The 67,459-nt window shown below is 36.8% G+C and overlaps 3 protein-coding genes across 5 annotated transcripts in view; 1 reads left to right on the plus strand and 2 right to left on the minus strand.

Moving 5' to 3' along the window:
- The window catches only part of LOC140891141 (uncharacterized), a 7,798-nt gene extending 4,328 nt beyond the window's left edge, over positions 1–3,470 (minus strand). For all 3 annotated transcript variants that reach the window (XM_073299464.1, XM_073299466.1, XM_073299465.1), the window contains exons 1-3: positions 2,753–3,470; positions 511–589; positions 336–392 (exon numbers count right to left, since the gene is read on the minus strand). In XM_073299464.1, the coding sequence (XP_073155565.1) occupies positions 336–392; positions 511–589; positions 2,753–3,333 (717 nt within the window). In that variant the 5' untranslated portion in view covers positions 3,334–3,470. The remainder of the gene's footprint in view (positions 1–335; positions 393–510; positions 590–2,752) is intronic.
- Positions 3,471–39,561: 36,091 nt separating this feature from the next.
- On the plus strand, positions 39,562–45,152 carry LOC140887334 (ribonucleoside-diphosphate reductase large subunit). Its single transcript, XM_073294517.1, has 17 exons — positions 39,562–40,055; positions 40,610–40,671; positions 40,754–40,841; positions 41,191–41,454; positions 41,616–41,856; positions 41,944–42,020; positions 42,182–42,352; positions 42,448–42,540; positions 42,646–42,795; positions 42,891–42,977; positions 43,088–43,252; positions 43,332–43,451; positions 43,677–43,879; positions 43,963–44,112; positions 44,194–44,341; positions 44,594–44,677; positions 44,762–45,152. Exons 1-17 carry the CDS (start codon positions 39,828–39,830, stop codon positions 44,858–44,860), a joined length of 2,430 nt encoding a protein of 809 aa, XP_073150618.1. The 5' UTR covers positions 39,562–39,827; the 3' UTR covers positions 44,861–45,152.
- An 8,648-nt stretch (positions 45,153–53,800) lies between these two features.
- LOC140887533 (26S proteasome non-ATPase regulatory subunit 12 homolog A-like) lies at positions 53,801–58,551 on the minus strand. The gene is made up of 11 exons (XM_073294812.1): positions 58,411–58,551; positions 58,114–58,311; positions 56,944–57,051; positions 56,738–56,842; positions 56,269–56,325; positions 55,971–56,167; positions 55,447–55,546; positions 55,184–55,296; positions 54,928–55,081; positions 54,706–54,783; positions 53,801–54,451 (listed from the first exon to the last, which is right to left on the minus strand). Exons 1-11 carry the CDS (start codon positions 58,411–58,413, stop codon positions 54,233–54,235), a joined length of 1,332 nt encoding a protein of 443 aa, XP_073150913.1. The 5' UTR covers positions 58,414–58,551; the 3' UTR covers positions 53,801–54,232.
- Positions 58,552–67,459: the final 8,908 nt, after the last annotated feature.

Consider the following 67,459-nt stretch of genomic DNA (forward strand, 5'->3'; position numbering starts at 1 on the left):
CGAAAATGTAAACATAAGAATTACAAAAATTAATGAAGAAGCAGAATAAAAAATGAGAATAATATCTACGAAAGAAAATCATTAACACTACCTGTAATTGAACATTGAGGTGCATTAACTTAAAAAACAGACGAATCTCTAGAAAAGTTACTTTATAAATAAGAAATATGTAAATCATAATTCAACAATTACTGGCACTTTACACTTCATCACGAAGGAAAACAATCTGAAAATTTTTTTGTAAAAAAAAAGTCTATTTTTACAGACATAATTGGAAACTTAAGGAAATTCATAATTTCAAGATCAAAAATGTTTTGATGGAAAACATCACCAACCTTTCCTGCTTGTGAAAAGAAATTGTATACATCTCTCTCAGTTGCCTTCAGGGGCATCTGCAAAGAAAGATAGATTTCCAAATCAGGCCATCAGACACATTTAAATGAAGTAGTATTCAAAAAGTTTCAGTACAATGATCCTTGAGAAGTTGCCATTTGAAATCAAAGCTCGTACCTGATATGCAAAAACAGTTCTCTGGTCCCTTTCTGGATCAGCTTCAGCTTCCACGGCTTCTTTTTTATCCTTAAATCTCCTGCAACAAAGACTCAAAGTAGAATGAGAACAAATTCGTAGACAGGAAAACCTCAACTTTCCTATAAATGAATAATTCTTCGTGAGTCCTAAAATTGTTGAAAAAAATAATCTCAAACCCTTTCTCTACCTGTAGCTCAATTACTTTGAACCTACAAACTCCGTGCCAGCACCCTGAAAGGCTAAGCCCTAAATCAAAACACTAATAAAAAAAAGAAGGAAGAGTACTTATGATCTGATTTGCCAAGACGAGCACTTGGCCAGATACGGAGATATTATATGCACTTGGACTACCGGAGGAAAACTTTCTGAGTAATAAAAATAATAGATGGGCAACAGCTTATCACCACAAAATTCATAGATCATTTCAATTTTTTTAGAATGAAGGCAATGATAATGATTCAAAAACATTTTCACTGTATTGCCAACAAAAGCCCAGTAAAGTAAATTTCAGGACATCAGTTTGTCATCAAGAATAATATATATATATATAGAGAGAGAGAGAGTTTACTATGCTGCCCACCTATCATGCCCACCAATGATGTGGCACTATTCTATTGGACCTACAATTTATCACATCTTTATCACATCCAATAGAATAGTGTCACATTGTTGGTGGGCATGGTGGTGGGCATGATAGGTAGGCAGCATAGTAAAACTCTATATATATATATATATATATATATACATATATATATATATATATACATATATGTATATATATATATATACATATATGTATATGTATATGTTACAAAGGATTTGAACATAGTTTGCAACTACATGTCAAGAAAACCCTTCAGTTCATCTGCATTAAAAGAATTGTAGGATAAATATATCTATTGATGTTACAGGCAGGAAAATTTGTGAAGCCACTCTTATTCCATCGTATATAATGAAAGGTGGAAGTTATGGAGGAATTCTGCAATTTCTCTCCTGCAAATCCATGAATTAATATTATTATCAAAACTATACAATTTTCAAAGGTCGAGCTAAGAACTTAATCACAACACATCATATTTGGGTCAGTACAAAACACTGATATTCACTATTCAATTCCTGGTTCAGAGCAAAGGGAAGGCCACAAATATGAGCTAAATCAATTTTCGTCTTCGAGGTGAAGAAAAGGATGGAAATTGATACAGCTTCACCACAAGCATTGCAGACCTAAAAATTGAATGCATCATCGGTCAACATTGCAGCTCAAATGCAAAAATGAATCCCTAAATCCAGCTATGCAAAACATAAATACGCTGGAACTGCGAGCCAATCTAGAAGTCAAAAAACAAAGGAACACAACAGACCTTATCAAAATCAACATGTAGAAATTCACTTTCTTCTGTGAAGAAGCCTTCAAGGGTTTCCGCCTTATTAGCCCATTAAGATGTGCAAAAAATCCATCTACGATTTCAACCCAAGTTAGAATATTATATCCTCTACGCACAAAGTCATATTTTTTTCTGTACTTAAGACCACTTTGCGCATTTTCTTCATGTTTAAACTCTATCATAAAGCTGCATGTGAAGGAAACACTTCACCTACTTGTATATTTTAAGACCATTGAAAAACGAGGATATCCATCCATACACAGGTTTGCTTTGTAGTAAAGAGTTTTTAAGGGTCTACATCTTCTGGTTAAAACAATGGACCACAGAAACTGTGAAGAGGACTAAATAGATGATGACATCAAGAAAATAATCTGGTTAAAACAATGGACCACAAAATTTTGTGAAGAGGACTAAATAGATGATGACATCAAGAAAATAATCAGGATTTACTACATGTTTAAGATCATAATGTAACCATCCAATATTCAAATATTTCAAAATCGAATGCATCCACATCCACATCCACTGTCAAGAACCACCAAAATTTACACAGATGAAAAACAAGGGAAAACAGATCCATCAGTACCACCCACCGAAATTTAACAATGCCTTAGTGCGCAACCATGAAAATACATCAACTAATACACAAGCAAACACCAGGTCTCTTCCACAGTTAAATGCGTACGACATAAAATTAAATTTCTGAGCTCAAAAATTTTTCACATTACATCCACAAGGAAGAGCCAATCGCGTGAACACTGAAGAATGTAATTTAATCAGGGTCATAGCATAAGTACATTAAAAAAAATTGATAGAGAAAAGATTATTGACATCACCTGCTTTCATCACGCTCCGGCTCCCTCATCAACTCCCTCTCGGGCCTCTCCCTTTCACGGTCTAGCCTCGATCGGCTTCTACTCCTCCTGTCCCTGTCCTTCTTCTCCTTCTCTCTCTCCTTCTCTCTGTCACTCTCTCTTTTCTCCTTCTCTCTCTCCCTCTCCCTCTCCCTCTCCCTATCCCTATTCCTATTCCTTTCCCTGTCCTTCTCTCTATCCTTCTCCTTCTCCGTATCCCTAGACCCCCGCCTCTCCTTTTCTGAGTCCCGCTCTCTACTCCGATGCCTCGAGCTCCTATCCCTATCCCTATCCCTATCCCTATCCTTATCCCTGTCCTTTTCCCTTTCCCTTTCCCTATCTCTATCCCGATCCCTCCCCTTCTCTTCGCTCCGAGACTTCTTGCTGCTGTTTTTCCGATCCTTTTCTTCGTCAAACTCGTCGTCATCGCTCCTCTCTCTTCTTCGGTAACCTTTCTCGGTCTTCTCTCTGTCCTTTTCCTTCTGTTCGGGAACTTCCTTCTTTGACGAGCCGTTGGTTTCTTCCACTGCCTTCTCGAGGTAATCGTACTCGTCGAAATCCATTGAATTCGAATATTTGAAGCCGCTCGTAATGATGAGTCGATCGCTACGAGCCCTATGAATTGGATTATCGCTCGAAACCCTAGAGACCAAATTAGGGTTCTGCAATACGAGTGAAAACGAAGAAAGCCGGAATGATATTGGCAACTAAATAAATAAAATTATAAAATAATAGAAAATAGAAATAGAAATAGAAAATTAACTAAAATATCTCTTTTTCTGAAACAAAAAAATATCTGTTGAAAATATATATAAATATATATTATTATTTATTGTTGAATGTTGAAGGTTGAAAGTTGAAAATTGAGTTGTAAAATATTGAAAATTAGTGTGTGATGATGTAATTAATGATGTATTAATTTTTGACTAATCTCCAATTGAGATCTATAAATAGGTCTCTCCATTTGTGTAGAAAAACACAATTGTGAAGAGAGAAAAATTTTATAAAGTGTAGAATTTGATAAATTTTGAGTTTTTGAGTTTTTACTTTTTACCGTAAATTTTTACTTTTTCACAACACGTTATCAGCACGATCGCTCGAAGGTTCTCTATATTTTCCGACGCTCCAAAATACAAGAAGAAGTCAAAAATATTCAACAAGTAAGAATTTTAATTTTACTGTTTATATATTTTTATTGTGTATATATTAATATATAATATCATGTTATGAAAAAATAAGTTTTTTTCAAAACTTGTTATAAATCCTGGGAGGATGTTAAGACGACATCCCACACTCCCGGTAAGGGATACGACAAGTATAAAAGCCTCTAAGGTTTTTAAACAATAACGTGATATATATTTATTATGTATATATATATTAACTATATTAATATATAATTTCATGTTATTATATAAAAGGTTGTCTATGACACTGACCTTATAATAACGTGATATGATATATATTATTGTGTATTTATAACTAACCATATTTGTATAATCTCATGTTATTATATAAAAGGTTGTCTATGACACTGACCTTATAATAACGTGATATGATATATATTATTGTGTATTTATATACTAACCATATTTGTATAATCTCATGTTATTATATAAAAGGTTGTCTACGACACCGATCTTATAATAATGTGATATGATATACTATACCTGACTTTATACTAACTATATTGGTATAATTTCACAACATTATATAAAAGGATGTCTACGACACTGACCTTATAATAATGTGATATGATATACATAATTATTTAATTATGATTATCATTATATGCATTACATGATTATCACGAATTTTTATTCAACACATACTCAATTTTTTCTTTACCCCCAACGGTCACAAACGATAACAAAACGGCTAGTTTTTGCCCTATAAATATGTTCACTCAAACTCATTTTCAATCACACCAAATTCATTCTTTCTCTCAAAATATTTTATCCTCGGTTTTTTCGAAGATGAAGATGATGACATTTATAAGGATATTTTTCATAACGACTATGATCATCATGCTCACGAGTCTTTTACTCACCAGCGATTTTCCAACACATATTTTTTCTCTATTTGTATACGCACTTGTAATTTACGTTCTTCCATTTTTTTGTATTGTCATATTTATGGAAATTAACTAATAAAATGCATTGTTATTTTCTAGTACCACCATGTCGAACTTGGCGAAACTCGAATTCATTGCACTTGATATAACCGGAAAGAATTATATGTCATGGACCCTCGATGTAGAAATGCATCTCGAGTCATTGGGTCTTAACGAAACTATCAAAGAAAATAACATATCATCCTCACAAGATAAAGCAAAAGCGATGATATTTTTACGCAGACATCTTGATGAGGGGTTGAAATGTGAATATTTGACCGAAAAAGACCCAATGATTTTGTGGAAAGGGTTAAAAGGACGTTTTGAGCATATACGGGAAGTTATACTTCCGACCGCACGAGATGAATGGAATACTTTAAGATTCCAAGATTTTAAAAAGGTGAGTGATTATAATTCTGCGATGTATCGAATTGTCTCACAGCTGAAATTTTGTGGGCATAATATTACTGAGATGGAAATGCTTGAAAAGACATTTTCCACATTCCACGCATCAAATATAACTCTACAACAGCAATATAGAGTGCGTGGATTTTCAAGATACTCAGAACTCATCGCATGTTTACTCGTGGCGGAAAAGAATAATGAATTGCTCATGAGAAATCATCAGTCCAGACCTACTGGTTCAACGGCATTTCCTGAAGCAAATGTCGTAAGTAAAAATGAAAACCAAAATCAAAGATATAGACAAGATTTTGGTCGAGGTCGTGGACGAGGACGTGGGCGTGGACGTGGGCGTAGAAATGATCGCGGTCGTGGTCGAGGCCGTGGATTTGAAAATAAAAGAGATAGTTATTTCAATAACTCATCTCAAAGGAACGTCACGAACCACCCACAAAAGAGGCAGCATGATAATACGGGTGAAAATGAAAATCATCCAAAAAGAACTGAGAGTGTTTGTTATAGATGTGGCACTCCAGGACATTGGTCAAGAACTTGTCGAGCCCCTGAGCATCTGTGTAAGCTCTATAAAGATTCAATAAAGGGGAAAGAAAAAGAGACCAATTTTACTGAAAACATTGACCATGCAAGTGGTTCAATGAATTTAGATGCTGCCTACTTTTTGAATGATTTCGAAGATATTGATTAAATGTACTGGTGGGAAAAGAATGTAACAATGTAATTTTTATATTATAAAACATATTATATTTTGCATGTATTGTTTTATTCTGCAATTAAATTGTAACATATTATAATTTGCATGTATCTTTCTTAATTCATTTTATTGCATATTGTTTTTGAAGATCATTATGGAAAATGCTATGATCAAAGATGGAAATAATGCACTGGAAGTTTGCATACCAGATAGTGGTACAACGCACACTATCCTCAGAAATGAAAAATATTTCTTGGAATTAAAACCAACAAAAACAATGTTGAATACAATATCAGGTCCTGTAGACTTGATTGAAGGATGTGGCAAAGCACAATTTTTGTTACCTAATGGTACAAAATTTTTGATAAATAGTGCTTTATATTCACCACGATCACAAAGAAATTTGTTAAGTTTTAATGATATATATTCTCATGGTTATGATACGGAAACAATAACCAAAGGAAATGAGAAATATATGTGTCTTACTACATATAAATCAGGAAAGAAATATGTAGTTGAGAAATTATCAATGCTCCCTACTGTATTGCATTATACACATATAAGTCCAATCGAATCAAATATGGTTATTGGAAATTCTTCAATACTAACAAATTGGCATGATCGATTGGGACATCCTGGTTCAATAATGATGCGAAGGATTATAGAAAATACAAGTGGTCATCCACTGAAAGACCAGAAGATCTTTCAGAATAATAAGTTTCAGTGTAAGGCATGTTCTCTGGGGAAACTTATTATAAGACCATCACCAGCTAAAATCCAAAAGGAATCACCCATATTTCTTGAACGTATTCAAGGTGATATTTGTGGGCCAATTCATCCACCATGTGGACCATTTCGATACTTTATGGTATTGATCGATGCCTCTAGCAGATGGTCACATGTATGTTTATTGTCCACTCGGAATGTGGCATTTGCAAAATTGATGGCTCAAATAATAAAATTGCGGAATCAATTTCCCGAATATACGATCAAGAAAATAAGACTTGATAATGCTGGAGAATTTACTTCCCAGACTTTTAACGACTATTGTATGTCGATGGGAATTACTATTGAACATCCTGTAGCTCATGTTCATACACAAAATGGATTAGCTGAATCATTGATTAAACGTCTGCAGTTGATTGCTAGACCAATGATTATGAGAACGAAACTCCCTATTTCTATATGGGGACATGCAATTTTACATGCTGCTGCATTGATTCGCATCAGGCCAAGTGCATATCATAAACACTCCCCATTGCAGCTTGTATTTGGCAAAGAACCAGATATTTCTCATTTGAGAATTTTTGGATGTATGGTGTATGTGCCTATTGCACCACCTCAAAGAACAAAAATGGGACCTCAAAGAAAGAATGGTATTTATATCGGCTATGATAGTCCATCAATCATTAGATATCTTGAGGCTCAGACAGGCGATGTGTTTACAGCACGGTTTGCTGATTGTCATTTTGATGAAAATAACTTCCCAATGTTAGGGGGAGAAAAGAAACACATCGAAAAAAAAATCACATGGTATGTACCATCATTATTACATTTGGATCCTAGAACTAAACAATGTGATAAAGATGTACAGCAAATTGTGCATTTGCAAAGAATAGCAAATCAAATGCCAGATGCATTTGTAGACACAAAAGGGGTAACAAAATCATATATACCTGCTGTAAATGCCCCTGCTCGAGTTGAAATTCCAAAGAAACAAAATGAAGATATTCATGATGTCATAAAACGCCTGAAGCGTGGAAGACCAATCGGTTCAAAGGATAAAAATCCTCGAAAAAGAAAATACATAGAGAAAAATGATGATCAGAAAATAGAAAATGGTGTTCCAGAAGAAACACACGATGATGAAAATATTCTGTCAGAACCACAAACTGACGAGAATCATGAAATCTCTATCAATTATATTAATACTGGAAAAATATGGAACCGAAAGAATGTACAAGATATTGATGAGATATTTTCGTACAATGTGGCATGTGACATCGTAAATGAAGATAATGAACCAAAATCTTTTGGTGAATGCAAAACTCGAAAGGATTGGTCAAAATGGAAAGATGCCATCCAGGTTGAATTAAATTCGCTAAATAAACGTAGTGTTTTTGGACCTATAGTCCTTACACCTAAAGGTGTTAAACCTGTTGGGTACAAATGGGTTTTTATTCGAAAGAGAAATGAGAAAAATGAAATAGTGAGATATAAAGCTCGACTTGTTGCACAAGGTTTTTCTCAAAGACCTGGAATTGATTATGAAGAAACATATTCTCCTGTTATGGATGCAATTACGTTTCGGTATTTGATCAGTTTAGCAGTGTCTGAAAACTTGGACATGCGTCTAATGGATGTTGTTACAGCTTATTTATACGGATGACTTGATAGTGATATATACATGAAAATCCCTGAAGGATTTAAGATGCTAGAAGCACAAAGTTCAGAACCCAGAGAATTTTATTCTGTGAAATTACAAAGATCATTGTATGGGTTAAAGCAATCCGGCCGAATGTGGTATAATCGGCTAAGTGAACACTTGATGAAAAAGGGATATGTAAATGATCCAATATGCCCTTGTGTTTTCATCAAGAAAACAACATCGGGATGCGTGATTATTGCTGTATATGTTGATGATTTAAACATCATTGGAACGAATAAAGAAATTCAAGAAGTGATGTTATACTTGAAGGAAGAATTTGAAATGAAAGACCTTGGAAAAACCAAGTATTGTCTTGGTTTACAAATTGAACAAAAAGAATGTGGAATTTTTGTTCACCAGTCTAATTATACAGAGAAGGTCCTTGAACGTTTCAATATGGATCAATCAAATCCTTTAAGTACTCCAATGGTTGTGAGATCATTGAATATAGAAAAGGATCCATTTCGTCCATGTGAAGATGATGAAGTTGTTCTTGGTCCTGAAGTACCATATCTAAGTGTCATTGGTGCCCTTATGTATCTTGCAAATTGCACTAGACCAGACATATCTTTTGCAGTAAATTTATTGGCAAGATTCAGTTCATGTCCAACGAAGAGGCACTGGAACGGAATTAAACATATATTCCGTTATTTACGAGGAACGACGGATTTGGGACTTTTGTATCCAAAAGATACAAATCAGAGAATAATTGGTTATGCTGATGCTGGATACTTATCTGATCCACATAAGGCACGTTCCCAAACCGGATATGTATTTACTCGTGGAGGCACTGCAATCTCTTGGCGATCACAGAAACAAACACTTGTTACAACTTCATCAAATCATGCCGAGATTATTGCACTACATGAAGCAAGCCGTGAATGTGTCTGGCTTAAATCAATGACTCGGCATATCCAAACTTCTTGCGGATTATCAGTGGACAAGAATCCAATCACACTGTATGAAGATAATGCCGCATGTGTTGCCTAAATGAAAGAAGGATACATCAAAAGTGACAGAACTAAACATATTCCTCCTAAATTCTTTGCATACACTCAAGAGCTGGAGAAGAATAAAGATATTGATATCTGTTACATTCAATCAAGTGAGAACTCATCCGATCTCTTCACAAAGGCACTTCCCACGGCGATATTCAGAAAACACATTTATAATATTGGGATGCGCAATCTACGAAATATGTGAAGAATCATTCATGTTGACATCAGGGGGAGTTTACGTGGCTGCACTCTTTTTTCCTTACTATGGTTTTTGTCCCAATGGGTTTTTCCTAGTAAGGTTTTTAACGAGGCAGTATACAACACGTAATGAAGATAGTCATTCTATCATGATCATCATCACAAGGGGGAGTGTTGAAAATATATATAAATATATATTATTATTTATTGTTGAATGTTGAAGGTTGAAAGTTGAAAATTGAGTTGTAAAATATTGAAAATTAGTGTGTGATGATGTAATTAATGATGTATTAATTTTTGACTAATCTCCAATTGAGATCTATAAATAGGTCTCTCCATTTGTGTAGAAAAACACAATTGTGAAGAGAGAAAAATTTTATAAAGTGTAGAATTTGATAAATTTTGAGTTTTTGAGTTTTTACTTTTTACCGTAAATTTTTACTTTTTCACAACAATATCTTTATTTTGGGTATATCACTATATTGATTTTTCAAGATTTTTTTAGTTGACTAAATTTTTAATTTTGACTATTTTGAATCATCTATCATCTACGTTCAAAATGTCCAATTTTGGTCTGAAAACATTGATTTAATCAGCGGCTAAATATGACATTACAAAATTAAAGATTTTTTTACCATATAAATAAATCAGTTTAGAGGGCATTTTGTTTTTTGACGGTAAAAGTTGTAAATATTATTGAAGTAAATCATTCATTAAAAGTCCGATCAACCAATAAATAAATTCTTCATTCACCCATACAAATAATGAAGGGGATGAAGAAGCAAAACGTGCGAAAAATTGGGTCACTCCATTGGTTTCTTCGGTCGTTCTTTGATAGCTTATCCGCAAAACCCCACATAGCCAAGATTAGAGGTGATCACGGTGCAGTTTGGACGATATTTTCATAAAATTCAAACTGAATTGCTATGCACAGTTCGGTTTCAAATATAGTTTTTAATTACGATTTTTTATATAAATATAAATATGCGGTTTGGGACAGTTTCGATCGGTTTCGAGCGGTTTAGCGGGTTTTTAAGCAAGAATAAGGATCAATAAGTAGACAAAAAATACATAATATATGAATACAATGACATAAAAAAAATACAAATTGATATAAAAATATTTAATGAACTTATAATATATTTTTGTTCATTGCGGCATGAAAGCATAAAGATTGTTTTTCAAATAAAAATATATAATAAAAAAGTCTATCATTAAAAAAAATGACATAAAACAATAGTCAAGTTTTTTATCATGGAATCTCATAACTCAAGTTGAATGTTTCAATCGAAAATTACTTTCGAGTTTCAAGGTATAATACATGCAAATAAATAAAAAAATTCTCAAATAAAATGTATAAATCTCCTCATATTTTGTCAACGTGATATAATAAAGGCAAAAGAAAACTTTTTTGAAAAAGAAAAGTGTAGATAATTTTTTTTTATGATAATATAGTCTATTTTATGTACATAATTTTCGAATTTCTATCATTATTACGGTATTATAATTAGATATAGACATAGTAATATTTAATTTGAATAGCTCTATTGAATTTGAAATAAATTATATAAACGATATCCATGATCATATTAATATTTACTATACTATAATATTTCTTACCTTTTAAAAATTGTTTTTGTTTGCAAATGATGACACCATTATAATATTACATTTATACCCTCAAAAATACTTGTGTCTTTTCATTGTTGTTGGATAAAATGAACAAAAACAATTCAACCTCACTATCTTCATCTCCCACCATCTTTGTTTTTTTCAAATCAAACGATTTAACCCACTATCTTCATCTTTCATCATCTTTTTCCACTATTTTTGTTTTTTTCAAATCAAATATTTAAAATAAAACAAATATATAATATTTATATATTATATCACTGGTAGCGCTAAGTCGCGTCACGCCCAAATTACCCAACTCAATAGATAAACAAGAATATGTAGTAGTGTGAATAGGGATCGTTTCTACGAGAAAAGGAAAATTTAATGTGTTTTAAATAAAATAAAAGGGGTTTTTTTGAGTTTTGGGATTAACTACTGAGTATTAAGCAATTAAAGAGAAATATTATCACTAGCATGCAAGATCGAAAATTAAACTAGAGAAATCAATAAGAGACAAGCCTTGGTATCGGTCGACTACACCCTTTATATTTATTCATTCAATCATTGATTCCTAAAAATAATTAATCCTATCAAATATTCATCATTGAAAATCAAATTCCTGTTTCACATTAATCTTAGTTAATTAGACACCAGCGTTCTAGATTAACCCTTACCAATAAATTAACTCGGATACCAGCGATCTAGATTTAAATTTAAGGTAGCATTCATATGAGTTAAACTGACGAATCTAGACAACACATGCACCAGCGGATGTATTTAGCCTAATCAAAAGTTATTCCTACGATTTAATAAATTCAACAGCAGAAAATACCAAACGTAGTTGTTTCGCAAATTAGTTGATTCAAACAATTACGGATTTGAATTCTAATTTAGCTATAGTTTGCATAGCAAAATCCTAAGATGGCCAATCCGAAAATTTCGCATACAAACATGAAATAAAACAGATCAACTATTGATACTCAATAAGAATTAAACACTGAAAATCGAATCTCATGAATAAATTATATCAAGGTTTCGTCTCCCTCAACCAAGTATAAAAGTTAGCTACAACGATTCATCAAAACTCAAGAAATATTCAAAAGAAAGGAAGAAAACTTGAGAGAGAATTCTAATACAAAACCTAGCTGCCTTAGAGATATTCAAAGTCTGGTAATTCTCTCCCAAAAATGGAATAAAAGCTTAATAAAAACTAGAGTCCAAAACAAAAGACTTTTCAAAATTACAAACTTTTTCCCGAACAGACTAGCGCGCTCGATCACGTGAGTAGGCCGGATCGAGCGCATGAAAAGTTACGAACCTACTGTTCTAAAATTCCTCGGCCGCGCTTGATCCCATGAGTTCCTTGGATCGAGCGCGTAAAAAGTGAGTTGCCTACTGCCTTGAATCTTCAAATGTCGCGCTCGATCCTATGAGTTGGTGCGATCGAGCGCATGAAACTTTGGAGACCTTCTACCTTACTTCTTCTTGGGTCGCGCTCGATTCTGTGAATACGTCCGATCGAGCGCATGAAGCATAAAAATCCGATTTCTTCCGACAACTTGATAATTCCTACACATTAAACCCGATAGTATATTATGTAGCTAAATGCATGCATAAAACAAAACTAAGATAAACCATGAAGAAAAAACAAATAAATGTATGCAAACTACTAACAAAATAACATTAAAATATGCAAACAAAACACGAATATCAATCACACACGTTTTTCACACACGCAAAGCGTGTGCTTGGATGCTAGTATATCATAAATAATTTTAAAACTATTTATTTATTTATGCGGTGCGGTCAGTGCGATTTTCTTCTTAAATTGTCACCACACCATATTACGTGGTGCGGTTTGCTATATTTTTCAATAGCATTTTTGGTCAAAAAATTGAACATAAAGGTGGGGTGCGGTTCGATTCAGTCGATTTGGGCAGTTTTTATTAAATTTGATCAGCCCTAGGCAAGATCCTCCTGGTTGGTTATGACTCTCTGTACTGCCGAAAGAGAATCAGTTGCAACTTGTACATCTTGTAGATTATTATCATACAAAAGATTTATGCCTTCTTGGATTGTCAACAGCTCACCATATATTATTGAGATGAGTTTGTTAATTTGTTTGCCAAATGTTAGCAACAACCGACATTGGGTGTCCCGAACTACACCACCGATACTATACAGACGCTGCTCTCATTCACCGTCGCATCCACATTAAGATTTAGGGTGCACGCACTTGGCGGTTTCCAAGCTTTCTCCGGTTGGCCCCTATTTAGAGAGTATTATGTTAAGCTTATAAGTTGTTTGTAAAAAATTAAATGACCTATCTTAAAATATATATATATTTGATCTCTTCAAAATATTCTTGCATATTTTCAGAAATTCTCATCATATCCTCAACACATTACATATAAATATTTTTTTAAAAAAATTTCGAAATAACAAACAATAATCAAAATGTAAATATAAATTAATTTTTTTATATAAATATATGTTTTCTAAAACTATTTGCGTGTATGTATAACTTTTTTTAATCGACGTAAATGTATAAATTTTTACATTATATTCATAACATTGTATATTTTTTGTTAATTTGATCAATAAAAATATCTTATAATACTAAAAAACATAAATATCTTTAAGATGTTTACAATAAATTTATCCAAACGGTTACAAGCTTATATATTTTTAGAATAATTATTGACATATATACAATGTAGTAACCCACGTCCTGATTTAAGTTAATTAAACGAGAAACATAATCAAGAAATACTAATTAAACAAATCAGATGCCTAATATGGAATTAAAAATAAATCATGAGCTTCAAATTAAGGGACCAGTCCAGAATATCCAAACAGCAGCCAGGGAAGTCCGAACTGCAGCTAGGGAGGTCTGAGCCATGATCGAAAAAGCCCGAACCTATTAAGGACATGTAGACGGGTGCATGGACGCATGGTTGAGTGACAAGTGACACCTAAGCATGAGGTGTCGAAATTGTTGATGACTCATCTCAAGCGTATGAAACGTGGTATGCATGCAGAAGCTCAGACGTCTCAACCTCGGCTCGGGCAACCCAAACAGCCTAGAAATTTGCCAATAAATAGGGGGTCGCAGATTCATTTCAAAACACATTTTCAAATCTTTCATTATTGAAACCATACTCAGGTGAGATCGATATAACCGACCCGAACTGATATCGATAGATCCAAATTGATATCGGTAGACCCGAACTGAGATCTGTAAGACCTGAACTGTGATATCGATATTTGAGCAGCATTTTCAAAGACTGACGACAGACGAATGCATGGTTTGGGAATCATATTTAAATTATAGGAGTATATGTCATCTTAGTTAAGACTTGTAGAACATGTGTAGTGGTACGATTAAATATTTACTGTAGGTTTGGAACCTAGACTCTACTAGGATTGATCTACTACTAGAGGTACGTAACTACTGACTGAGATTGACAACTGAGTATGCATGCTTATATGTTGCATTTTATGTGTCATGATATATGTTTTCCCGTTTTACATATCAACACGTGCACATACACGTCAAGTCATATTTAATTCAAGATAGCCTTTCTCATAGGGTCGCTCGACCCTACACCTGTTTATACTGTCTGATACCGGGAGTTACCGCATGAGCGGATACTGATACTACTGTGAGACCTCGTTTCTAAACAACTAATCTCGGACAAAACAACTAAAGACAAAAAAAAATTATTTTTTTTTTAAAGGACGTTCGCGCGCCCGCGCTGAAGTCAGCGCGCCCGCGCCGTCCTCTCGCCCAGAAATCAAAGGCACCGAAAAGAAATCCAACCAAACCCAAACACTTGCATTTAAAATGTCTGATAAGCCAACAACAATACAAGAACAGTTTATGGAGGAAAAACATTCGATTCGGTAGTACCTACATCGATTCTTGCTTACAATACAACACGAGAAGTTCGAATGACAAAACATGATCGCAAAACATAAACTAGATTGACATGTTGATTCGACTTCTAAACGAGTCTCACTTCTATCTCTTGCTCTTGACGCTAACTAGGTCTACGCTGACTTGATCCTGCCCCTCCTGTTGCCAAGTACACATACAAAACAAAGCAACAGCCGGATAAACCGGTGAGAATGATATTTCCAGCAAAAGCAACATAACACATAATACAATCAATCAACATGCTTCCAAGGCAATACATAATCAAATAACAACGTAATGAAATGCATGTCTTTAAATCGGGATATCAATTCTGATAAATGAGGGATTACTGCTGTGCTTTTTGGGATCCTGAGGATGAGATCACGTGACGACTCACCGACTCTCCCAATCGAGGTGGTGCCACATATCCCACTCCTCTAAACTTTGAGCAACTATAATGAATATGCTAGCACTAGGCGCAACGACTACGTCCTAGGCCACTCGACTATAGCTCCCAAACGTCTAACAAAAGAGCTGTTCTGCCCATCAAAACAATAGTGCTGGCTCAATATGAATGCATATGGGAACAAAAAGGAACTTAGCCATATAATTCATTCAAATAATCAACAAAATACAGGTTCCATAAACTAGAACCAGTATCGATGCAATATGTGATTTTTAGGGAAAACTCGAGAACCAACTATCCTGATTATGCTATCCCGCACAACGATGACTGCTTTTACCTTTCTAGGCAAGTAGTTCCAACTCTGGAAAAGTTACAACAAAAGATTGTGTCAACAACTATACAACCTAAACAATAATCGATGGCTCAAGGAAAACTCTTTACCCATCTTCGTCCAACTCTTGACGATCAAATGCTGTTAACCCTGGGCTTGACAAACTCCAAACGAATATGTTCAGATACAATAAATGATCAATAACCACGATCAACTTACAAGCCAAGTTCAATAACTCAAAACGGTTCGAAATCTCGAAACTCAAACTGACGGCATAACGACTATAATCTGAACAAACCGGAAACGCAGACAGCAATTCAATACCGATATCAATACGAATCAATGCTAAAACAACAATATCAAGGCAATTCCAATCAAATCTCAAAACCCAATTTTCGAACAAGGCTTCCGAAAATCAAAACAATTCCGAACGACGCTCAAATTCAAAACCGACAGATAATAAACGATCAGAACTCCGCCATGTACAACATACTCGAATCTCGAACGATTCTAACAACATCCAAAAACTAGAATGTATCTGATCGTAGAAAAACTTACGATAAAACGGAGCTCTCGCTGCAGTGATCGCTAATCTGCCTTCAGAAATAAATTCCAACGGCCGGATCGAGCTCGAAATGAAATCACAAAGCTTGGAAACTTATTTGGGCGCCTGCAATGGAGGTTCTCGGTTGGAGGAGGAAGGAGAGTGCTTGGAATAGTCAACACAAGTGTAGATAATATATAAAACTCAATATTTGCATTTTAGTCCCTAAAATTTCCAAAATTTGCAAAATGGACCCTGATCAAAATCAAGTCGGCTCGTGAACTCTGTAATCTTTGATTAACTCAAATAAACTCATTTAAAATAAAATCGAGGTGTTACAATTCTCCCCCTCTAAGAAGAGATTTCGTCCTCGAAATCAATACGAATCACAACTCATAAGATAGAATAAAGAACTAAAGACAGTAAGAAGAACTCACGTCATCCGAATAACTCAGGAAAACGTTGTCTCATGTCGAATTCTGTCTTCCAAGTTGCTTTCTTGACCCCGTGACGGCTCCACTGCACTTTCACCAACGGAATCAACTTGGTTCTGAGTTGCTTCTGCTTCCGATCAAGGATCTGAATCGGTCGTTCAAAATAGCTTAGAGTCTCGTCTAACTCGGCTTCGTCAGGCAGAAGGATATGGAAAAGATCTGGATGATACTTTCGCAGCATAGAGACGTGAAAAACGTCGTGAATACCAGATAAATACGGAGGAAGTACAAGTCTGTAGGCAAGATCGCCTACCTTATCAAGAATCTCGTACGGACCGGTGAATCTCGGAGATAACTTCCCTCTCTTCCCAAATCTGACAGTACCTTTGAAAGGAGAAATATTAATGAAAACACGGTCTCCCTGCTCGAAACTCATAGTTCTACGTCTGACATTTGCATACTTCGCCTATCTATCTTGAGTTGATTTCATTCTCAACCGAATGATCTTAACTTGCTCTGCCATACCTCTAAGCATATTCGGTCCCAAATCAGGTGACTCGAACAAATCATACCAGAACAACGGAGATCGGCATTTCTTACCGTACAATGCCTCAAAAGGCGCCATACCGATACTCGCTTGGAAGCTGTTGTTGTAAGAAAACTCAACGAGAGGCAAAAAATCTTGCCAACTAGTGCCAAAGTCTAGCATTACCGCTCGCAGCATATCCTCTAATGTCTGGATAGTCCGCTCTGACTGTCCGTCGGTCTGAGGATGATAAGTTGTACTCAGATGCAATCGAGTACCAAGTGTCTCCTGAAGACTGTGCCAGAAATACGAAGTGAATCTAGGGTCTCGGTCTGAAACGATCGACTTCGGCACCCCATGCAATCTCACAACATTGCTAACATACAACTCAGCCATCTGATCATGATGATACGTCATCCTGTACGGAATAAAACAAGCAGATTTCGTCAATCGGTCAATCACTACCCAAACAGCATCGCATCCTCGAACAGATCGCGGTAGCTTCGTGACGAAATCCATTGAAATATGATCTCATTTCCATTCAGGTACAGATAGACTGTGCAATAGACCACCCGGTCGCTTCCGCTCTGCTTTCACTTGCTGACAGTTCAAATACCGAGATACAAACCTCGCAATATCGCTCTTCATTATCTTCCACCAGAACTGGTTCTTCAGATCGTTGTACATTTTATGACCTCCAGGATGAACACTGAACCGACTGCAGTGAGCCTCTCGGAGAATACGCTGTCTCAACTCCAAAATATCAGGCATAACAATACGGTTATTCACAAACAAAACATCATCTCTAACCTGGAATTTAGACTGATGCCCAGATCTGACTTTCTCTACTGAAACCTGAATGCTCGGCTCTGACTTCTGTGCTTCTCTGATTGCAACAAACAACTCCGGCTCGGCTTGAATAGCAAAGACTCTGATAGTCTTCCTATCTGTTTCAAACTCTAAACCAAAAGTGAAACAATCATCGATCAACTGAGAAACGCCGATAGTCGAAAGAGATAGAGAACAAAGCTTTCGGCTCAAGGCATTTGCAACTGCATTCGACTTTCCCGGATAATACTTGATTTCACAGTCGAAATCCTTCAATAGATCTAACCATCGTCTCTGTCTCATATTCAGCTCTGCCTGTGAAAACAAATACTTAAGGCTCTTATGGTCAGAACTGATCTCGAAAGACTTACCATAAAGATAGTAATGCCAGATCTTCAGAGCAAAGACGATCGCAGCTAGTTCCAGATCATGAACCGAATAACGAGTTTCGTGCGGTTTCAGCTGCCTCGATGCGTACGCTATCACATGATTATGTTGCATAAGAACACATCCTAAGCCATAGTTAGAAGCATCGCAATACACGGTAAAACCTCCAGTACCTTTCGGAATAGAAAGAATCGGAGCACTAGTCAGTCTCCTCTTCAGATCAACAAAGCTAACCTCGCAATCTGCAGTCCAGATAAAAGGCACATTCTTCTGAGTCAGTTGGGTAATTGGCTTGGCAATAGAAGAGAAACCCTCAATGAATCGGCGATAATAACCAGCTAAACCCATAAAACTTCGGATCTCAGTTACTGATGTCGGTCTAGGCCAATTCATAACCGCTTCAATCTTGCTGGGATCGACAGAAATCCCATCTCAAAAAATAATATGACCGAGAAAGACAACCCAATCTAAGCAGAATTCACATTTAGACAGTTTGGCAAACAACTGCTCAACTCGCAAAATCTGCAAGACGATCCTCAAGTGCTCTGCATGGTCAGTACGGTTCGAATAGATAAGAATATCATCGATGAAGATAATAACAAACTCATCTAAATAACGCTGAAATATACGGTTCATCAAACCCATAAAAACTGCTGGAGCGTTAGTCAAACCAAACGGCATGACTATAAACTCGAAATGACCATATCTCGTTCTGAATGCGGTCTTAGGAACATCTTCCTCTCGCACTCTCAGCTGATGATAGCTTGATCTCAGATCAATCTTAGAATAGACAGAAGAACCCTGTAGCTGATCAAAAAGGTCATCTATTCGGGATAGAGGATACCTGTTCTTGGCTGTAGCCTGATTCAACTGACGATAGTCGATACAAAGCCGCATAGAACCATCCTTCTTCCAAACAAACAGAACAGGAGAACCCCAAGGTGATACACTAGGTCGGATGTATCCCTTAGCAATCAAATCCTCAAGCTGCTCCTTCAACTCTCTCAATTCAATAGGTGTCATACGATAAGGAGCTTTGGAAATAGGTTGAGTACCTGGCACCAAATCGATGCTGAATTCGATCTCTCGAATAGGCGGTAATCCAGGAACATCTTTCAGAAACACATCCGCAAAATCTCTAACCACTGGTATATCAACCAATTCGGGGCTAGATTTCAGTACATAAATTGCGTAGACCAAAAATCCCTCTGCACTTTCTGTAACAAACGAGTCATAGATAACACTGAAATCAAAGGAATTCTAGATCGAGAACCCTTACCAAAAAATTTCCACTCGTCTGCCATTTCAGGTCTGAACCTGACAACTTTCAGAAAACAATCGACTGTTGCCCTGTACTTGGTTAAAATATCGATACCGACAATACAATAAAAATCTGACAGCCCAAGTACAATACAGTCGAACTCTAAAATATTACCCTCAAAAAACAGCTCACAGTTCCTGACTAATCTGACAGAAACAATTCCTCCACCCAAAGGTAAAGTAACAGCTACTACAGTAGGCAACAACTCAGTAGTCAAAGCATGCAATAACACAAATTTCTCAGAGATAAAGGAATGGGAAGCACCTGTATCTATCAAGACATGAGCAGAATAACCGAAAATCAAACAGTTACCTGCTATAACATCGTCAGGTGCTGCCTGAGCCTGATCCTCTGTCAGAGAAAAGACTCGTGGCTGCTGTCTCGGAGGCTGGTTCGCACTAGAGTTACCTCCTTGTCTGTTCTGCTGCTGAGGCTGGAAAGAGTGCACTGCAGAAGACTGCCTCTCAGGCTGAGCTGTAGGTCGAGATGAACTTCCACTCTGAACTCGATCTCTGTTACGCTGAGGGCACACCTTGGAAAAATGTCCCGGTTGCTGACAAGTGTTGCAGTTCCCGAAGACTACTACACACTGATCTGTCGAGTGCCTACCTCCACACTTGCTGCAATACAAGGAAGATGATCCGGAACTCTGTCCAGAACCAAATTGCTTGGAACCACTGGAACTAGAAGAACTGTTCCCCTGTCTCTTGAACTGTTTCCCTCTTGCTTTATACTGATACTTTCTGTTTCCCCCATTGCTTCCACCTTCATACCTCTACTGCTGGTTCTGGTGCTGAGGTGGCTGATTCTGATACTGAGATGGTTGGTTCTGATACTGCCTCTGCTGCTGAGATACCACCTCATTACCTCTCTGCCTCCACAAGCCTGCTTCTGCTCCCTTTGCATGATTCATGGCATCCGCAAAGTTGTCTGACTTAGCCGTGTTCACCAACGTGAAGTTGTCGGGATTCAAGCCGTTGATAAACTGATCGGCTTTGGCTTCTTCACTGTCGGCAATGTGCGGGGAAAAACGCAACAAGCTGTCAAACTTGGCTACGTACTCCTCAATGTTCATATTCCCTTGCCTCAGATTGGAAAACTCGGCTCCCTTGTCCTTTCGGTACGAAACAGGGAAAAACCGCTTATAAAACTCAGTTTTGAAAAGAGACCAATCGACAACTGTACCTCTGTTCTCCATGGATCTCTTGGTCGTGATACACCAGTTCTTTGCAACACCACGTAGCTGATGAATGACTAACCTGGTTCGACGGTCATCTGTATAATTTAGGAAATCAAACAGCTGATCAATGTCATCCAACCAACTCTCACAGTCAACTGGATTCTCAGTACCCATCAACAAAGGCGGATTAAAAGACTGAAACCTCTTCAGCAAGGTTTCCATAGGAGTCGCTGTAGCATCCAACTGATCAACTTCAGTGCTAGCTTGTTCAGTCGTAGGAATGACTGGCGGTGTGTTCCTGTTAATCACTCGACGAGGACCCATCTGATAATCAAAGGTTAGGACATGAGATAATCTCAATCGCTACAATTCGGTGCCCTAACACCCGCTTGGAATACCGGATGCCCATCGATAACAAAAACAATTATATCTCAAATAGTTCATGATTTATAAATTAAATCACAACATCATGTAATTCAATTAATTCTTAAATAATAAAGCATGCCTGCATGGTATTAATTAAACAATTAAAGAACTCAAACACATGCGAGGAGCCAATACATGCGGACTCAAACTACCCCGCTCACTCTAGTTCAACCAAGAATCTTAATGCTCTGATACCACTTAATGTGAGACCTCGTTTCTAAACAACTAATCTCGGACAAAACAACCAAATAATTTTTTTTAAAAGGACGTTCGCGCGCCTGCGTTGAAGTCAGCGCGCCCGCGTCGGCACCTCGCTAAAACCAGGGCGCCCGCGCTCTCAGAACGCGCGCCCGTGCCCTAACCTCGCCAAGAGGCCGCGCGCCCGCGCCGTCCTCTCGCCCAGAAATCAAAGGCACCGAAAAGAAATCCAACCAAACCTAAACACTTGCATTTAAAATGTCTGATAAGCCAACAACAATACAAGAACAGTTTATGGAGGAAAAACATTCGATTCGGTAGTACCTACATCGATTTTTGCTTACAATACAACACGAGAAGTTCGAATGACAAAACATGATCGCAAAACATAAACTAGATTGATATGCTAATTCGACTTCTAAACGAGTCTCACTTCTATCTCTTGCTCTTGACGCTAACCAGGTCTACGCTGACTTGATCCTGCCCCTCATGTTGCCAAGTACACATACAAAACAAAGCAACAGCCGAATAAATCGGTGACAATGATATTCCCAGCAAAAGCAACATAACACGTAATACAATCAATCAACATGCTTCCAAGGCAATACATAATCAAATAACAACGTAATGAAATGCATGTCTTTAAATCGGGATATCAATTCTGATAAACGAGGGATTACTGCTGTGCTTTTTGGGATCCCGAGGATGAGATCACGTGACGACTCACTGACTCTCCCAATCGAGGTGATGCCATGATAGTCGTGTCTTGTTTGCATATTTTGTTGTTATTTTGTTGGTAGTTTGCATGCATTTAATTGTGTTTGTTCATGTTTTATCTTAGTTTTGTCTTTTGCATGCATTTATATTCATAACATACTCCCGGGTTTAATGTGTAGGAGATTTCAAGATGAAAAAAACGAAGACAGAATATTGGTTTTTTCCATGAGATCGATCCCCCGAACTCAATAGGATCGAGCGAGGTATCCGGATTATGAAGGCAGAATTTTGCATATTTCCACGCAATCGATCGCACGTACTCAGCAGGATCGAGCGCGGGCCGAGAAGTTGAAAACAGAGAAACGCATATTTTCACGCGATCGATCGGGCGTACTCCATGCGATCGAGCGCGCGGGCCTGTTCGGGAATGATTTTTTTTAATTTTGGAAATTTTGTTATTTTGGACTCTAAGTTTTATTAGACTCTTAATTCCGTTTTTAAGGATCATTATCAGATTTCGAGACTCTCTCTTGGAGGCTAGGTTTTGTTCCTCAATTTCTTCTCTAGTTTTCTTCTTTTCTTTGAATTTTATTTGATTTGGTGATAAATCGTTGTAGCTAAACCTTTTAATACTTGGTTGAGGAAGGCGAAACCTTGATATATTTTATTCATGAGATTCGATTTGTAGTGTTTAATATTTATTAAGTATCAATCTTTGATCTGTTTGATTTCATGTTTGTATGCGAGATTTTAGGATTGGCCATCTTAGAGTTTTGTATTGCGAACGATAGCTAAATTAGAATTCAAATCCGTAATTTTTTGAACAATCTAATTTGCGAAGAAACTACGTTTGATATTTTCTGCTGTTGAATTTATTAAATCGTAGGATCAATTATTGACTAGGCTAAATACAACCGCTGGTGTTTGTGTTGTCTAGGTTCGTCAGTTTTACTAGTTTGAATGCTACCATGGGTTTAAATCTAGATTGTTGTTATCGGGTTAATTCATTGGTAAGGGTTAATTTAGAATGTTGTTTTCTAATTAACTAAAATTACGGTGAAACAGAAATTTAGTTTTCAGTGACGAATATTTAATGGGATTAATTATTTTTAGGGAATCGATGATTGAATGAATGAATATCAAAGGTGTAGTCGACCGATATCAAGTCTCGTCTCTTATTGATTTCTCCAAGTTTATTATTCAATCTTGCATGTTAGTGAATTTTAATTTTTTAAAATTTTCAATAGTTAATCTCCAACTTCAAAACCCCCTTTTATTTATTTAGAACACATTAAATTTATCTTTCCTCGTGGGAACGATCCCTACTCATACTACTGCATTATTTTTTTATCTGATTGAGTCGGGTAATTTGGGCGTGACACGATTAAGCGCTACCATGCCACGTACCCACTCCTCTAGACTTTGAGCAACTATAATGAGTATTCTAGCAATAGGCGCAATGTAGTAACCCGAAATTAATCAAAGTAATTGAGGTAATTAATTACTAAATTATGCCTAAATAGTCCAAGATAAATCGGACGATCCGAAGTGGATCGAAAACTCCGTGCCAAGATCGGAGGCTCCGATCGAGATCGGAAGCTCCGTCGGCAAGATCGGAAGCTCCGATCTGGACCAGGGCACACGTCATCGTTTACGTCAGCAAGGTGACGTCATGGCTGATGTAATATTGAGCGATCGGATGCTCCGAAGGTGCGATCAGAGGTTCCGATCAAGTTCGGATGGTCCAAACCGGGTTCGGAGGTTCCGATCGCCGTCTATAAATAAGGGGTCCGAGCCCTCATTCTGTGCACCAATTTCCCCTTCTTTCCTCTGGTTTTAGAACCTTCTTACTTAGATTTACGGAGTTTTAGGCATCCTATTGGGAATCCGGAAGTTGCCTAGCGATCCCGACGTCGTAGCGGAGGTGTGCCTAAGTTTTGAGGCGATTCTACACCAGCGGGCTGACGACGGACGAAGGTATAATTTGACTTCCTAAAAATATTTAGGAGTATGAAATAGCTTAGTTAAGGCTTTTAGAGCGTTTATAGTGATGCATGGACTTTTGCATGTGTAGACGCAGTAGAGCAGACTGGTAGGCTTTGGACCTAGACGGATGTGCTAGGAGTTGACCTGCAGTGTTAGAGGTACGTAAGTACTGACCGAGATAGCCGGCATGATATTTATACATATGTGTGTGATGCATGATGTATGTGCTGTATTGGCTATGTTTTACTGTTTTTAGCACATGCATATGTTTTTACGGAGACTGCATCAGGATGATGTGAGTCATGACAGTTTCCATCAGTCAAGGCGATTCTTCCTGAGAATTCGTGTCTTGGGAATATACGAGTACCACGCGGAGTCGCTCTCTAACCCGATATTGTGTATTCCAGGCGCCATGAGTAAAGTGATTTAACCCTGATTTTTAAAGTCATGTGCATGCTCATATTTGTATTTATATCATTGCTTCTGTATTGAGCGTTCTAGCTCACGCCCCTGTGTTTGGATATTGTGTACCTTGTGGCGGGGCAGGTCTGAGGCTGGACGGTCCCGGTGGTTCCCAGCAGGGTTGAGGTTGCTACAGTACAGAGGTAGTTTGTTAGGGATTTTGATACCCTAATTTCGATTTGGTTGTATAAAGAATTATACACTGTTTCTATCGTCGGTTGTATTCTGCCGATTGGATTTGTTGTACTTTTGAATTATCCGCTATTTAACGCTTTAATTATTGTTGCTTGCGCCAATCACTCTGATTAGGTAGTGGATCCGGGTAGGGTCGCTACACGCAACGACTACGTCCTAGGCCACTCGACTATAGCTCCCAAACGTCTAACAAAAGAGCTGTTCTGCCCATCGAAATAATAGTGCTGGCTCAATATGAATGCATATGGGAACAAAAAGGAATTTAGCCATATAATTCATTCAAATAATCAACAAAATACAGGTTCCATAAACTAGAACCAGTATCGATGCAATATGTGATTTTTAGGGGAAACTCGAGAATCAACTATCCCGAGTATGCTATCCCGCACAACGATGACTGCTTTTACCTTTCTAGGCAAGTAGTTCCAACTCTGGAAAAGCTACAACAAAAGATTGTATCAACAACTATACAACCTAAACAACAATCGACGGCTCAAGAAAAACTCTTTACCGATCTTCGTCCAACTCTTGACGATCAAATGCTGTTAACCCTGGGCTTGACAAACTCCAAACAAATCTGTTCAGATACAATAAATGATCAATAACCACGATCAACTTATAAGCCAAGTTCAATAACTCAAAACGGTTCGAAATCTCAAAACTCAAACTGACGGCATAACGACTATAAACTGAATAAACCGGAAATGCAGACAGCAGTTCAATACCGATATCAATACGAATCAATGCTAAAACAACAATATCAAGGCAATTCCAATCAAATCTCAAAACCCAATTTTCGAACAAGGCTTCCGAAAATCAAAACTATTCCGAACGACGCTCAAATTCAAACAGACAGATAATAAACGATCAGAACTCTGCCATGTACAATATACTCGAATCTCGAACGATTCTAACAACATCCAAAAACTAGAATGTATCTGATCGTAGAAAAACTTACGATAAAACGGAGCTCTCGCTGCAATGATCGCTAATCTGCCTTCAGAAATAAATTCCAACGGCCGGATCGAGCTCGGAATGAAATCACAAAGCTTTGAAACTCATTTGGGCGCCTACAATGGAGGTTCTCGGTTGGAGGAGGAAGGAGAGTGCTTGGAATAGTCAACACAAGTGTAGATAATATATAAAACTCAATATTTGCGTTTTAGTCCCTGAAATTTCCAAAATTTATAAAATGGACCCTGATCAAAATCAAGTCGGCTCGTGAACTCTGTAATCTCCGATTAACTCAAATAAACTCATTTAAGATAAAATCGGGGCATTACAACTACGTATGGTGATTTAGAAGAATGTGTGAGCTACCCAGTGGTTGGAGCCCAAATGGTGCTACATACTAATCGACACCTAGTCTGAGCAGAACTTGGTATTTTACCAGTCATTTCAGGCAGCACGCATCATATTAAATTTTGTATACTCATATTTACACACTGAACATTAGTCGCTCACATCCTTGGTATTATATTGGACACCTCATTCCATGGGCCAGGTCTCAGGCTGGATGGAGCGAGTGGATCAAAGCAGGGTTAGTTGCATATTCTGGAGAAGCCAGGAGTTACATGCTACAGTTTGTTTCATTTGTATATATTTTGGGTGAAACACTTGGGTTTGTTATGTCGGTTGTATTCCGTCGGTTTATCTTGTAATAGTTGGTTTTTAAGTTTTTGCAATAAACTTTGTTAAGTTTGAATAAACATTGTTATTTTTATATTAAGCTAATTGCATGCTTAAAACTGTTAGTTAGATCTGGGCGGGTCACTACATTATCTGTAGTGACCCTGCATGGAATCACCTACTAACTGGCAACTAATAGCATGCATTAAACTTAATACAGAAAAATACTTAACAGGGTAAAAACGTGCGGAAACATAATCCATAAATTACATATCAGCTTAGTAACATAATCCAGGCTTAAATCTGTAGTGATACAACCAAATCGAAACCTTAAACAGTAAATATTATACAGCTATATCAAATCCTGCTGTATAATAAAATCCTCAAGGCTCATGCTCTCTAGTCCTGCCTTGAACTACCAGCTCCGTCCATCATGCGACCTGCCCCATGGAATAGGGTGTCCAAGATAACAACTAGGACGTGAGCGCTAACGCCCAGTACATAGACATGAGTAAACATATGTATATAATGCATGCAACATGATGATTGGTACAGGATCATCTGAAAAGTCATGCTCAGAATCGGCGCCACATGAGTGCCGCCACCGCACGGATCAACCTCTGGGTGCAACCACACTCGTCTAGTACACCAGAGTAGACAGACATAAATGCCCCCGCCATCGCGATACTCTCAGTGACAGACTATCGAGTATAGAGCTGAGCGGCTCTATAGTCAGGTATAACAAGGTATAGGCTCAACGTGTATATGCACATGACATATGAATATAGAAAGCAGTAAATCATATATCATGCCATATAATAATGCCAAATAAATGCAATATATAAACATGTATACTCAATGGCAATCTCAGTCAATGTGTACGTATCTCTAGGCTAGTTCAAGTATAGTAAGATCCTAGGTTCCAAGCCTATATTTAAAAGTTCACAGTATCACTACATAAATTCTATAAGCCTTAACTAAGCTAATAAGTACTCCCAAAACTTAAATAGATTCCCGGACCATACCTTCGTCCGTAGTTAGCCCTTTTGAGTCTCTAGTCCCGGATGACTATAACCATACCTTGGTTATTCCAGAACCTCTATTATAACCGATAGGGCTCTCAAGTGTATAACTCACACTATATAACTGAAAAAATAAACTCGGGAATTCGTATTTCCAAATGAAATTGAACGAGCCCTATTTATAGGCAAAATTCCCGTCCAGGATCGGAACTTCCGATTTCAGGATCGGAGCTTCCGATCCAGCTCACTGCGTGCATGTGTAACACGTCGGGATCAGAACTTCCGATCGGGCGATCGGAGCTTTCGATTTGCTCTACGTTCAACACTTGTCACAACTCGTGGCTGAGTCATCGAATATTGCTGGCAGCTGGAGATCGGAACTTCCGTTCCAGGATCGGAGCTTTCGATCTCGGTGCTTCCGCTGAGCTTCTGAAGTGGCTGGGATCGGAGCTTCCGATCTGGGTTCGGAGATTCCGATCTGGCCCAAAGTCAAAAGCCCAAATTAAACTCCGGAATCTGTTAATTACTAACCCTTAATCATGTTTAACATGTTATTATCTTAAAATGAAATCTGGGTTACTACATTCTCCCCACCTTTAGATATTTCATCCGCGAAATAACATCTAAAGATAAATCAAGATAACAATATGAAACATCAAACCATGTTTTATTAAAACAACTGTAATTACATCTTACATGGTAAATCAAAAGTACAAAGCAAACAACTCAGGATATTCCGCTTGCATACGACTCTCCGTTTCCCAAGTTGCTTCTTCAACGCCTCGGCGCTGTCACTGTACCATCACAAGTGGTATAGTCTTGTTCCGAAGAACTTTCTTCTTCTTGTCTAGGATACGGATTGGTCGTTCAACAAAAGACAGATCTGGCTCTAGCTGAATATCAGTAGACTGAATCACATGAGATTCATCAGCTATATACTGTCGAAGTAACGACACATGAAAAATGTTATGTATACTGGAAAGATTTGGCGGTAACGCCGGACGATATGCAACATCTCCGATCTTCTCCAGTATCTGGAAAGGCCCAATGAAACGAGGAGACAACTTGTCTTTTATGCCGAATCTCATCACCTTCCTGAAAGGTGATACTCGAAGGAACACATATTCACTAGGCTCAAACTGAAGTGGCCTGCGACGAATATTTGCATAACTGGCTTGTCTATCTTGAGCAACTTTGATCCTATGCTTGATCAAATCTACCTTGTCTACAATCTGCTGCACCAATTCAGGACCCTCGACTTGTCGTTCCCCGACTTCATCCCAAAATAACGGAGTACGACACCGTCGACCGTACAATGCCTCGAAAGGTTCCATATCAATACTACGATGATAATCGTTATTGTAGGCAAATCCGATCAAAGGTAACTGATCCTGCCAAGATAAGCCAAAATCCATGGCAGAAGAACATAGCATATCCAGCGTACGAATCGTCCGTTCTGACTGCCTGTCAGTCTTCGGATGATATGCAGTGCTCAAACTCAGAGTGGTACCCAACGCCTCCTAAAAACTACCCCAAAAACGTGAGGTAAATCGCGGGTCTCTATCACCGACTATGCTCACTGGAATCCCATGTAATCGCACTATCTCCTGAATATATAAACGTGTCATGCGATCATAAGAATATTCCCGGTTATAAGGAATAAAGTGTGCTAATTTTGTCAAACGGTCAACAACGACCCAGATAGCATCACACTGACGTGACGTCATAGGCAAGTGGGTAACAAAGTCCATAGTCACGTGCTCCCACTTCCATTCGGGAATCTCAAGATTCTGCAGTAATCCACCTGGTCGTCGATGTTCAGCCTTGACCTGTTGACAAACCAAACATCTTGAAACAAATTGATACACACTTTGCTTCATCCCTTTCCACCAAAATCTAGTTCGCAAGTCCTTATACATTTTCATGCTTCCAGGATGAACTGATAATCGACTCCTATGAGCTTGAGAAAGAATATCATTCCTGAGCTCCGCAACATTAGGTACAACACTCGATTAGATAAGCACAATAAACCATCTGCCTGAAAATGGAATCCAGATGTATTAACTCCATTGGCTAGACGTGCCAAACGCTGAGTCTTAACATCAGATATCTGAGCATCTCTGATCCGAGAATACAATGCTGGCTCAGATAGAATAGTATACAAACGAATCCCATTCCTCCCTTTCTTGTGCTTGAGCGTAAAACTCAATGAACAACACTTTTGAATCATATGAGATACTTCACTAGTTTGAAGTGCAGAAAGTCTCACCTGCCGACTCAAGGCATCAGCAGTAAGATTAACAGAACCTGGATGATATTTGATTTCACAATCATAATCCTTCAGAAGATCCATCCAGCGTCTCTGTCGCATATTCAACTCCGTCTGAGTGAATAAATACTTCAAACTCTTGTGATCTGTGAATATCTCAAATTTCTCGCCATAAAGATAATGCCTCCAAATCTTGAGCGCAAATACAATGGCGGCTAACTCGAGATCGTGCACTGGATAATTACTCTCATGCGTCTTCAACTGTCGAGAAGCATAGACAATAATATGTCTATGCTGTGTCAGAACACATCCTAACCCCTGACCAGATGCATCAGTATAGACAACATAACCTCCTGATCCAGAAGGTAGAGCTAGCACAGGTGCAGTAGTAAGACGTCTACGCAGCTCGTGAAATGACTCCTCACAATCCGAGGACCAAATGAAGGTAACATCTTTCCGAGTAAGCTGAGTCAAAGGCCTAGCCAACTGTGAAAAATTCTCGATGAACCGACGGTAATATCCAGCTAGACCCAAGAAACTACGAATCTCAGCAACCGTCGTCGGACGAGACCAGTTCAGCACTGCCTCAATTTTACTAGGATCAACAGATATCCCTTCATTAGAAATCACATGACCGAGAAACACTACCCGATCAAGCCAGAATTCACACTTGCTCAATTTCGCATACAGCTGCTTATCTCGTAACGTCTGTAAAACAATCCTCAAATGCTATGCATGCTCATCCTTGTCATGAGAATAGACAAGAATATCATCAATGAAGACGATGACAAATCTATCCAGATACTCTCGAAATATCTGATTCATCATATTTATGAAGACTGCCGGTGCATTCGTCAAACCGAATGGCATCATCAGAAATTCATAATGCCCATATCTGGTCCTGAAAGCAGTCGTAGATATATCTGAGTCTCGTATCCGCATCTGGTGGTAACCAGATCTCAGATCTATCTTGGAGTAAACAGAAGTACCCTGTAGTTGATCGAATAGATCATCAATCCACGGCAAATGATACTTATTCTTGATGGTGACACGATTCAACTGCCTGTAATCAATACATAATCGCATCGATCCATCCTTCTTCTTGACAAATAAAACAGGTGCTCTCCACGGAGAAATACTCGGACGAATATATCCCTTATCAAGCAGATCCTGTAACTGCTGTTTCAATTCCCTCATCTCTGAAGGTGCCAGACGATAAGGTGCTCGGGATATAGGCGTAGTTCCTGGTACTAAATCAATACCAAATTCAACCTCTCGCACCGGAGGAAAACCAGAAATCTCATCAGGGAATACATCAGGAAACTCACTGACAACCGGTAACTGATCAATACTCGTACTACTCGTGGACATATCAACTGCATAGATGAGGTAGCCCTCCCCACCTGACTCCAAGACATGACATGCCTTCAGAGCCGAAACAAGTGGCATCGGAGGTCACGCACCCTCACCATAAAAATACCAGCTATCACCCTCATCCGGATGAAACTGTACCAGACGCTGATAACAATCCACAGTAGCGTGATACAAAGTCAGCATATCTATTCCCAAGATATAGTCAAAATCTGCCATCGCTAATATCATCAAATTAGCTGCTATCACATTACCCTCAAACTCCAGAAGGCAACCCATCACTAGACGCTTAGTTACTATCTCTTGCTCCAACGGAGTAGATACAACTAAATCCATATCTAATGATACATAAGGTAATCTATGTCTCTTAACAAAACGACTAGAATTAAAGGAATGCGATGCTCCAGTATCAATTAATACAAGTGCAGAAATACCACATAACAGAAAGGTACCTGCCAACATGCGATCGCTTCCCTCTGTAGCCTGCTCCTGAGACAGAGCAAACACCTGCCCTTGAGTCTGGGGACGATAACCAGAAGAACTCTGTGGTGCCGGCTGCTGACGTGGAACAATAGAAGCCTGAGATCCAACCTGTGATCCCGATCCACTAGCAGAACTCATGCGCTGAGGACAATATCTCTGCAGATGTCCCTGCTGACCGCAAATATAACAAGCACCAGTAGCTCTCCGACATGAAGCTGCAGGATGCTTCCCTCCACAATGGCTACAAAATTCCTCATTCTTCTTCTTCTTCTTCTTTCTGAAACGAAACATACCCCGTGTACCACGAGATCCAGATGAAGTAGTAGGAGTAAAAGAAGACGTAGGTCCAGATTGCACAACAGATTGAGCTCGAGGCTCAAAAGATCCACTAGGCTGTGCTGACATCATCAACTGTGCCCGCTTGTTGCTAGTCTCCACAAGACGGCAACGGTTCACCAAAGTCTCAAAAGATACCGGGTCATCACAGACGAAAACCTGAGAGTAGATATCTTGGTTCAAACCTTGTAGAAAGATATCATACTTCGATGCATCACTCTCATTAATATGAGGACTGAAAGGTAGCAGATCAAGAAATCGTTGCTGATATTGATCAATAGTCATTGATCCTTGCCTCAGAGTAAGCAACTCCATAGATCGTGCTTGGCGAACAGCCGGAGGAAAATACAATTTCTGGAACTCCCGACAGAAATTCCCCCAAGTCACATGTCCTCTCTCTGTACGTGCTTGAGCAGCTTTGGCATCCCACCAAAAACGTGCTCGATCCTCCAGAACAAATTCTAGAACTTCCAATTTCTGATCCTCGTACAATCGAAAGCACGAAAAGTACTCTCGAGTTTAGACATCCAACTCCTCGCCTGTTCAGGATTATCGCCTCCCACCAAAGGTTTCGGTCCTACTTGCATGAACTTATTGATAGAGTAGCGACGTCTACCCTCATGATGACGATGTTGATCATCATGATGATGATGACGACGATGATGATGACCACCTCCCTGGCCAACACTACCGTGACTCTCGTCAGCCATATCCTGAAAAGAATTGCACATTAAAATCCCAAATGCGCAAGAATTACTCAAGACTAAACTAAATCCCAAGTATTAATCCCAAAATCTAAGCATGCTCTGATACCAAAAATGTAGTGACCCTGCATGGAATCACCTACTAACTGGCAACTAATAGCATGCATTAAACTTAATACAGAAAAATACTTAACAGAGTAAAACGTGCGGAAACATAATCCATAAATTACATATCGGCTTAGTAACATAATCCAGACTTAAATCTGTAGTGATACAACCAAATCGAAACCTTAAACAGTAAATATTATACAACTATATCAAATCCTGCTGTATAATAAAATCCTCAAGGCTCCTGCTCTCTAGTCCTGTCTTGAACTACCAGCTCCGTCCATCCTGCGACCTGCCCCATGGAATAGGGTGTCCAAGATAACAACTAGGACGTGAGCGCTAACGCCCAGTATATAGACATGAGTAAACATATGTATATAATGCATACAACATGATGACTGGTACAGGGTCATCTGAAAAGTCATGCTCAGAATCGGCGCCACATGAGTGCTGCCACCGCACGGATCAACCTCTGGGTGCAACCACACTCGTCTAGTACACCAGAGTAGACAGACATAAATGCCCCCCGTCGCGGTACTCTCAGTGACAGACTATCGAGTATAGAGCTGAGCGGCTCTATAGTCAGGTATAACAAGGTATAGGCTCAACGTGTATATGCACATGACATATGAATATAGAAAGCAGTAAATCATATATCATGTCATATAATAATGCCAAATAAATACAACATGTAAACATGTATACTCACTGGCAATCTCAGTCAATGTGTACATACCTCTAGGCTAGTTCAAGTATAGTAAGATCCTAGGTTCCAAGCCTATATTCAAAAGTTCACAGTATCACTACATAAATTCTATAAGCCTTAACTAAGCTAATAAGTACTCCCAAAACTTAAATAGATTTCCGGACCATACCTTCGTCCGTAGTTAGCCCTTTGGAGTCGCTAGTCCCAGATGACTATAACCACACCTTGGTTATTCCAGAACCTCTATTATAATCGATATGGCTCTCAAGTATATAACTCACACTATATAACTGAAAAAAGAAACTCGAGAATTCGTATTTCCAAATGAAATCGAACGAGCCCTATTTATAGGCAAAATTCCCAGCCAGGATCGGAACTTTCGATTTCAGGATCGGAGCTTCCGATCCAGCTCACTGCGTGCATGTGTAACACGTCGGGATCGGAACTTCCGATCGGGCGATCGGAGCTTTCGATCTGCTCTACGTTCAACACTTGTCACAACTCGTGGCTGAGTCATCGAACATTGCTGGCAGCTGGAGATCGGAACTTCCGTTCCAGGATCGGAGCTTCCGATCTCGGTGCTTCCGCTGAGCTTCCGAAGTGGCTGGGATCGAAGCTTCCGATCTGGGTTCGGAGCTTCCGATCCGACCCAAAGTCAAAAGCCCAAATTAAACTCCGAAATCAGTTAATTACTAACCCTTAATCATGTTTAACATATTATTATCTTAAAATAGAATCTGGGTTACTACATTATCAGCTCCTAAAACAACTTTTAATATCTAATTTTATAAGTTATTTTAAATAAGTTTTGTCAAATACCCTCTAAATTAAAAACAACATAACCAAATATTTGAAGATTTTTTTTACTATGTAAGAAAATTAATCTAATTAAAAACAAATCAAAGTATGTTTAGTTGAGTTCACAAGCTTATAGCTCTACTAAACATTAAAATAAAAGTTGGGAGTGACCTTAATTTTTTTAAAAATATCGTATTTTAAAATTGTATTTATTCAAAATAGTTTTTATATTTCCATAAATTTTCACAATGTATTTCACTTGTTAAATATTAAATATTTTTAAAAATAAAATTTCCAAAAATATCAATTTTCAAAATTAAAATATGATTTTTTATATTTTTTAATCTAGATTTAATACTTATGATAAATGAAAAAACACTTTTAAATAATATTTACTGTAGTATATCATTTTTTTTAAATCTGACCATAAAAAAAATCGTATAATGGCAAATACATCAATTTAAAATAAGTTTATCAAAATACAACTTAATTTTAAAATAAGTTACGACACTTTATAATTTCTAAATTAGCTTATAAACACCTAGAACTGATAAGATGTATGTAATAAATTTATAGTCAAACGTACACTTCATCTTGACATAAAAAAATAACAATAAAACAAATTTTACAAGATACTTTCATTCCTAAAAAAACATTCAACGATTATATTGCCAAAAGTGTTTTATTCACCACCTAGACCCTAATTAGTCTTAAGAAATATTTTAAATGAGTCCGCATACATGTATTGATTGTTATTTAATAGGGAAATTCATAATGTAGAGTTTGACAAATCTGATTGATTATTGACCGAATTTGACAAGTAAAATGGTTTGGGTTATGTTACATGTACATGGAGTATTACATGTTACGTGTTGCACTTGAAATTACATGATTATCCAGTCCTACATGTATTTTTGAAAGATTTTTTTCAAATAAAATACAGGGATAACCATATAACTTGAAGTGTAAAATGTAACCCAACGTGTAACAATCCGTGTACATGTAACATTACTCAAATAGTTTATGAGTATGGCATGAACATGAATCATGACCGATTCATGGTCGAACCAATAAGTCCGATTCAGTTTTAAGACAAATATATATAGGATTTTTCAGCTGCCCAACAATATTTTCCCACCTCGTTCGGGTTTTAGTTGTTTTTGTTTTTTATTTTTCGCATCACTAAAACGTACCGGATTTTAGTGGTTGGAAACGAGTTGGACATCATTGGTTGGGCAACTGAAAATTTATATATATATATATATATATATATATATATATGGTCCATAGAACATGTTGGTAACGTTTCTCAAACATACATTGGGGTAGATGCGCGTAGACCTGGCCAAGGGCCGGTTGGGTCCGGACCCGACCCGTGGTCAACGGAACGATTAACCGGGTCAATGGGTCCAACCTGGAACCAGGACCGGACCGACCACTAGGCGGTCCGGCACCCGGCGGGTTGAACGGGTCTGACCCGCCGGGTTGGAACCATCCAACCCGGCGGGTTGGACACGCGGCGCCCATGGGGGTGCCCTGATGATCCAACGGCCACTAGCAAGTGGCCATTGGATCTCTCAACGACCACAATTTCGTGGTCGTTGAACCCGGCAGACCGGAAATTTTTTTTTTAAAACCCTACTTTTTATCTATAAATACCCCCAACCTCCTTTCATTTTGTTTACACAATTCTCTCTTCATTCTCTCTATTCTCAATTTCCTTTAATTTATTGAATTATCAAAAATATCAAATTTTGATTATTGGTTTATTGCCAATTGTTGATTTATTTTAATATTTATACAATTACAAATGTCCGGAGCGGGATCAAGTCGTAGGGGTGACAAAGGAAAAGAAAAGGAAAAGAACATCATACCACCCGAGGTCGAGTATCCTCAATTCAATATCGATGGTTTTGATCTTGAATATTCCGATGATGAAATTCAAGAAATTCGACAAAAGGCGCAACAAAGACAACAAGTTGAACAACCACCACCACCACGTCATCATGCAAGTCAAGAAAGTATGAACGATCCGGCGGCCTCTCAAAGACAAACTCGAGTGGTGCCTCGCCCGACATCCGATATCTTCACCAAAAATTTCGACAAGGTGACGCTTCCCTCCAGTGATTTGCAAGCCAAATGCAAATATTGTTCAAAATGTTACAAATTTAAACAAGAAGGTGGTTATGCAACTTTGACGCGGCATATCGAGAAAAATAATCCGGTGAAATTGGTATTGATCATGGTCAAACTCAAATTCCGGCATTCTCTTCTCAATCAGGTAATGAATCTCAGCTATTTAAATATAACGAAGCTTGATTTAGAGAAGAAACGACTAAATTTTGTGCGGTTGAACAACTTTATTTTAGTTTTAGCGATAAATTATCTTTTGAAAATTGACTTTCTAAAAGTACAAATCCTTCTATTAGACGTATTCCAAGAAATAGTCTCAAACGTACAATGAAAAATTTAATCGTTGATCAAAAGAAATAATTAATTAAGGAATTTTATAGTTTGAATAATAAAGTTTATTTGTGTTCCGATATTTGGAGTGATCATTGGCAAAGTTGTTCATATATGAATATTACATGTCATTGGATTGATAATAATTGAAACATTCAAAAAAGGTTGCTTGCATATAGATGTTTCAACGAATCACACACGACACAAAATATTTCGCAACTTATATTTGTTATTTTAGAAGAATATGGTCTAACTACCAAAGTTTTTTCAATGTCTTTTGATAATGCTAGTGCAAATACTTCTTGTATTAGTGAGCTTATTGAAATATGTAAACCATCACTAGGTGGCAAATTTTTTCATATTAGATGCACATGTCATATTTTAAATTTGTGTGTTCAAGATGAGCTAAAAAGTTTAGGCATACATATTCAACCAATTAGGAACGCTATTCATTATTTATGGGTGCATCCTCAAGTTATGAAGCAATGAGAAAAATTTTGTAGAGTAAATGGTACAAAGCCTAAGCGGGTTGCACGAGATGTTCCAACTCGTTGAAATTCAACATATAAATTGTTATTATCCTCTTTTGAATATAAAGATTTATTATGTACATTTTTTATCAATTTGTTCAAGCTCGTGATATTTATTTGTTTTCAAATCAATTGAACATATGCACTAGTATTTGTGAAATTTTAAAAGTTTTTAATGATGCTAGTGACCAATTATCCGGTGTTTATTACCCACTTCACATTTAGTTTTAACACATTGTTGCAACATTGCTTGTATTTTTCATGAATATGTTAAATCTAATGATAGTGCTTTATCTCAATGTATTCTCGTCATGAATGCAAAATGAGAAAAATATTTTTTGCCCATTTCTGAAATTTTTTTATGTGCTTTTGTTTTAGATCCTAGACTTAAATTAGATGGCTTAAGCGACATGTTAACATTATATTATGAATCTTTGGAGCCTATTGCGGAAACGATTCATTCTATTTCATTGATTTTGTTTAATATTAAAACTCATTTACTTGATATTTATAATGAATATAACATCAAATATGGTGGACAAATTGTTTCACATGAAACACAATCCACTGCAACTAGTAATGTTACTTCTAAACTTACTAAATCATAACTTTTATTAAGGGAACGGACGAAACGTCCACGAGGATCCTCAAGTTATAGTCAGGAACTTGAGAATTATTTTATCACTACTTTTGATTTTAGTGATACAAATGAGGAAAACTTCGACATTTTGAGATGATGGTCGCAAAAAACACAAATATATCCAATTTTGGCTATAATGACAAAAAAAATTCTAGCTTGTCTGGTTTCAACAGTTGCAGTGAAGCAAGCATTTAGTATTGGAGGAAATACATTAGACGAGAGACGTTCTAGCTTAAGGCCGGAAAATTTGAAAGCCCAATGTTTGCTCAATGATTGGTCAAAAGCCGCTACTCGAACATAACATATTCAAAGTAATGAAGAAGACCAAGATGATACCGAAAGAACATCCGGAACTACGACGGGAGAAAATGCGAGTGAAGTAGAATAAAATGTAATAGATTTGTAATATAAGTCATAAGATGTTGAAATTCTAATATATTGTTTATTTAATAAATGCAATAGATTTTTATTATGGAGATATGAAATATTTGATTGAGATTATTTAAAAAATATGTCTTATTAAAAATTTGTTTAAAAATTAAAAAAAATTGAAGTTTCTCACTTGCCCCTTCGAATTTAATTCAAAGGTTCAGCGCCCCAGCATTGATTTTGCAGCGCCCCCAGCTCTGATTTGGAAGCGCTGGGGCGCTGACCCTTCGAATTAAATTCGAAGGGGGGCGCTGCAAAATCAGTGTTGGGGCGCTGTAAAAATTTTTTTTCAAAAATTATACGGGTTAGCCCGGACCCTGAACCGGCGGTTAACCGGACCTGGACCCGGACCCGGACCGAAACCGGCCATGGGCGGGCCGGTTAAGGGTTGGCTAAATGCCAACCCGGACCCAGCGGGTCCGACCCAGACCCGGACCGGACCCAGCCCGTGGCCAGGTCTAGATGCGCGGGGAAATTTTATTGGTGGAATTTAATGAAAAAAAATAAGTGAAATTATATTCTTATGGAGAAACAAAATTTAAAATTGTTAGAGTAAAGTAAAATTCAATTCCCAGTAAATCCACAACTACGTATCCTGTAATTTGTAAATGTAAGCATTCAATTAAATTAAATTAAATTAGCTACCCATCCTCATTGCGACAGCGGGAGACGTAACACTTATATGCCAAAGCTTCCATGTGAAGGAAGCTTCAAATTTCTTGAAATTTCAAATTCTCAAAGTTCAAAAATATAATAATAATTAATGCAAAAACATTTGAGTTTTGACCATTCACACTAATCTTAATTACTATCATTGCTAAGAGTGAAGTCCAAGACTTCGTATTAAAAAAAAGAAGAAGATTATTATAAAAAAACCAAATACTTAATAATAAATTAATAACTATAGTATCTTAACAGACTATATAAAAATTAAATTATTAGTTAAAATTTAAAAACTGTGAAAAAGAAACGAAGGCTAGCTAAACCTACTTGAAGCAGGCATTGGTATTATTTATGTATATGTATGTATCACCCGCCAGCCACCTACACCAAATCCTTGTAGGCGGGAAAACTTGAAAGCAAACGTAGAGGGAAATCTTCCCAATTTTCAAATCCAACAAAGATTGCAAGTACTGTGCGTATATATATGTCTTCTCGTTGTGCGCAGAGTTCAAGTTCTTCTTCTTAAGCGTTATCTGTTCGACAAAATTCTTCTGTGGGTTTGAATCTTCAATTTCTTGGTTAAAATGTACGTGATCAAGAGGGATGGGAAGCAGGAGGCTGTGCACTTTGACAAGATTACGGCTAGGCTGAAAAAGCTGAGTTATGGGCTGAGTAGCGAGCACTGTGACCCCGTTCTCGTGTCCCAGAAAGTCTGCGCGGGGGTCTATAAAGGCGTCACCACCAGCCAGCTGGATGAGTTGGCTGCCGAGACTGCCGCTGCCATGACTGCAAACCACCCTGATTATGCCTCCGTAAGTTATTATTATTATTATTTTTGCGGCTATTCGTAAGTGGTTGTTTGTTGCAGTCTTTGATCTGTTTCATTTCCAGTTGCTTCACTTTGTTTGATTCTATAATTATTCTGAAGTAATCCATTTCTGGTGATTATTTTCTTTGTCTTGTTCGGCGTATTATGGACGTCCACGTTTGTTATATTTTTCTTTGATGGTCTTGGTTTCATAATTCATCCGCGCTCAAAGTGGGCGCTGATTTTATTTTCTGTTGTGTACAAGTTATATAAATATATACACAGATCTGGTGTGCCGTGGAAATTTTGAAATGGTTATGGAATTCTCTTTCAAAATGATTAAATATCTTAATTCTTGATTTTGGTGTTTCTTCCCCACGATTCTTACTTGAAAGTTTATGATTTATACTGTGTTCGTGAATTTGTGGGTTTTAAGTTAGTTTTAAGATTTGAACGGCCAAAAGATTATTATTTTTTTAAAAAAAATTCTCTAATGAACATGTGATTAGGCTTTTGGAATAAAAAAAATTTAATATGAGCTTATTATAACTGTTGCAGTTGGCTGCAAGGATTGCTGTTTCCAATCTACACAAGAATACAAAGAAATCCTTCTCGGAAACGTAAGTGATTTTGCTTATATCACAAATTTGCTCGTGTCTATTGGATTCGTTTCCTAATTTCTCATTTGAATTTATACTGCAGGATCAAAGATATGTACTATCATGTCAGTGAGAGATCAGGATTGAAGGCTCCTTTGATATCAGATGATGTTTATGAGATAATAATGAAGGTATGGCAGGCTCTGTTTTCCTCATCCATTATTTTTGAACCAACTCGTAGAACAATCGTAGCATTTGGCTATGGTGTTAGTTGGCAGCAGATTCATTAGGGAACAATAATTGGACTGCAATGTGTTAGGGTAATTAACACAACTTGTTCGGTCAAGCACTTAGATTATGGCAAGTTGTTGAAATGTCTAAATGGACTATAAAAACAAAATATTAATGAGACGCTGAGATCTAGTTGTGATAAGGCTATTTACATGAGTGTTTTGATATTTACGTTGGAAACTCAAATGCTACTGACTATTTACTTTGCTGACCCTGTTGTGTTAATGCTGTTTTATTTTCTCTTGACAGAATTCTGTTCGCCTTGACAGTGAAATCATATATGACAGAGACTTTGATTATGACTATTTCGGTTTTAAAACCCTTGAAAGGTCTTACCTATTAAAGATCCAAGGGAAGGTTGTTGAGAGGCCGCAGCACATGTTGATGAGGGTTGCTGTTGGGATCCACAAGGATGATATAGATTCAGCTATAAAAACGTATCATCTGTTGTCCCAGCGATGGTTTACTCATGCTTCCCCCACCCTTTTCAACGCGGGAACACCAAGGCCTCAAGTATGTTGAACATGAAGGCTATAACTCTATTGTTTTCTAAAAGTTGCATAATTTATTTGGGCATGGAAATCCTATTTAATTGGTTTTATTTGGAAATGGTTATTATTAATTTTTGCAGCAATACAGTTTATCCGGGCAACTTACATGGTTTTTTCTCACAGTTGAGCAGCTGCTTCTTAGTATGCATGAAAGATGATAGTATTGAGGGCATATATGACACTCTGAAGGAGTGTGCGATTATAAGCAAATCTGCTGGAGGAATTGGTGTGTCTCTGCATAACATCCGTGCTACTGGAAGTTATATACGCGGAACAAATGGTACATCAAATGGAATTGTTCCAATGCTTCGAGTTTTCAATGACACTGCTCGATATGTGGACCAGGGGGGTGGCAAAAGAAAAGGTTTGCATCATGCCTTGTTGTTTCATTGGCAAAAAACTTCCATACGTGTCATACACTGATGTCCTTCCACTATCTATGACACAACAGGTGCTTTTGCTGTGTATTTGGAGCCATGGCATGCAGACATCTTTGAGTTTTTAGATTTGAGGAAAAACCATGGAAAGGTATAACTTTAACATTTTGCTTTTTAATGGCATTTTGGGCTAGTCGTGACTGATTGATGTGCACGGCTGTTATATTATTTTTGTTACTGTGCCCATAAAATTGTGATGGTTGTAGTCCCTTTGTTTATATGATCATGGTTTTCCCTTTCCTATCTTTTCAGGAAGAGCATCGTGCCAGAGACCTATTTTTTGCTCTTTGGGTTCCTGATCTATTTATGCAAAGAGTCCAATCTAATGGACAATGGTCATTGTTTTGTCCAAATGAGTCTCCTGGTTTGGCTGATTGTTGGGGTGAAGAATTTGAGGCTTTATACACTAGATATGAGAGAGAGGTGAGCTGAACTGCTTGGTGACAATTTCATGCAAATCCCTGATGTTCTTTGTTTAATGAATGGGGTTTGAAGTTTGCCTTTTATTTTCGACACAGGGCAAAGCCAAGAAGATTGTCCAAGCACATTCGCTTTGGTTTGAAATCTTGAAATCGCAAATTGAGACAGGAACTCCTTATATGCTATATAAGGTGTCCTAGACTATTATGTCTGATCATTGTTTATAATTTATTTAATGCTTCTTTTAAATGAATTCATCCTGTTAAATGATTTCCTGTTTTTCTTTCTTTGTCTAGGACACTTGTAATAGGAAAAGCAACCAACAAAACCTGGGGACAATAAAATCCTCCAACTTGTGTACTGAGATAATTGAGTACACAAGTCCAACAGAAACTGCTGTTTGTAATCTGGCATCAATTGCTCTGCCACGATATGTCATGGAGAAGGTTGATATCTACATAAAACATACATTACTTTTTTAGATTCGTGCATTCGTTTCACCTTTTTTGATCTGCTTGTCTGTTCATATTTTTTGTCGTAGGGTGTGCCAATGGAATCACAGCCGTCAAAACTTGTTGGCAGCATAGGCTCTAAAAGCCGATATTTTGACTTTGATAAACTGGCTGAGGTGATTTAATTCATTTGTGATTTTCCATGAAATTGGTGATATGGTCAATGCATGTTAAATTTGCTTAGAGATCTTGGTTTTTAACACTCCCAAGTTTGATGTTTTTTCAGGTTACTGCTATAGTTACTTCTAACCTCAACAAGATAATTGATGTCAATTATTATCCTGTTGAAACTGCAAAGCAGTCCAATTTGCGTCATAGGCCAATAGGAATTGGAGTACAAGGTCTTGCCGACACTTTTATCTTACTTGGAATGGCTTTTGATTCTCCAGAGGTATGCTGTTAAGCTTTCATGAATTTTTATTTGATTTGACTAAATTAATTAGGTTTATAATATCTAATCTCAACTGCAGGCTCAACAGTTGAATAAGGACATATTTGAAACCATATACTACCATGCTTTGAAAACATCATGTGAACTTGCTGAAAGAGAGAGTCCTTATGAGACATATAATGGCTGTCCTGTAAGCAAGGTATAGTTAGAAGAGCTTTTGCAACTTCATTCTTATCTGTTTGACATATCATTAGTTTTCACAGTTGTCTTTTTATGAGAGCTCGGCCATCCCAGTTACAAGCGAACTCATTGATGACAAGATATTGAATTACTAATGACATGCAATAAATGGATTTGTTTGTCGATTTTAAACAAGCATTTATACCCTTGTTGCTGTTTATCAAATTACTTCTGTATCATTCAGGGAATTCTCCAGCCTGACATGTGGGACGTGAAACCTTCAGATAGATGGGACTGGGATGCTCTTCGAGAAAAGATAGCTAAGAATGGAATAAGAAATTCACTTCTTATTGCACCCATGCCCACTGCTTCAACGAGCCAGATTCTTGGGAATAACGAGTGCTTTGAGCCATATACTTCCAATATATACAGCCGCAGAGTTCTCAGGTTTATTTTAAAACTCATTTATGTTAACCAAATCCAACATTTGTTAACATGGTTGTAATTTGAAATCCTGTTGCTCTTTTTAGTGGTGAATTTGTTGTAGTGAACAAGCATCTTCTGCATGATTTGACGGAGTTGGGCCTCTGGACTCCTGCTCTTAAGAATAGGATAATTTATGAGGATGGTTCTGTTCTGAGGAATTCTGAGATTCCTGAAGCACTTCAAGTGATTTACAAGTATGATTTGAACTTTGGGAGCTTTATGTTATGTTCATTCAAATATCCTATTTACCATGCTAGTTCAACATTCCTTTTCAGAACTGTTTGGGAGATCAAACAACGGGTGTTGGTGGATATGGCTGTTGATCGTGGATGCTATATAGACCAAAGTCAGAGCCTAAATATCCACATGGACCAACCCAACTTTGGAAAGCTTACATCCTTGCACTTCCATGCCTGGTCGAGGGTAAGCAAAAAACAAATATAGTGTTGTCTCATTCGATCCTTTTTATTAAAGGCAACTGATCACAATGCATGCTCTGTGCTTTTGGCCTGCTTGCATTTTATATTTCTGTTTCCAAGTGATATCAGCCCTTTTTAAGAAGAAATGTTTTGTTTTAGGGTCTCGTGCCTTGGACTTCAAATGCTTTGCTTGTTTATCTTGGTTCGGTGTTTTAGTTTTTGCTTATTCATCACTTGCTTATACTTTTTCATGAAGGGTTTGAAGACAGGAATGTATTATCTTAGATCACGAGCTGCAGCTGATGCTATCAAATTTACAGTTGACACTTCTCTGATAAAGGTTGAATAATTGAACTTTATAATGTGACCGCTTATTTGATTGTGATTGTACTTATATATGATTTAATTTTATCTTTCGTTGCAGGATATCCCAAAGGAGGAAACTGAGGATGGTAATTCGAAAATGGCTCAAATGGTATGCTCTTTAACTAACCGAGAAGAGTGCATGGCCTGTGGAAGTTAAGAGCTTGAATTATAAACTATACTTGGGCCCTTGGGTCCTTTGCTTTGAATAAAGTCAATATCTTGTTTCATTAAGTTGTGTTTTTGGCCAACAAGTTATCCCCTCCAACACTTGTAATCCTCATGGTTCCCCAAAGATGGTTGATTGACTGCTGATTCTGAAGTTAAAATGATGTTTAGTGTAGTGTATAGGTTGTAGTTTAGGAAAATATTCACAAAACCGGAAAAAAAGACAAAAAAAACTGTATTTGTCACTTGATGCATTTATGGTTTGTTAAATGGAATTAAGGGTGATTGGCCAAATTATACAATTCTTCATATTTATCGAGTTACAACTAGTCTATAACGTGTCTATAAATCTCAAAGAATTCCTGGTATGAAACGGTATACGACAAAATTATATTTGATATGAAATTGGTCGAGAAAGGTCATGTTATTATTTCAACCACTTTTTTATTAGTTAATTTTGGAAAATATATAATATTTTGAATGAATTTAATAGAGTTCAAATAAAATTTTTTATTTAAATTTGTTTCCCATACTTTTAATGTGTGAAAAATAAAAAAAATCTATATTTATGAAGAAAGGAGCTATATATTTTTAACAATTAAATTTTGAAAAGCACATAACCATACTGAAAAAAATCAAATAAAAGGTAAAATAAAAAATATTTGCAAATTTTAGTTTTCCAATTCTTTTTTAGTTTATATGAGTAAAAATAAAGATACTTATCAATATATTTGAGATAAATCGTGTAATTTAACTATATGTTCATCTGATAATATAAATAATAAATAAAGTAATAAATAAAGATGTTAAACAAACTGTGTCTTGCGTAGATAACAGAGTCTATATATATGTCATATTAATGTCTATTATGTTTACTACTCTTCCAACCAAGACTCGTATGCTTGTGGAATCTTCTAGAATTTGTACATATTTGATTTTTTTTCTTTTTTTGGCATGAAAAATTACAAATTTGATTTGGTTGAGTTGTGGATTAATTCCAAGAACAACAGCAACAAGTGGATCGATTCCATTCCAACTAATGGTTATGGAGTCTACCTGGATGTACAATTTCAATTTATTTTAGGTGAGTGATTGACAGTGATCAACGATGTCTTACTGTGTTTTTTTTTTATCTACAAGTAAAAAATATTTTTGTACGCATTTTTATTTTCAAGATTATTTTTTTACAACCAAAATGTATATTTATTTAAGATTTATATTATAACAAATAAACATTGATAATTCATCATTTTAGCTTTTCAAAATTTAGGATTGTCGCACAATGCATAAAACTCGATCTATTCAACATGAATCTTTGTAAATATTGGAAAAACGAATTTGCTGATGGAAAAAAATATTTGTAGATGTGATGAAAGAATTCGGATTTGACATGATTCACTTCATGATGTGTGTGATGCCAATGCCTGAAATTTTCTTTACTTCAATCGCAAGTAATTACTAATAAAATTGCATAACTCAACATTGAGCATATTTTAAATTCGATTTTTTTTTTTCAAGTGAAAACTTTGAAATCAATTGATTTAAAGTTCATTTTTTTCAAATCCTTAATCCAAATCATTAAAACTCATGTGAAACGATTTCACGGATCAATATTATGATATGGATATCTTATTTGGATCACCATGCATGAAAAATGTACTACTTTTTATATGAAAAATATTATTATTTTTATTTTTAATATGAGTATGATTGACCCGTCTTACGAATAAAGATCCGTGACACAGTCTCACAAGAGATCTACTCGATCTAGATATAATTATTCACCAAGCAAGTCGAGAAATCCGAACATTATCATCTCTAATCCATCAATCCAAAAAACATCTTAATAATTAATTTATTTCCGAAAAAAAGTAGGAATCGAATAAAAAAACTTCTTGTTTGATTTAGAACCCGTCCAAATAGAATGATTTAAAACTAAAAGTGTGGGGACCAATTCACTTCAAATTTTTATTTAATTTTCCATGCACACTACCTTAAATATTCCGGAATCGAACTTTTCTTTGAAAATAAAGCATGTAATTAATATATGTCGCGTGAAATGAGAATGAAAGATGTCACACTAACAATCAGTCGGTATGGTTGTTAGAATTTCTGACCGTCATGTGGGGCTGTGGGGTGTAGAAACAGTTTAATATAATTGATATCACAGTCAAGATCATGTATTTAATATTGAAATGATTGAAATACTTTGGAAGAGAATTGTTAATTAGAGTGCAATAGTTGCCTATATATATTAAGATCACGATCTAACCGTAACAATTGTATAATTATACCGTTCAAATAATTTAAGTCATATCGTTACGATCTGTTATATCTCCAATACACCATAGAGAATTAACTTGCAAGAGATGTATAAATGCACGGGGACCTACAAATTCCCATAAATGACTAAACCTTATAATATATCTTACACAAAACTTTGTGAGATGCTTTCAGGAATCAATTTCGTCAAACATATTTTTGATCACAACCATCTCATGCAGAAATATTATTTGTTACTACATATATGGATTGGATCGACTATCTCGTAATAAAATTAAACCTACTAAATATATTAGTTCTTCGTTAGGTATATATACAATCATTCAACCTGAAAAACTTATCCATGTGATTTGATTCTCATTTTCTATTTCTAGAAACTATATATACCTAACCATAAGTTCTCGATTATCATTTTCAATTTTGGGTTCATAATCTTTTATTTTAGAGCACAGCTTGCGCCTTCTACCAGTGGGACTAGTAAACAACAATCCATATTTACAGTTAATAAAATTATTCGTTTTTATGAGTTGGATCGAAGATACCTCTCATAAAATTAATTTTTCATGAGACGATTAATTCATAGGAGTTTTTGTGTTTATATTGTATATTTTTTTAAAAAAAATATAATTAAATAGTCACTCATCTGCCATGGCCCCTCCTCCTAAATTAATTTCTATATACCTTAGAAGAATCAAAATTAGTATAATATATTCTTTCCGATTTCTCTGTCTACATTACGGTCCGTTCGGAAGACCTGATCTAATGGAAGCTTAATTGATCTTGTCAACTTTCTAGAATCTATACGCTTTCTACTTAATTATTCTATATATTTCATTTCAATAATACAAATACTATACACACACTCGATCCATGCAAGTAGTAGCAATAATTATATTATTATTATTATTATATTATATTCCTTTGTATCATCTATATAAATTAATATAGATATCTTGTAGTAGTACAGAACGTTATATGCATGTGTACGTCCATCCAAGAGAAAACAATCCCATAATAAACAATTCGTTGGAGTTTATGCCAAATATGGCTTCTAGGCCGGTAAACAAAGAGCAAGAAATGTCAGCTATGGTGTCAGCTTTAGCTCATGTGATTACCGGCGGTAACGCGGCCCCGGAAATGGGCGGTGGCAAAAACGGTGACGGTGACGGTGACGGCCCTTCAATATCTGCATACAAAAAGGGGCGCGTGGAGGGAAGTAGCAGCGATTACGGTACTGATCATCAGTTTTCTCGACTTCCCAGAGCATACAATGATATTAATATTAATGATCTTATTAGAGGTTCCAATGCAATAACAGTTTTATCAGGTAACTTTTACAGTTTAATTTGCTTAAATATTGTACGTATAAATTGCAATGTCATGTTCTTAAGTTAATGATACAAACTACATGCAGAAGTTACTCCAAGTACTCCAAGCACACTTATAAGTACAAAAAGTTATACTGATGCAATAAAATCAACAGCAGTATATGAATACCAACATCATGGCCAAGAATACTCATCCTCAAAATCAAAATCAGCCACAAGAAAGTATCGAGGTGTGAGGCAGAGGCCTTGGGGGAAATGGGCTGCCGAAATAAGGGATCCATACAAAGCCGCTAGGGTGTGGCTCGGCACGTTCGACACGGCCGAGGATGCCGCTCAAGCCTACGACGAAGCAGCCCTACGATTCCGAGGCAGCAAAGCTAAGCTCAACTTCCCTGAAAACGTCACGCTTATACAGCAGCCTGATCAAAATCAAATGGATCTTTATTCGAATCAGATGTTTGCTGTTTCGACTTTTTCGGAGGCCGTTTCTCGGCTTGAAAGTTCAAGTTCAAGGCTTTGTTCGGGGATGATGAATGTTCTTGGTGATGATATGCAAAGGCATGACTCTATGGGATCGAGTTCGGTGGCTGCAGAACCACCATTGGATGTTAACCATGGGGCTGAAAGCAGCCGGGGAAGGAGCGGCGGTGGCGGCGGAGATGGAGCTGATTTTTCTCCCATACTACAGACTTCATGCAATCATGTGGATGCATGAGAACAAATTTTCATAATCTTTTCTTTTTTTTTTTTTGGTGGTTTTGTTTTTGTTCTGGAACTAGAATATATGGAAGTTGTGTCAACCCGGCATTTAATGATTTTCTTTCTTGGCACAGATTGTCAGGCCCCAATTAATTTTATTAGAATCATGATTTCAAATAAAATTTGAAAACTTTGGCGCTGTGAAAAAAAAATTAAGATTATTTCATTTTTTAATACGACTATGTAACATTAAAATAAATTTATTATATCTCTTTAATATATATATATATATAGAGTTTTGCTATGCTGCCCACCTCCCGTGCCCACCTCTATGCCCACCTATTGTCACCTCATAGATGGGCATCTGTATCATTAAACTAATGATCACCCGCACCATTTAAATCTAATGAGTTCAACACGTTCTATCTAAAAATAACAACATGAACACATGCATGCACACATCATATAAAATATCGTAAAATATACTTATAAATGCACGATCTTAAAAAACATTACATAATGTTTTATCTTAAACATCATCATCATCATATGTCAACATGAACATTATCATCATACTGTTTCGTAACGTCATCGAGTACATAATCATATCTTGAGCTTGATCATTATACAAAATATCATGACATCATAAACTGAAACTTTCATATAGGTTGTATCAATGTCGTGTAACTGTGACATATTCGATTGATCAATCTGGAAATCAACGTACATGATGGGATATCCACATCTATGCTATCACTTCACCAACACTCAATGCTTGATCCATAAGCTCATAAACATAATAATATGAAAAGACAATCGAGCATCAGTTTCACGACTCACAGTCTCGTAAGCATATGGAAAGGGCTATGGGCCTAAGCACCCCATCCCCAATCCCGTAATTGTCACACGCTTACGTCAATTTTCTTAAAATAATTTTTACATACCCATAATCATTCATAAATATTTCTTTCACGATGAATGAACTTAAAATATCATAATCTCATCATTTCATAAAATTTTGCCCGTAAATACATATTTAATTATTTTCGTAAAATCATACTTATATATCATAAAAATAAATGCATGAATTAAATATAAATTTACGGACTATTTACTTTTCATAGACTTGTTCGTGTTGCTAACCCCTTAGATTCAAACCCATAAATTTCAAGACTGGCCCATAAATTCTTAATTCATCATAAATAGCCCATTAATTTCTTAGAATAGCCGAATAACTTAAATTTGTCCATTAACTATTCTAGCTCATTATCACTTATCTGACCCATTAACATTCAAGTCTGGTCCATTATACACTTAACCTATCATGATTTGACCTAATTAATTATCATGGGTATTAAGCCCATGAAAATTTAATAGGCTCATTTAAAATATTAATTAAGTCCATTATTTAATTAAACTAACTTAAACACATTAAATCTTAACTTAAACTCTTAATTAAAATAAATTAAAATATTCGAGCCCAACTAATATTGTGGGACCCAGGTGCTACAACCAAAATGACAATGCAAAACAATTTCAGGACAAAATTGTTTTTTTTTTAAGATTTAAATCACCTAAACTCGGAATAACATAAAACATAATAAGATACAAACATATTGACAATGTAAAATAATCCCCATTTTTCAAAATAAATTCGACACAACTCGCTTGTTAAACTCTCAATCCCAAGCTCATGGCCTCTTATGACTCGGCCCTAAATTACATGTTGCAACGCGCATAGAGAAGACAAAGCAACAGTCGAAAAACCAGTAAATGTAAAACTAAGTATGAACAACGAAAACATATAATCAATAAATGTCCCAATTCAAATGCATTTTCAAATTCGATTAAAACTCAATCGATACTTTTCAAAATATGTTATGCTTTCATAAAATGCATGCTCAAGAATATGTAGGCTTTCAAAGACGAGTATGAAGTCATACTTATGCATGCTTATTTTTATTATTTACATTAATTAATCATGTTTGTTTGATCATTAAATATATTAATCAAGATAACGGGCTCTCACAACATGCAATTAGATGTACTTGAATTTAAAATAATTTATATATGTTCGAAGAGTCCGAATTTAAAATTTTCATATTTATTCCATCCTATTTGATATATTGTGGTTTTTATATTTGTTCATGCACTCAGTTGGTGTTGGTTGATTGAATTTACTAGGAAATATATAAATTTTTCATCATATTTTTTAAAAAAAAATTAAAATTTAGTGTGTCCACGTTACGCCAAATGCCAAAAAAAAAAGAAAAAAAGAATTAATCATATTAAATCAAAATAATTAATTTTTTTGGGAAGTATTAATTAATTTCTCTTGTGTAATTTAGTCTCTTATCGTGAAATTTGTAGAAATGAACAACAAAGAATAAAGAATAATATTTTCATTAAACATATTTAGTTAAAGCAAGACAAGTAATTGTTCCTCTCAAAAAAAAGACAAGTACTTGTTTATGAAAAGTAATAATTTTTTAAAGAGTTTTGAGATAAAAATAATATTTAATAGTTTTTTTAAATAACTTAAATAATACTTGCAAACTGATTATGAAATTTTTTTTCACAAATTCACGAAGATAATCTCCATAATGAGTTGCAAACACTGCGAGATCATTCCCCCTAAATTTCCCTCTTGGTTAGCGAAAAGGACTACCTTAGCTCTACGAAGAAGAAGTGCCCCGAAACCCGAACGGCGTCAAGCTATGGTGGCGGTATTTAATTGCCCGGGGAGAAGCCCCTTTTCGAAAACGGGCCATTATTTACGAGCATTGCCAGGAAGCTATAAGCTTTGGCACGCTTACATGAGCTAGCTAGTTAGGAATCTGCATATCAATCACGCCCAGTACCAAACGTTCGAGCGAGCTCTGACGACAATGCATAAGATTCCCCGGATTTGGATTATTATTATTTGAGATATTCTGTTTTGCTTGTTTGCTCTTTAGTAATATGGTTAATGATCTCTGTTTTTTTATTTGGAATATATTTATTTCTTAAAAGTTGTTGTTAGATTATGCTATATAGTGTTCTTTTGATTAGTTGTACTCAGCTGATATTTCTTGTAAGATACGAGAAAATTACCTTGTCATAACTGTTAAAATATTGTCATACATAATATAAAATTCCTGAAAACTCTTAATATAAACAAGTATTATTTCTAACAATAACAACTTGTCACAAAAAGTTAAGAAAATAATTACAATGTACAAGTACCACAATTTTGAATTTTAATTTTTTTTATTATTATTTTTTTGTTAAGAAGAGATAAACGGATTGTGATAAAGCAGGTGAAAATGTGCCATTATGTAAAGAATGTGAGGCAGCATATCTAACTTTAAGGGAACACCAAGTATCGGGTCACTTTGTAATACCTAGACTAAGGTAGTGTTTGAAGAGCTTCTTAGAAATACTTTTCAGCTTTTTCGTTAACAAAAATTTAAAATTTTGTGAAAGTTTGTTAACGAGAAGCTGAGAAGTGCTTTTTAGAAGCTCTCATAAACACTATCTAAGTACTCGAAAAGCCGCTACTAGGTATCCAATTGGATTATCAATCTGTTTTTTTAATTTTTGGAGTCACAAGGATAACTTATTTCTCTGTTGGATTATCCAGTGCAAATTATGCTTCACAAGTCTCTTAAGCTTTGGACGTTCTATGTGGATTTGGAGGAAAGCTTGGGCAGTCCGGAGTCGACTCGTGCAGTTTACGAAAGAATATTGGATTTGAGAATAGCCACACCACAAATTATTATAAACTACTCAATGCTCCCAGAAGTAAGTTAGGAATTCTGTTGTGGTATTGCTTCCTTTCTTCACTACCTTCCCCTTCAAACTATGGTTTGTCTGACAAATTTATTTTCACGTGAGCTTTTCCCATGGTACTTTGAAGATTCTTTCAAGGTTTATTGAGAGAGGTGTGAAGATTTTAAAATATCCCCATGTGAAAGATATCTGGGTCACTTACCTTTCAAAGTTTGTCAAGAGATGTGGGAAATCAAAGTTGGAACGAGCACGAGAGTTATTTGAGGAGCATGCTGTTGAAATGGTACGTCCATTTAATTATTTTCTTAAATCATGATAATTTTATGCGTACTGGTGAGTGGTGCTTTGCATTTCTATTAACTGAACTTTTTATAATCAACGAACATGTGAGCTAGAGGATTCACAGTGGAGTTTCGTGGGTATTTGGCATTCTTTTATTTTGAAGAAATTTGTATTAGAAACCTTGTTACCGTAGACATAGTGGCCATATCACAATTCAGATATCCGGTAGCTGGAACGGACATTTCAATGTAATACCGACACAAATCTAAAGTAGAAGTCTTTCAAAATCCCTGGGAATGTAAATGCATTTTGTAACTTTGCTGGAGATTAATCTAAGCTAAAACTTATCAGGGGAGTTTTGCAGACATCAAGCCGAGCCGAGCCAAACTCAAGGGAAGGGGGTGAGGACATAGATGAGCAATTTGGGTTTAGCTTATTACCGCCAGACAACACAACTGAGAGCAGCAAGCTTCTCAAAAGGAAAGAAAAGGTAACAAAATCAAAACAAAAAGAGAATGATCAGCAAGTCGCGAGTCATCACATGCAACCAATTCAAATGGACAACAAACTAACACAAGAAATGGCTAAGATTTATGAGACTCGGTCACTTTATCTTTAGATATTATAGTATCATCAGCATACAAGTTTGCCAGTAAATGATTACGTTGAGCACAACTGTTGTGCACAAGGTACAAGCAAGTCCGCTTGTTCCTCAGCAGCAAGAGTAAATCTTAATTGTAGCAATGAAGGAATCACGCATTAGAAAGGACTTCAAAAAGAACCGCGAAATGTCAGAAGCCAAATAATGGAAGCAAGTGACGGCTGTCTCATTTCCCAAAGTCATCAGAATGGCAAACAACGCTGTCTGCCACATATTCATTCACACAAATTTCGTTTCGGAAAAGGTTTTCTTCATTCAATACATCCTCTAAAGTGGATCTCGTACCAGATGGCCAATGACTGAAAGGAAGAGTATAACTCTCGAAGTACATATGAACCTCTCAAACCCTTAGTGCAGCTTTGTGGACCATCATCTCCTTGTGAATTTGGTGACAACTCTTCTCTACAAGGTCGAGCAGCTTCTCCAAGTTCATAGCCCAAGAATTCAGAATGTCATTGCTGTCCTTGGCTGCCTGGAAACAAACTACACCCATAGGTCTGTCTATCTTTGCCACCAGAGCTTTTGAGACCACCATGTCAGAGAGATGTTTCTCAGCCTCCTGTGTTAATAAGGGGAGAGTATCTTCACTCCATCACATTCTTTATTTCATCACAACCGACTCAATTTCCTTTCTCTTTTTAAAAAAGGAACACTCATACACAAACAACTCAATTTCCTAGTGCATGGCTTATTTCTTTGAAAGTGAGAATCATTTCCAGAGAAAATATTACTGACATAAGTTAACAAACACAGAAAGGGTTGACGAGCAACTATAATCAACAGTTCTACAGTCTTAGAAGGATGACGTCTTACCTGTATGTTAAGACATAATAGATCTGCAAGTCTCTTCAAAGTTATCCGTGAGTAATATTTTGCCACAACAAGGATATTCTGCATGAAAATCATGTCACAAAAATAGGTAAAGTGTAATATATATCTTAATTGCTGACGAGCACCAGAATAATGCCACAATCAAAATATGAAATGAAAATTATTTACAGAGTGCACTCAAAAACTAGGGTATAGGAGCATTACATGTTCTATCACTCTGAGTTTAAGGTCTTCAGCTGCCTTTTCTCCCAAATAACCACCAAGCATGTTCTTTTCATTCTCAAATTCGTCTTTGAAGGTGTTCCACAAAGATGTCCATTGAATAACCTCCATGGTAACTAGTTGTTTTAACATCAACCTAATGGCACAGCCAAGACAAATATTGGTGAAATCAAGGAAAATGTGGAGTAAAGAACAGGAAACAGCAAGGTACAACCATAATTATATTTAAAAAACCAACTTGAAATGAGGGATCTCCGAAAGATTCTTATCCTCCAGAGTTGCATTAAGAAGGCTAGACTGCATCGGATCATGAGGTGACAAGACCAAATACCAGCATATTTTTCTCAAAACCTACATGAAATACAGCCAAAGTGGCAAAGACAAAATCAGCACAAACAAGTGATAAGAAAAGCAAAAATTTAAGGGAAGAAATGATACACTTGTACATTACATCCAAACAATCACAAGGTTAAATACAGAACCAAGCAACAAAGGCATTACCGGTATCCACTGCACAGTGTCTTCTTTCACAGATGGAATCTCATATATTGATTTGTAACATCGGCATATTTCCAGGTAGTCATTGCTATGTGAATAATACCTACAACATATGGAAGTAAGCTAAACAATTTGGGCGTGGAGCATGGGCATCTTAATGTCAGATTTTTTATCAGAATATTTAAGAACAAAAGGTTAAACAGCAAGAGAAAACTCAATTCGGTAATCAAAATCGACAACACTTTGATCCTCAGTTGTCAAACAGTAGAAAACGTTTGGCAGAGTATGCATTTTTGTAGAACAAACAAACAATTTCATGCACCAGGAATCACCCTGAATCGAAAGAAAATAAGAACCTATTGAACAAAAGGGGAAAACAAGGGTAAAACCTCTCACAAAATATCACAAAATATTCTTATGTGTTGCCTGAGTATGAACTTGTTATGTAGTTTGATGGGAGTTAAAGATTAAATTTAACCTAAAGCAGTAGAAAATATGGCAACAATCAAAAATAAAATGGTGTATACCGAATCATTAGTTGGTAGTATATCCGTTTCAACTCCAACAGCGATGGAATATCAGCAGGAGCCTCTTCAACAATATTATCACCCTCTTTTGGCTTTTTCTTTTCTTTAGAAGTATCAGCTTCAAAGACTCTAGTACTTATCTTTCTTGAAAGTATTTGTGCACGTACATAATCCTGGCGATCTAAACACAAGCGAACCTATGAATTGGCCAAGAAAGCACTAAGATCAGATAAGCCAAAGTTCAGTACTTCATAAACTATCAAGTAATGAAAAGACAAACAAAAGAGCAACCACATACTTGCTCAAGAATAAAAGCTATTTTTTCTGTTTTTGCCATTGCGCCAAAGGTTTCCACCTGCAGATTATATCCAATAGAAATAGCAGAAAGGAAGATCAGATATGCCTTGTAAATTATGCGTCTACTGGCTCTTGGCTCAGTGCAATTTTGAAGAAATGTGAAGACAACTTTTCCGAAAAACATATTTGAACACATCAAACATGATAGCAAGAGACTAGAATTTCGATCATATCAAAGCATCAAATAATCAATATACAACTACTTCTAAAAACATGTGAACACATTAAACATGATAGCTAGAGACTAGAGTTTCAATCATATCAAAGCATCAAATAATCAATAGAAAGAGTTAATGAAAAAGAGAATTTGCTTAAACAGTGTGCTTTAGCAAAAAAAATTCTTCGAGACAAAAGAAATGACTCGTGTATCACAACTAGAAGGCCAGTACTGAAAATTATCATTCACTAACCGCAATTTCTTGCATCAAATCTGCAGCTTCTGATATAAGTCCTTGTTCTTCCTTAATTTTTGCAAGTTTCTTAATCAACCGAGCCCTCTCAATCTCAACATATATCTGTCAGGTGCCAAAATAAATTTGATTTAACCAAAACAAAAGCAGAAATCTTCGAATTAATGAAAACACAACGAATTATGAGTGCACAGAGCAGTGATCACCTTTCCAGCAGATACGCTATTAAGTGTCTTTATAAGTTCGATTTTAGTATCAAGGTCTGGAGTCTGGTCAATGTATTGCATTGCTTGTTGGACCATGGCTTGTACGGCCTACATAATACCACCAAAAAAAACATTATGCAACTCCAGCAGATATGCAACAGTAATTGCTAAAAAAATTCAGGTACAAGGTAGCAAGACAGGTGAGCCATGAGCTAAAAGATGGAAGCACCGCAATAAACAACCCAGATGGTCATATAAATACAAAAATTTACTACATTTTCCAATTCATCAGTGGATCTGTCAATAAGCACACTCTCGCTCGACAAAGCTTTTCAATGTGATAGTTCCAAAGAGATTCTGATATATTCAATTTCAAACATCTAAATGGGCAACTAGGTGGTGCACAGACATGTGCATGATGTCTAGTAATTGACTGGATCAAGATTTAAAAAAAAAAAAAAAAAAGAATGACTTATGGCAAGTACCATCAATCTATTTAACAGTTCAAAAATAAAGTTAAAACAATCTGGGGGTGGCTACAGTTGCTCTTTGGAATGCTTCAGCATCGAGATGGAGATAGAGTAGGAGGTACAACATCAGGGACACTACACTAAGGACCATCATAATATATTTCAGGTTTTCAGTACTGTCATGTTTACAAGTTTGAATGAACCAAAATCACCCATAGAGGCACAGCCTCTGAGTCAGCTAAGTATTATACAATTTTAGCACTTGTTTCTTTTCGATTTCCTATCTAAACAATTTATTTTATCTAGCAGAATGTCCTTCATAATGAATCAAACTTCAATTCATAAATTTTATTCAACCAACAATAAGAAAACGAACCACTATACCATAATTTGAAATCCAGATAGACTCTTGGGCCATACCAAATTACGTACATCCCAAAATGAGTATCAAACCAACTCTTGTTGAGCAAAAAGCAACCATACAAACCCAAAAAAAATTACAAGAAAACATTTTTTTAAAAAAAGTCGTTTATTCCCATATGATTGATTCATTGGCATTTCTTTTATAGAATTCTAATTTCTTAGAATGTCCCGGGGGAGCTAGAATTAAACTGAAGACTAAAACTAAAATCCAAAAACCGAAAAAAAGCACCCACTTTCGGCAATTAAATAACAAATAAGAGGAGGACAAAGATTAGACCTGTTTCAACTGCCCACGGCGCTTGGAGATGAGAACAATCTGCTCATTGAGCGTCTTCCACGCGCCGGTTTCAAAGCAGAGCTGCAGAATATCAGTGACGGCCTTACGAGTGCCTGCCACATCACCTGTTTGCCTCATCTGCTTTTCGACATTCAAAAACAATTCAATTTGCGCTTCCAAATTTCCCCCTCCATTTTCCTGCAAAATAAAAGTGAAAAGCTTAAAAAACACAGCACGAGATCTGAATCGATGGATAAAAAAGGCGAAATTGAGAGTCCGAGACGAGGATCCGCTAACCATTTCGATTGAATCGATTCAAGTAACTGATTGATTTAGCTGAGATCGAAAAATAAAACCCTAGACAAGAAGAGTATGAGGGGTAAGAAACGACGGAATAGAAACTAGTAAACAAGCTTGGAACGGGGGATACCTCGAGAACAAGTAGAGAATAAACATCTGATTGACCCCCATAAAAACGGTAAATTACAAAAATGCCGCCCTAGGTTTGGTAAATAAGATTAGCCTTTTGGCCCAGTTACGCTTATGTAAGGTAGTATTTGGGATAGTTTCGAAGAAATGAGAACTTTACTACATTTGATGTTATAAATTGTGTTACACTTTGCTAAAAAAACTTCGTTTGCACAAATTATTAAAAATTAAATTCACTAAACAACATAGATAAACAAAATATAATTAATCATTGATAAAATTTTTGATTCACCTATTTTTTCAATTAAAATAGGCAATAAATTGAGTCTCAAGCACGATAAATGAGTAAAATAATGTATTGATGATTTTTTTAATTGAAAAAATAGGTGAATCGAAAATTTTATCAATGATTAATTATATTTTGTTCATCCATGTTGTTTAATGAATTTAATTTTTAATAATTTGTGCAAACGGAGTTTTTTTAGCAAAATGTAGCACGGTTTGTAGCACCAAGTGTAGTAGAAGATTTCGTTCCCGAAAAAATACTTCTCAACTTTTCCTTAATAAAATTTCAGAAAATTTCAAAATTTTGTTAAGGAAAAGCTACAAGTGCTTTTTAAAAGTTCAAAATTTTGTTAAGCAAAAGCTATAAGTGCTTTTTAGAAGCTCTCCCAAACATTTCATAAATGTTTTAGAAAAAATGCAAATATTTTGTTAAGTTTTCAAGAAGATATTGTTAAAAGATATATTGGTGTATTATGATGCATATTGGGTATTAAATTTTACGAACAAATTTCCTCCAAACGTGTTGATTCAGACTTCAGAGTACAATTGTTTTGATAAAAAATAAATAAAAAAAACTATTGATAAATTAGTAAGGATATTTAGCCGAGTTCTCATATGATAAGTCAGACTATTCTCTAACTTTTTCAAATGATTACCGTTTATCAAGTATATGAAGTTTGTGGCTATAGTTGCACACTAGTAGTCTTTATTACCCGATAAAATACCAAGATTCTAAGTATTGGTATTATGCGTTGATCTGTGAATGTTCAAATTCGACAATTGTCCACAATTTATCAAAATGGATCTCTCCAGCATGTTTATATATTTTCTCAAACGCACCCTGACACAGAGTTTTTCTAGCACGATTATGTCGTTACTGACACACACCCTAAATTTTTTTACAGGGGGCACTATTTCCAAAATTGTTCTAAGTCAAACACGCTTGAATTTTTGAAATTCTTATGCAATAAACTTCTTGAAAAGAGATGCACATTCTTGAAATAAATAATACATATCAAATCTTTTAACTCATATCAATCGTGCAATATCATACTTATACAATCCCATAATCCATCTTATTTGTTGATACCAGGTGCGGCATCACGAGATAGAAACTATGTAAATTTAAGAATAAATAGACACCAAGATTTACGTGGAAAACCCCCAAAAATTATTAGGGTAAAAACCACGGGCAAGACCAAAAGATTCCACTATAATATTTGAAGAATTACAACCTCTCTCTATGTTTCCAAAGAGACACTCACTCTCTTATACAGGAGAAAACCTATCTCACAAATATATAGAAATAACTAAGGAGAGAAGAAATGCACTCAAAAACAGAAGAATGCTTGAGGCTGAGGGATGATGAGAATGGTTAATGGGAGCTCAATTTATAGAGCTCCCTCCCCTCGTACGTGAGTGAAGTTTCCTTCACTCTTTCCTACAAAATTTCTTCATTGGATGGCTGCCACCAGATTGGACTGATTCCTCCAATAATTCTGCTGCCTCTGAAGACTTTGGGACATGCATTAAATGCATGTCCCCTGCCCACCTTTGCTGACATTTCTCCCACTTGGAGATTTGATTGAGAATCAAGCACAACTCCACACATCCTTTCAATCTTGTCATTCCTGCTGCTTACGTTTCTGCTAGGCCACTTGAGGATCTACACCATTCAAACTTCTCTGCACTCACTGGTTTGGTCAGAATATCAGCAATGTTATCCTTCGTATGGATCTTCTGCATGTCCACACTTCCTTCCTCTACTACTTCCCGAACAAAGTGAAATTGAACTCCAATGTGTTTAGTCCTGGAATGAAAGGCTGGATTCCTTGCAATGTGCAAGACACTCTGACTGTCACAAAACAGAGGAATCTTTTCTTATTTGTGCCCAAGCTCCTCCAATAACCTTTTAATCCATATTGCCTCCTTGCAAGCTTGAGTAGCTGCCATGTATTCTGCTTTCGTTGTAGATAATGCCACAACTGTTTGCAGTTTTGAAACCCAACTGACTGCACCTCCTGTAACTGTAAACACATAACCAGTAGTAGATTTTCTCTTATCTGGATCACCTGCATAATTTGAATCCACATAGCCCCTGAGTGTAAAATCTGATCCTCCAAAACATAATGCAGCATCCGAGGTACCCTTAATGTATCTAAGGATCCTCTTAACCGTGCTCCAATGCTCTTGTCCAGGATTCGCCATATACCGACTGACTGCTCCCACTGCTTGTGCAATGTCTGGTCTAGTACAGATCATAGCGAACATTAAACTTCCCACTGCTGATGCATACGGTACTCGAGACATCTCCATCTTCTCTGCTTTACTGCTAGAACACATCTCAGAAGATAACTTGAAGTTAATAGGAGGAGGGGTTGAAATTGGCTTACTATCTTGCATGTTGAAGCGCTGCAAGACTTTCTTCAAATAATTTTTTTGGGAAAGCCAAATCTTCCTATTGCTTCTGTCTCGGTGAACTTGCATCCCTAGAATCTTGTTTGCTGGTCCCAAATCCTTCATATCAAATTTCCTAGCCAACTGTGCCTTCAATTCTTGGACCCGATCTTTGTTTGGGCCTGCTACCAACATGTCGTCCACGTACAACAGCAAAATGATATAATCATCATCACCAAACCTCTTGAAATATGTACAAGGGTCTGCACTGATTCTGTTGTACCCAAGGCTCATGATATAGGAATCAAATCTCTTGTACCAACACCTCGGCGCCTGTTTGAGACCGTACAGAGATTTATTCAACCTGCAAACCAAGTTCTCTTTGCCTTTTTCTGCAAAACCTTCTGGCTGGAGCATATAGATTTCTTCTTCAAGATCGCCATGAAGAAATGCTGTTTTCACATCTAGCTGTTCCAGATGTAGGTCAAACACCGCACACAATGCCAATACTACTCTGACTGTTGAAAGTCGAACCACAGGAGAAAATATCTCATTGAAGTCAATACCTTCTTTCTGAGCATACCCTTTGACAACCAATCTCGCACGATACCGCTCCACTTGGTTATTGCCATCACCTTGATCTTATAGACCCATCTGTTACCTATGGCTTTCCTTCCTCGTGGTAGTGTAACAAGATCCCAATTTTGTTTCTGTCCAATGCTTTCAATTCTTTCTGCATCGCTGTCATCCACAGGGATACATCCGAGATTTGAGTAGCCTCATGGAAACTCGACTGCTCACCATCCTCTGTTAATAGACAATATGCAATGTTGCTTTCAGTGACATAATCTGAAAGCCAACCTGGTGGTCTTCTCTCTCGAGTTGACTGCCTTACTTTGGAAACCTCTGACTCAACTGGTTCTTGTTCCTCGTGCTCTGGTACTGCTTCACAAGAAACTTGATCTTTGTCTGTATTATTTTCCACCTGAATGATAGTAGTTTCTGAATTCAGTGTGCCTTTGTCTCCCTTCACTTTATCTTCTTCAAAGATAACATCTCTGCTGATGATAAGCTTGTGGATAGTAGGATCCCACAAGCGAAACCCCTTTACTCCATCAGCATAGCCCAAGAAGATGCACTTTCTGGATTTGGAATCCAACTTTGATCTTTCTTGTTCATTGTACAACACGTACACCGGACTTCCAAATGTATGTAACCGAGAATAATCAGCTGGCTTGCCAGTCCATACCTCCATCGGAGTCTTCAAATCAATCGCCACTGAAGGAGAACGATTGATGATGTAAGAAGCAGTTTTGACTGCTTCTGCCCAAAATGACTTTGGTAGACCCGCAGTACTCAACATGGCTCTTGTTCTGTCCAACAAAGTTCTGTTCATCCGCTCCGCCACTCCATTCTGCTGAGGCGTGTAAGCCGTCGTGAACTGTCTTTTGATGCCCTCATACTGACAGAATGCATCAAATTCATCACTGGTATATTCTCCTCCATTGTCAGTCCTTAAACACTTGATTTTCTTATCAGAATCAAGTTCAACCCGCGCTTTGAAAGCTTTGAAGATTTCGAAAACATATGATTTTTTCTTGATTGGATACACCCAACATCTCCTAGAGAAATCATCAATAAAAGAGACAAAGTATCTCGCTCCTCCTAGGGATACCACCGGTGCTTGCCAAACATCAGAATGAATCAGCTCCAATATGTCTTTGCTTTTGGCAGTAGACGTGCCAAACTTCAATCTGTGTTGTTTACTGGTAATACAATGCTCACAAAAGGGTAGATTCACTTTTGTAATCCCCGGCAACAGCGTCCGTTCTGAGAGAATCTTCATTCCTCGTTCTGACATGTGCCCAAGCTTTCTATGTCACAACACTGTTGATTCTTCCTCCGAACCAATTGATGCAACAGCTAGTTCCGCCTCTTTGTATGTTTCCCCCAACAATACATATAGATTTGCATCAACTTTTTCCGCTTTCATAACCACAAGCGCGCCTTTCACAATCTTCATGATCCCTTTTTCGATACGGGTTTTGCACCCAATATCATCCAATTGCCCCAGAGACAAAAGATTTTTTGTCAGACCCTTCACATGTCGTACCTCCTGTATGGTGCGAATAGTGCCATCAAACATTTTGATTTTGATGGTACCGACCCCAGCGATTTCCAAGGCATGATCATTTCCCATGAATACAGATCCTCCTGAGACTGGTTCATACTGGTCGAACCATTCTCTCCTTGACGTCATATGCCATGTCGCTCCTGAATCCATAATCCATGCATCACAAAATTTGTGTCTGCCTTCCGCAACTGTTGCTGCTTCGCTGAATAATATTTCACCCCCGCCTGAAGTACTGGCCACATTTCCTTGAGATCCCTTATCGATGCTCTTCGTACACTCTCTCTTGAAGTGCCCTTTACCGCCACATTTAAAGCAGTAAATATTCTTCTTCTTACTTCTTGACTTGGATCTACCATATCTGTGGCTCCCATTAGAGTCACGCTCCGTCAATCTTCCTCTCGTCATCGGTAAAGCCTCTGCTTGCTTCGATGTTGCCAACCTATCTTCCTTGTTCCTTCGACGACTCTCTTCTCCAAGAGCCGCAGTTAAGACGTCGTCAAAATTTAAATTATCAGAAAAAACATTGTTGGTAATGTAGTGACCCTTACCCGGATCACCTACTAAACAGAACTTATGCATGCAATTAACTTAATTAAACAGATATCAGAATAAAACTGCGGAATCCAATAACATTATACAATCCCAAGTAAAGGAATCTGTAATTATCCAATAATATACAACCAAATCGAATAGCTGTATAAACCCAAACAACAGTAATAAAACCTAGACGAAGCTCCAGCTGGCCAACCACTGACTAGTCCCTCCTGGATCCACCCTCCTCGTCCAATCGCAAACCTGCCCCATGGAATGGGGTGTCCAGAAAATACAGAGTACGAGACGTGAGCATAAAACGCTCAGTGCGAGAGTATGAGTATACATGCATGCAAAGTGAACTCCCTATAGACTCGAGGTCAAGGATCAGATAACAGAGACAGACCGGGCCCTGGTATGTAGCACGCTGTGCCGTCGCTTCAGGAGGTGGCTCCCATACCGAGATAACCGTGGATACGCCGGACCCAAATCGATGGAAGTCCATCCACTAACAGGATAGCTACTACAGACATCTCGAAGGAGATACAGCAAGATGCAAATGAATGCAGCATAATATCATGGCATATAAATCATGCAGTCATATAATACATGCATACTCAGTCAGGATATCTCGAACAGTACTTTCGTACCTCAAAACAGTGAAAGCTCTACCAACTCTAGGTCCACGCCTATAGTCTGCTCTACACTGCCAAATGATACTACTATCATTAAAGTGTTCTAAAAGCCTTAACTAAGCTATTGCATACTCCTAAATATTTATAGGGAGCAAAGCTATACCTTCGTCCGTCGTTAGCCCTTTGATGTCGATGCCTCCAGAACTTGGGCACGACTCCGCTACGACTACCGAACGCCTCTCCGACCTCCGGACCAAGCCTAAGAAGACTAGAACAGCTCCAAAAGGACTAGAAAGGAAAGGAGAACTCGGAATTGGCAAATGAAAGTGAAGTCTCGACCTTCTATTTATAGACAACGATCGGAACTTCCGATCCTTGATCGGAACGTCCGAACCTCGATCGGAACGTCCGATCCTGTCATCGGAGCTTCCGAAGATCCTGATCTGCCACGTGTCAAAATATCACTTGATGACTCCGGATAGGGGTGATCGGAGCTTCCGATCCAACCACACGTCATGCCTGACGTAATAACATCGGTGCCTCCGATCGCTCATCGGAGCTTCCGATCCTGTTCGGAGCTTCCGATCGTGCCTTCGGAGCTTCCGATCCGTTCGATACCTAATTCAATTAATTAGCATTAATCCTTTAATTACTCAATTAGGGCACGGGCTACTACAGGTAACATTGATGATAAGCTGATCGTATGAATCTGGTAGACTTTGAAGTAAAAGCTCCGCACGTTCTTTTTCCTCTATTTTATGCCCCATAGACGTGAGCCGAGAAAATAGAGTATTCAATGTGTTGATATGGTCGGTCATCGATGAGGATTCCGTCATCCGAAGAGTATAAAGCTTTCTCTTTAGGAAAATCTTGTTGTGTAGTGACTTGACCTCGTACAATTTTGTCAGAGTATCCCAAATAACTTTTGCGCTTTTTATTTCAGAGATACTTGACAAAACTTCATCCGCTATAGCCAAGTGCAAATTGGCAACAACATTGTGATTCATCTCGTTCCACTTTTGATCGTCCGTGACATCCGCCGGTCTATCTCCAATAGCTGCCAAGCAACGTTCCTTTGTTAGAATTGCTTGCACCTTCAATTTTCACAGCAAAAAATTGCTCCCGTTGAACTTTTTTATCTCGTATTTTGCCGTCATCTTGACTACAAGAATCCTGCCTTATAAAATCTTCAAAAAATCTTTTCTGATGTGGAAGATCAGTCAAAGCTGCAACCACAGAGCATACTCAGAATTTTAAGAAATTTTATGCCAAGGCTTTGATACCAATTGTTGGTCCCAGGTGCGGCATCACGAGATAGAAACTATGTAAATTGAAGAATAAATAGACACCAAGATTTACGTGAAAAACCCACAAAAATTATTAGGGTAAAAACCACGGGCAAGACCAAAAGATTCAACTATAATATTTGGAGAATTACAACCTCTCTCTGTGTTTCCAAAGAGACACTCACTCTTTTATACAGGAGAAAACCTATCTCACAAATATATAGAAATAACTAAGGAGAGAAGAAATGCACTCAAGAACAGAAGAATGCTTGAGGCTGAGGGATGATGAGAATGGTTAAGGGGAGCTCTATTTATAGAGCTCCCTCCCCTCGTACGTGAGTGAAGTTTCCTTCACTCTTTCCTACAAAATTTCTTCATTGGATGGCTGCCACCAGATTGGACCGATTCCTCCAATAATTCTGTTGCCTCTGAATACTTTGGGACATGCATTAAATGCATGTCCCCTGCCCACCTTTGCTGACATTATTCCAGTGCGAGAATAATTTATTCATGTTCTCATTCGCCTAGAAGTCTGCCAGAAGCCGCTATTTATTCGTGCAATCTCTTGGCACCAGTGATCACTCATGACACTCTTGTCATCTCCCAGCGTCATAGTTATCAAGCAGCGAGATTGAATATAGTTACAATACACATATGAGACAATCCATTGCAGTCCGGGATTCTCACTTTGAATAAGTTTCGTCAAATTTATGAGCGTAGAGTTTGTCTCATCTTCAAACTTTAGAAAAAATTAGTGTGTTATACATAGAAAAATCATTGACCATTACCAAGATATGCCCTGTTCCGAGTAAACTAAAGACTTGTAGTAGTCCAAACAAATCTGTATGAATTAACTTTAGTACTGTGGAGCTAGTAATGTCATTGACTTTAAAAGATGCTCTGGTTTGTTTATCAAGCTAACATGTCAAGCAAACTCTTACCTTTTGATATTTAATTAATAATTAATAATTGCTGATAATCTTGCGACAAGTTTAAAGTTTATTTTTTATTTTTTATTTTTTATTTTTTGTTTTTTGTTTTTTTTTAGATTGTTGATAGTTTTGAAGTTTGGATCATTGGATTACTCGGCTTCTTATGCCAAAGATTGCTATGTTGTCGACTTTGGGCTTGGAAACACATGACTTCTTTTGGTTCAGATTCACGTTGTATCAGATGTACATTTGATTTCTTTGATTCAAATGATACACACTTTTCCACAACCGTTCTTTATTGAGTATATATTATTGGCAAATTCAGATGTGTATCTTTTATTACATAGTTATCTGATGTGATGCTGATTAGATTGAATTTCAGATTTTTTTTTTCAATGATGCGTTACAGATCTAAACCTTCCCCTTAATAATTATAAAAAAATTTAAAATAATAAAATTTAATATGTATGTTTATGTTACATGCATAATGATACCAGCGACCCATACATGCAACAATTCGACCCACACAATAATTCGTATGTACACATTTTTAAAGTAATAATAATTAATATGTTTTAAGATATTTGACAAATCATTTAGACATTTTTAAAATTTACTAAAATATTTTTTTAGAATATTTTTATTGGAAAATAAAGGTAAAATGTAGCTTTGCCCACCCATCATCTTAATTTTTTTTTTAAAAAAACAATCAATTTT

The sequence above is a fragment of the Henckelia pumila genome, chromosome 3 (genome assembly GCF_033568475.1).
Source record: "Henckelia pumila isolate YLH828 chromosome 3, ASM3356847v2, whole genome shotgun sequence".
NCBI classification, from domain to species: domain Eukaryota; kingdom Viridiplantae; phylum Streptophyta; class Magnoliopsida; order Lamiales; family Gesneriaceae; genus Henckelia; species Henckelia pumila.

Excerpts from the sequence above, each read along its gene's own strand:
- LOC140887334 (XM_073294517.1), top strand. The coding sequence starts at position 39,828 with ATGTACGTGATCAAGAGGGATGGGAAGCAGGAGGCTGTGCACTTTGAC. Across the intron at positions 41,857-41,943 it reads GGGGGGTGGCAAAAGAAAAG|GTGCTTTTGCTGTGTATTTG; the intron begins GTTTGCATCATG and ends ATGACACAACAG. Across the intron at positions 42,021-42,181 it reads TGAGGAAAAACCATGGAAAG|GAAGAGCATCGTGCCAGAGA; the intron begins GTATAACTTTAA and ends CTATCTTTTCAG.
- LOC140887533 (XM_073294812.1), bottom strand. Across the intron at positions 56,326-56,737 it reads ATTTGATGCAAGAAATTGCG|GTGGAAACCTTTGGCGCAAT; the intron begins GTTAGTGAATGA and ends TATAATCTGCAG. Across the intron at positions 55,547-55,970 it reads TACTACCAACTAATGATTCG|GTATTATTCACATAGCAATG; the intron begins GTATACACCATT and ends CATATGTTGTAG.